General features: G+C 39.5%; 1 protein-coding gene across 1 annotated transcript; it reads left to right on the top strand.

The window, feature by feature from the left end:
- The first annotated feature begins 13,939 nt into the window (after positions 1 to 13,939).
- LOC148865092 (tryptophan synthase beta chain 1) lies at positions 13,940 to 51,881 on the top strand. The gene is made up of 5 exons (XM_088975154.1): positions 13,940 to 14,470; positions 22,066 to 22,422; positions 28,032 to 28,474; positions 28,588 to 28,682; positions 51,569 to 51,881. Exons 1-5 carry the CDS (start codon positions 14,150 to 14,152, stop codon positions 51,742 to 51,744), a joined length of 1,392 nt encoding a protein of 463 aa, XP_088831280.1. The 5' UTR covers positions 13,940 to 14,149; the 3' UTR covers positions 51,745 to 51,881.
- The last annotated feature ends 8,402 nt before the right edge of the window (positions 51,882 to 60,283 follow it).

Genomic DNA, 60,283 nt, shown 5'->3' on the forward strand with positions numbered 1-60,283 from the left:
CATATGTGCCAACGAGCATATTTAAATTCCTTGTCATGTGATGTGATGCTCCAGAGTCAACAATCCATTCAGTAGAATAATTCTTACTAGAGAGTTTTTCATTAGTCCCGGTTTTGTAAGCATTAAGCATGCTTACAAGAGTTTGCCATTGCTTGTCAGTAAGCCCGTTTAGTCCCGTCCTGTTTCCGTCAGTCATGGCTGCATTAGCAACCACCTCATGCCCTACTGATGACTGAGCAGCATGAGTTTTTGTTGAACCTCGATCATGTCTGCCAGAGGGTCCATCCCCTTTTCCTTGACCTACTCCACGCCCGGTGGACGTACCGTGGGGTCTGTCTCCCCACCATTCAGACTTACTCGAGCTCTCAGCGTTCCTCTCGTTGTTGGCAGCCATGGTAACCGATCAGCAAGATTCATCCGAGCTGATTGATTATTGCAAGTAACACGTCAAGCTTGATTCCAAGAGGTAGATGGACGATCCTGACGAGACTCAAAGAAATCAGAACAAGCGAGCCCACCACTGCATCGAGCACATCAACGATTTCTTCTCTTGGACCTGGTCTATAGTACTTAGTTGATGGACTAACGGATGAGGCCCGTATGGACTACCAAAAATTGACTGTTGCAGCCGTCCATGGAGAGTACGAGACCTGCTTGCTTTACGCCGATCAACTCAAGCAACGATGCATCCAACAATTCAAAGAAGGTTCGGTAGGTTGCGAATAGATTTGGCGATCTCGTGATGGCCTGCGATATCAGGTATTGTATAGAATACGCGTTCTTCTCGGTGAAGGAGGTTGATTTGGCAATCATGACTGATCTCGGGATGCTTTAGAGGTTGTCCGGAATCGTCGAATATGGAAAAGCAGTTGAGTTGGCCCTTACCGGTCAGAGGTTTTCTGTGTTGGAGGCGAAGAGCATGGGTCTAGTTTCTACAGTTTTTCGTTCCAAGACGGAGATGGCGTCTTCTAGGTCGGCAAATTCAGAAACTCTAAAAATCTACAACAATGGCATCTTCTGGGCTAGCGAATTCGGATCTGGCGCGTCAACCCTCTATATATTCGCAAATTGTTCCGGAAGTAACAGTGGCGAGGGTCAAGCGAATGGTACTACAGGGATGTCTTCTTTGGCTGCACAGGGGAGCTTTACACTACCGAGGAGTAACAAGCCAGTCGATGAGGTGTGGAAGGAGATCGCTTCTAGTGTCTCTACTCAGCAGTGACAGAGGAAGACAGTTAAGGACAGGGAGTTTGCTGGCTCTAATACCATGAAGAATTTCGAAGTTCCAAGCTGCCGCCTCTCCATATTTCTTATCATGTATATATACAAGTCGATCGGAGTTCTTGCTCCTTTCTAAAATAAATCCAACTCCTAATCCAAAAGGAAATACAAACTTTTAAACTTCTGAATCTTCTAAAACTTCTAAATCCTATCTGTACAGGAAGTATACAAATATGGGATCTCCTTGGTCTCTCACAAGCCTTATCGCCTTATCTTCATCCACTACTCCTCTATCAATGTCAATTTAAGCTTTTCCATTCCTTGATGATTAGGGATAGGGGAGAGCAAGAAAAATCAAAAGATCCAAGCTTTTCTTACAATTAGATATAAAATAAATATATATTTATGTATATTATATATTTATATATTTTATATATTATAAATTAATAAATATGCATTATATATAATCTTATTGTTTCTAATATTTAGTCCATTTAGACTTTGTTTGTTTGTAGTATAAAACTAAATCAAATAAAGATTTTTTTTTTTTTTGTAGACTCAATGGAAAGCCATAATGATGCCAGAAGATCATCAGGGTCTACATCAAGGAATAAAGGAAGAAAAAACTTCCGTTGTTTGGGAACATTTTGATTTGTTTATGATGAAAATGGAATTAAAAGGGAAAAATGCAAAAAATGTGATAAAACGTATAGTGCAGATGTAAGTGTCGGTACATCAAATATGTTGCGTCATATAGTAATTTGTGGAGAAGGTGATTAATCTTCTAGGAGTCGAGTTAATAAATGTGATAAAAAACTATACAACCATATCATTCATATAACCATATCAAAGAATATATTAGTTTCTTTTTTACATAATTTTATATCTAGTTTTCAGACCTTACCGGTATATCTTATTATTTATTTTTTAGTTTCAAAAAATATAAAATAATAAAAAAATCATATTTTAAGAATAAAGATAAAATGATCTATGCCATATATTAACAATATATTTAGTCCTTAGGATTATATCATAAAAATGTAATTAATTATTATTTATTTTTAAAAAATTATAACATAATAAAAAAATCATATTTGAATAATAAATGCCAGATTATCTATGGATGTGATAGATCATCCATATATTAACACTATATACAGTCCTAATGGGAAAATCACAATAAAAAATAAATAATTGATATTTATTTTTTTAATTTCAAAAATAAAAAAAATCATGTTTGAGGAATAAATGCCAAATGATCCATGCATATTATAGATCAACCATAGATTTATAATACATTCAGTAATTATGGACAAATTACAATAAATAATTAATATTTATTTTTTAATTCCAATATTCTAAAAAGAATAAAAATATAAATATTGCAAGAAAATTCCAAATCATACATGGATATGGTAGATCATCCATAGGTTTCTAACATACTAAGTCCTTGCATACAAATAAAAAAACAATTTTTTTTTTCAAATTCCCTCATTAAAAACCATAGGTCTACACATATAATTAAAAAAATATATGATTTTTGACTTGGGAAATGTAGATCAACTAAGACTAGAACACTTCCAAGCATTCAAATAAGAAAGAAACAACAAATCAAAAGGATTAAATGAAAGTTTAAAAACTCACCTATTTTCACAATGTTTTCCAAAGCTTCAAAAATCTTCCCAAACCTTCAAGTTTAATACATTTTTCTTGGCTTTTTTGTAGATCCATCAATCTAGGCAATCTACTTAGAGATTTGGAGTTATGTGGGGGAGAGAAGGCTTTTTTTGGAAGAAAGAAGCTTTCTTTCCCCATATTCAACTTTTTTTATATCCACTGTATCGGTAGTGTATCGCCCAATACGGCATCGAAATGCCCAATACTCCCTCATATCATATAAACACATGCAATACACACTAAGACGATTTATAGGCGTTTCCCATATCTTACTTTCAAAAATACGATACGATACACCCTGTATGAGGCATATCATATTGAAAATTTAAACATTGATTTTAACAACCATTTAATGTTGTTTGGTGAGTTACTTTCCCCCCAAGTGTTTATTTAGCATAAAAGACAATTTTAACCCCTATTTAACCCGCACATATAAAATCAACAACTTCTCATTAAATAATAGAAATCAAAACCTATAAACCTTCATCGAATAGTAATCTATCAAATCAAAATCCATAAGCTTTCATCAAATAACAAGTTTGAACTTCAACATCAACTATCAAATAGAAATAAGCCTTCAACAAAAATCTTAACAAATTTTAAATACATAACAACAAAAATCAAAATCCATAACAAATTCAGAGTTCACCATAAAAAAATAAGCCTTCAACGAAAATTATAACAAATTTGAAATACGTAACATCAAAATTCAAAACCCACAAAAACTTAACATCAAATAACCAATTTATTAGCTCTATGAAATCCTTTAAATCGACATATCAATTCCTAATGCAAGCATTAATTAAAAATCAAAATAAAATATCCACTAATACTAGGAATAAAAAGTTCAATAGGAATAATTTGCTTGAAAAAACATATTTGCAGTTTTCTGCCAGTTCACTAGGAATATAAAGTTCTTTTTTCTCAACAATTACACCAATAAGTTTGTCAGGAATCAAGAATAGAAGGGGGTTACCAATGTAGGGCATGTGGGAACTCCTCTCTATATAAATAATTATGAAATAATTTGCTTAAAATTGTAACTTATGGTTCAATAAGTCCACCCAAGAACATATCTGAAATCCCATAGTCATTATGTTATCCACATTGTGCAGATTGTTTTACCTTTTCTATCAATTCAGTCAAGTAATTGCTTCAAATCTTTCTTCTTTCTTTTTACATCTTTAGATGCAGATATTGACACATAATTGAGACAACATTTTTTTTTTTTTTGAGAATTATAAAACCAACCTTCACACCCACTCACAACTTCAACCAAGAGACCCTTCCAAGTCCAATCAAATCCCCACCCAATTCCCCAACTTCAACATTAAATTAAACTAACACCGACCGTCACCTTAAATACCTTCAGGTCAAATTTGTTGTCCATTTCCTACAAACTTTTGACAGGTCCAATCCCAAATGAACCTCCTCTTAATCTTGCAAAAGATTTTGACACTGAAACAACTCTGTGCTTCTGTCACTACATTAATATTCTCTTTTAGCATTTTCTATTCCTTAGAACCCTTGACTGTCCTTAGATAATTTCTAGTTTCAAAACCGCATTCTGATCTCAAATAATATCTGACCTGCAACCAACTCTCCATCCTCCTCTTTACCTTCTCTTGGAATTCCCACAAGCCTCCACCCAATTTATGCATCATTAACCTTTGGTTTAATACCACTCCCTGCCACCACCAATTTCTTTTTCTCCCATTCCTTTTCCTCCAACTCCTTGAATGCCTTCCTTGCAAATTATTCTCCTCCCTCCTTGTTTAGTACTGTTTCCAAATCAATACAACTCCCCACTTCATGTGTCCCATCAACATCACATCACCTTCTTAACATTCATATTCTTCAACGTCAATCTCATTTTCTTTCATCATCATTGAGTGGTTTTGCTCCATAGTTTCCTTTCCTATTCCTATTGTAGACCTACTTCCCCTCTTTGTCAATACAGCCTTCTCTGTGTGGGTCCCACTCACACTACTAATTCCCGCAGCCCTTGCTGTCTCGTCCTGGTCCTATACCCCAACATTACTCTGGCTAGCATCCACTTTGATCATCTCCTTCTCCTCTATCGTCTGGCTTGCTCTTGTCCCCTCAACTCTCTCTCTTCTTGACCCACCGCTGCTTTATTCCCTTCATTGACCCTGCCCTTTCTTCTTCAGCTTCCTCACACCCCGTTTTTTCCGTTGCACTGCCCTTATCATTGCAACCTGTCCATTCGATAAAATCTAGCCCACCTTCCAACAACCTTTTTATCGAATAAATTCTTTTGCACTTTTTTTGTAAATCAAACTAGTGGTATCGGTTTTTCTAATTCTCTAAACTAAAATCGAACTGGTACCACTGATTAATCGGTCCGTTGGTTTTGGTTTTTAATTTTTTAGTTTTTTATATTTATAATATATATTATATAAATATATGTATAGTATTATATAATAAATAATAAATGATATAGAATATATTATAAATATTTGAAAAATATATAATATATTTATAAATAGATCATTATAAATATAATATAAGTATATTTATATATATAATGAATATACATTTATATATAATACATAGAAAATATGTGATATATTAAAAATATATATACTGTTTGGCTCGGTTAACCATTAGTTTATTTTTTTGTAAATTAACCAAAAACTGAACCGATCCTTGGGTTTTTCAAAAATCCCAAACCAATCAATTTGGTTAACTGCATTTTGCGGTTCGATTCGATTTTTCGGTTTTTTATGGACACCCCTACCCATCCATTTCTAGATTTTTTCCCTTCTAAATTCCATCTTCGTATATTCCCTTACCTAATTTAACTCTATATTTTCTTTCCTTAGAAAAATCTCGACTAGGAATTATTGAAACCCCTTCTTCCACACTTTGCTTTCTAGGTTGAAATTCCTTACCCTGTTGATGAAATTGAACCTTCTCACTTGTATAACTCCAGTGGCCGAAGCTTTCCTACCTACCCCTGTGCATTTAATCCTGTCAGCAGCATCAATCACCTTCTTCGAACTCCTTTCGACTTTACATTTATCTGTATCAACATTGTTGTCACTGTAGAAGAAATGGGTTAAGCAACACACAGAACCGTCTCTTGACACCTTAGAACCAACCTTACTAAACATCTTTACTACTTTACTAGAGCTTCCTCCATCATCCCCAACCAGGATCATCTCATCCTTTCCCAAAACCCCACCCTTTAACTCTTTTATTTTTAAAGCCTTTAAGTTGTCCCTATCCGAATATATTCCCACATTTTTATTAAGCCAATTCAAATCAATTGGCCCAACTTCGCTATGAATGGAGCATTTAGGCCCAAGCTACCCACTATCGATTAAACCTGTGACACGAGCCAAAGAGGGTTTGGGACCACTTGCTCCCTTTAACTTTAAAGTTAACTCTTCAAAATTTGCCAAAAGAATATCATCTTCTTGTCAGTCCGACTATTCTCCTTTGAGTCTCTCCTCCCCTGTCTCCTCTTTCATCTTTCCCTCTACCATCTTTTTGAGGATTTTTTTTTTTTTTATATATCTAATTTCTTTGAAACTTTTGCACTTTACTTCAGCTTAGTGTGTGACTATTTAAAATAAAAGACTCTCTAGACTTACTCTTTTATTTGAAAACTTTGTAGAATTCACTTATTTTCTTGTCTTCTCCATGATTTATTTCAATACTTCCTCCTTCCCCCTTTTCCGTTCCTTATTAATTCCTTCTCTGATTAATTTCTATATTGTTTTTTTCTGATTGTAGAGAGTGGGAACTCTTCCCTATATAAATCATTGTGGAATAATTTGCTTAAATTTGTAACTTGTGGTTTAATAAGTCCATCTAGGAGCATATCTGAAATCCCGTAGTCATTATGCTATCCACAATTCTCTCTCAATTTTCTCCCACCTCTCATCTTATTTCTCTTTATCCTCTTTCTAGTTTTTACCTTGTGTTTTCTTAAAATGAGAGATTAATGAAAGAGCCGTTTGTATCTTGTTTTTTTCTCTTTACCCTACAATTTCTGAAACGCCCGTATAGTTTACACATTAATAATACACCTCAATATTTTGCAAATTTCAATCAATTTACTTAATCCAATGTTCGTCCTAAACCATTTGTATATCATTATGTGTAACATCATGGAAAGTAAAAAATCCAGGGGTGTCTCCAATGAAAGAAAATTAGAAATGAACAAAAGCACCGACAATGCTTGCCACTATCGAAATGTTTGGTATGGCTTTCGTTTATCAAATAAATGTTTGTATTTGATTTGTTTTTAAAATCGAGAAAAAAGTGGTCGATAAACAGCTAGGCACCACATAAGTGAAACAATAAATAAATACCTTTGTATTGAGGGAAACGTTAAAATGAAAGTTCCCCAACTGTTGGCGTGTACGTAAATCAATACAAATGTTTACCAAATAAATAAACCTACTAATGAGGGATAATTTGGCCCGACCTGTAATATGACGACACGTGGAGTGACCCATCGACTGCACGACACGTTAACCTCTTCGAACACCTCAGTAGTCCAAGTCACTTCGAGCACCTCGGGTTAGTCAGCTAAGATTGGGGTCTCGAGCAGTTCGCATGCACCGACCTACCTAAGTACCACATAGCCCTCTTCTAGAAGCTAGCTAGTTGTCTCCGATCTCTTCGGGACCATGCCACATGTTAACAGGACCTTATCCTTATCCCGCCTAGATTGGAAGGACTCAAATAAAGCTTATCAGCTTACACGGAGTCCATCTGCGGGTGCAGAATGGACTCTGAGTTACGCGGGCTGGTGATCTCGGACACGTTTCGTGAGGCCTACGGCAGTTTGCCTATATAAGGGCATCACCTACAACCTCACAAGGTATGCACGATTTAGCTCTCGTATTCTCATACTTACAAGCAATCTAGCTCTCTACAAAAACTCTTCGCTGACTTGAGCATCGGAGTGCCCACACCGAGTAAAGTACCCCAGGACCTCTGATACTACTTTCTTGCAGTTCGACAAGCCACATAGTAGACCAACGTCCGGGCTACCTTCCAGTAGGGAGTGACCAGATCGCGCATCATCAATTGGCGCTGTCTATGGGAACCAACAACAAAAAGCCTAGTTCCCACCATCCCTTCTTAATTTACTGATCCAATGGCTTCTATAAGCAACAACCAACTTGCCAACGTCAACAACAACAACAACATGCAAGTCGCTGGGGGGCAAGAGCAGCCTGTCGTCCAACCTGAAGTGCCCTCAATGACCATTGGGCAGCTTACAGATCCCAAACCTTGACCTAGCAGTACAATTCACTGTAGTGGTGAACGGCGTCCGCCACCCCGACTTACGCTGGCAGATTGAGTCGAACCCTCCAGCCTCTATGGAGGTGTTCCTCACTTAAGCAGATAAGTTCACAAAGGCGATGGAGGTGTTGGGATCCCGGTTAGAGCTACAACTGTCCGAGAAGAGAAAACGACCAGAGGAAGAAGTGGGGAGCAATAAGCAGTAGCGAAGAAGTAAGTCGCTAAAGAGAAGTTGATCACCCTGCGACAGGTGAAGCAGGTTGCCAAGGAAGAGCAGATCACCCCATTGGAGTTCCAGATCAGGTTGACAATCTAAAACCCCGCCAGTCCAGAATCAGAATTACATCACCCTAAATGCAAACAGGGGTGAAATATTGATGCAAATAAAAACAACTGAGTACGTGTGATGGCCGCCCAAGATGAGAGGCGACCTTGCCAATCGTAACCCGAACAGTATTGTCACTTCCATTCGTGACTTCGGCCACGACACGAAGAGTTGTCGGATCCTAAAGGATGAGATCAAGCAGTTGATCCGTCGCGATTACCTCATGCAGTTTGTCAAGCGCAACGAGAGAGATGCCCGACCTACCAACCACTCCAGGGAAGCACCAGAATCGAGCAGGCAACAAGATCGTGACCAGGCACCTCGGGATCCACCACCACTGGAGTGGCCAATACATAGAGTGATCAACATGATCACAGGAGGCTCTATTGTAGTAGGGTGCAACACGACAGCAAGGAAGAATTCAGTTTTGGAGTTGGAGCAGGAGGATGAGAACCCGTTGAAGCACCCTCGAGTGAAGGAAGTCATCTACTTCACCGAGGATGACGCTCGCGGGGTTCAGTATCCACATGATGATGCCCTCGTTGTCAAAATGATCATTAATGACTTTAAGGTAAAGCGGATTTTGGTTGACTCAGGGAGCTCGGCAAACATCCTATTCTTGGAAGCTTTTGAGAAGATGCAGCTTGAGCGGAAGGACTTGCAGCCAGCAGATGTACCTCTCGTCGGCTTCAGCGGAGACGTGGTGAAGCCTTTAGGCAGAATCAAGGTGCTAGTCACAGCAAGGTCAGAGCACACTTTGGTGGTAGCCACCTCATCCCCTTACACTGCAATTTTAGGTCGGTCCATCTTGCATGCACTTCGTACGATGGTGTCGACCTATTACCTCTCAATGAAATTTTCTGATGAGGTATGGAGTAGGGTCATACGGGGCAACTAGTTGGAGTCATGGAAGTGCTACGTTGCGGCATTGAAGGGCAAGCCAAAGCTGGTAGATGACGTCGAGCTGGAGTCGCCCCCAAGTACACAAACGAGCGAGCCCAACCCATGAGAATACAATCCTGGTCATGGTCTTTGATACTAAACCTGTGAAGATTATCCAGAGTGGGGCTCACCTAAAAGAATTAGTTCGGTCTACATTGGTAAGTTTTTTACTTGATAATTTAGATGTTTTTGCATTATCGGTAGTAGAAATGCCCGACATAGACCCAATTGTGATAATTCACAAATTGAATGTGGACCCTTTAGTTAGGCCATTCAGGCAGAGAAAAAGGAACCTTACCTTAGAGAGGTGGAGGGTAGTAGATGAGGAGGTCAGAAAGCTCCTTGCAGCAGCTTTCGTTAGAGAGGTCTAGTACCCGAGAGCCAACCCTGTACTTGTCAATAAAGCCAACGGTAAGTGGCGCATGTGCGTCAAATACACTGACCTTAACAGAGCCTGCCCAAAGGATAGTTTTCTACTCCCTAGAATAGACCACTTGGTAGATGCAACGTTGGAGCACGAGTTGTTGAGCTTCATGGATGCTTACTCCAACTACAATCAAATCCGGATGGAGACGACTAGGAAAAGACAACATTTGTAACTGAATTAGGAAAGTTATGCCCTCTGGACTAAAAAACGTTGGAGCAACTTTCCAACGCCTTGTAAATAAAGTTTTTGCACCTTTGATTGGAAATAAAATAGTGTGTTATGTTGATGGCATGGTTGTGAAGACCCTGTTTTCAAACTCTCTTATAGATGATTTAAACGTTGTTTTTCAATTCTTAAGGAAGTATACCATAAAGCTCAACTCGAACAAATGTGTCTTTGGGGTCACGTTGGGCAAATTCCTTGTTTATATAGTGCACCGACATGGCATCGAAGCCAATTTGGAAAAAATCCTAGCAATCCTAGACATGAGATCACCTAGGTCAATAAAAAGAGTACAAAAATTAATAGGCCGAATTTCCACCTTGAACTGGTTTATGTTTAAGTCGATTGGGCGGTGCTTACCCTTTTTTAAGGCTATTAAAAAGAATGAAGACTTCGAGTGGACCTAGGAGTGCTAGCTCGCGTTCGACGAGCTTAAAAGGTACCTAAGTTCACTATCGATGTTAACTCAACCTGAACTAGGAGACGAGCTAAAACTTTACCTCTTCGCGAGTGATGAGGTTGTGAGCTCAGTACTAATAAAGGAATTAGACCAGGTGCAATGACCCGTCTACTATATAAGTAAGGTATTGCATGCAGTTGAGACCAGGTACCCCGACATTGAGAAGTTGGCCTTCGCCTTAGCCTTGACAGCTCGGAAGCTACGTCCTTACTTCCAAGCTCATACCATCATAGTCTTAACTGGTCGACCTTTGAGGCATGTCCTTCAAAAGTCTGAGGTCTCAGGATGGTTGCCAAAGTGGGCAATCGAGCTAAGCAAATACAACATCCCGTTCAAGCCATGCCCAACAATTAAAGTGCAGGTCTTGACAGACTTTATCGTTAAGTGTACATTCAGCACGTTGGCCCCTAGGGTGACTGAGCCTATTAACACGTCGAAGGTGTCAACCAGCTTGGCACCCGTCCTGGCTAGGGAAGTCCTGACCTGGGATGAGGAGCCCTAGATTCTCCATGTCAATGGCTCATTTAACCAGCGAGGAAGTGGAGTTGGGTTGATATTTTACGGGCCTAGCGAGGTGATGCTGGAGTACGCTCTCCGGTTTGCGTTTGAGGCATCGAATAACGAAGCAGAGTACAAGGCATTAATAGCCAGGATGACTTTGGCGAGGGAGGTTGACGCAAAGCACATCGTGGCATGTAGTGATTCTCAACTGGTTGTGAACCAGGTGAATGGGCGGTACGAGGTTCGGGAGCCTGCCATGTTGGCCTATTTGGCAAAGGTGAGAGAGCTCCTGCCCGGCTTCCACTCTTGGTTCATCTAGCAAATACTGAGGACAGAGAATGCAAAGGCCGATGCACTTTCGAAGCTAGCCAGTGTAAACGACGTCACAAAGAGGACGGTCTACATCGAAGACCTGCTGCAACCTAGCATTAAGAGGGCAACAAAAGAGGTTGTTCCTATGTTGACAACAAAACCGAGCTGTATGGATCCACTCATTGATTATCTGCTCCACAAGACCCTACCAGTAGACCGCAATGCAACTCGAAGGGTAGAGCGTTAGTCATCTCTCTATGTCCTTATTGGCGAGCAGTTGTATATGAGATCCTTCATGCTCCTTTACCTGTGTTACTTGCGATCTTTAGAGGCAAGGTAGGTGCTACATGAGATCCATGAAGGTCTTTGTAGGGGACACTTGCAGGGTAGGGCGCTCGCCCAAAAGGCGCTAAGGCAAGGCTATTACTGGCCTACAATACAGGCGGATGCACACGAGTTCATCCAAAAGTGTGATAACTGCTAGAGGCACACCAACATACTTCACTAGCCCACTGCCGACCTCAAGTACTTGACCAGCCCGTGGCCTTTCGCACAGTGGGGAATAGACATCCTTGGTCCGTTCCCATCGACGACGGGGCAGAGAAGGTTCTTGGTTGTGGCGGTTGATTACTTTACGAAGTGGGTGGAGGTTGAGCAATTAGTGACAATCAAAACTCAAAATGTACATAACTTTTTCTAGGAAAGCATAGTGTTCAAATTCGGACTCCCGAAGGTGCTGATACGCAGTTTGAAGACATAAAGTTCTAGAACTGGTGTGCCGAGATGGGGATCCAACAAAACTTTACTTCGGTAGCACATCCATAGGCAAACAGATAGGCCGAGGTGACGAACAGGGCAATCCTCCGTGGATTCAAAGCTCGACTTTCCTGAGCTAAGGGTTTGTGTGTAGACGAGCTGCCCAGTGTCATTTGGGCCTACCGGACTACAATCAAAACTGTGACTGGAGAGACCTCATTCAACTTAACGTATGGTATAGAAGAGGTCGTCATCCCTACTGAGATCAAAGTACCAACCTTGCTGTTAGAGGTGTACAACGAGGAGGCCAATGACGGTGAGTTACGAACCAACCTCGACCTAGTGGAAGAAGTGTCCGACCTGGCCTATATCCAGACTACGACCTACCAGTAGCGAGTAGCTCGGTACTATAATTCCCAAATCAAGAGATGCCACTTCCAAGTTGGAGATCTTGTACTTTGGAAGGTTATGATGCCTAAGCCAGGTGTAGGTAAGCTGGGCCCGAATTGGGAAGGTCCCTATAGAGTACGATAGTGATTGGTGAAGGGACATACGAGCTTGAGATGTTGGAAGGGAGGCAGGTACCCCGTGCTTGGAACGCCAACAACCTAAGAAAGTACTATTTATGAGCTTGGGAGTCAAGCATCCACGACCTCAACTAGATAATTAAAAGTTTTCACTAAGTATGGAAGACCATCTGCTTCGGCGACCTAGTCAAGCCGCCATGCGTAGAGCGCATATCGGCCAAATCACACTTCAAAGGGGACTCCAAGTCACTTTAAGCCTAAAGGCCCCCGATTCGAGTTCTCCTTTTATGATGCCTAGTTGGCACACAAGAAGTTTGGGTTATATCCCATACCATGCTTAGTTGCCCCGGCACACAACTACCTCAGGTTTATCCCTTACTATGTCTAGTCACTTTGGAGCTAGGCACCTTGAGTAAACCTTTACTTAGAATTATTTTTGAAGTTTCAGGTTTTAGAGTGTATTGAGAATAGATGAACGCAAGATGTGCAAAAAGTAAACTTTCATTCATTACTAAATCGGTAGAGTTACATCGGTATTGTTAAAAAAAGGGTGAAAAGGAAGACTAAAATTCTCTAGATTGAGCTCAGAGGCTCGACACAATACACATATTTACAAGGGAGGTCCAAGAAAAGAGGCAAAATTTTTAGACAACTCGGGGCTCCTCGCCTCCATCACTAGTAGCAGTAGTAGCAATACCCTCCTCAGCGGCATCCTCTCTGCCCATCTCCTCGTCGACATCCTCCTTCATGGCAACCTCGCCAATCCCATCTTCTTCCTCCTCCTTGGAGTCTGAGTGTTCTTCATCAACCTTGTGGTCATCTCCTTGGTGCAATCAGAGGATGTGATGGGTCCCAGGTTGAGCTCTAGGTATACTAACTCACAAACATTCAAGAGAGCTTAAAACCTTTGCGAAAAGGCGCAGTGCCGAGGTCACGCCTCTCTTGACCAAATACGAGGTTGAGCTCGGGTACACAGGGTTACTCAACGTGTCATAATTGAATCGGGAGGGTACATAATTCACACCAACTTCACAATTACAGCACATGCACATCCCACTTAACATCTAACGGTAACATTTCCCCATAACAATTGGAGATGATCCCGATGTGCGGCTGGGATATACCTCATGAGGTTGGTATGATATGAGGAGCGGATCGGGGCTCGCAAGTCGCAATCATTCGTTCGTGTCATCAGATCGTAGGAGAGTTCAGATATGCTGCGTAACCCAAACTGGACCGACAAGGCGACAAGGCATTTCAGCAGCACATCAGGAACATCTCACCATCAATGAAACAAGATACAAGTAGAGGATGGATGGACTATGGAGTTTGCGCAGCGTCTTACTCTTGGGTAGCAGGCTTACTCGTACTTTCATCAATCCGCGCCTTCCTATTGTTCTCTGAAAATCCGCGAGGTTTCAGAACTCAGAAGAATCGCCACCGCCGCCGCCGAGGTTGGTCTGTAAGAAGAAACTGGTGTCACTGAGTGTCTCATGGCCATCTCCTCCACAAGCCTGGCATCTCTCTGCAAGCCTTACATTGCTTCATTTAATCCCATCGGGGTACCCCGCAAATTAGAGGAATCCCACTCGAGTCCTTCCACCTTTAAACGTTCTTCAATCTCCTGTACTCTTACCAGAGATTCGGCTGTTACAATGGTGGAGAAAGACAGCAAATCGACGGTTTTGCAACGACCCGATTCCTTCGGCAGGTTTGGCAAATATGGAGGGAAATACGTCCCTGAAACCCTCATGCATGCTCTCACGGAGCTCGAATTGGCTTTTCACTCGCTTGCTTCAGACGAACAATTCCAGGTTTTTCTTCTTTTTTGTTTTGGCTACTATGGTTGTTCAGTTCGGTGTATTTTTCCCAATAAAGTTTCACTTTTTTCCCTCATTCCATATCGTTTTTGTTTGATAAGTGATTAGCTTTTCTGAAAGAAAAAAGGGGGAAAAAGGCTTTGTGGTGAATATGAGAAGCTTTCCACCGATTCTGCTATATGGTTGTTCTAAAGCAATAAGGATTACGGCTAAGCATAAACTGTTGGATTGTCTACTGAATGTGTATCTCAAAACAATTTTAAATGCTTTTTAAGGGTTTTTTATATCTAATTTCTTTGAAACTTTTTTTTTAAAGCAAATAAAGCACCTTCCATTATTGATTAAAGAGTAAACTGTACATGATCCTGGTAGAGCGAGTTATAGTAGATGGATATTCTGCCTTTACAGGCTAGGTATGCTAAAGTATGCGCTGCCTGATTTAAGGTTCTGTTAATATGTACAAAACACATTTTTTCAAAAGTTAACAGAAGACGATTGATGCTTGAGAAGCCTTTCTATCCAGCTTTCCGGTTGCCTTCTGTTGTTCAAAAAATTGACCAGCTGCATGGAGTCGCTATATATTATCATAGTGTTTAACTTCAACTGAGAAGCTGCTTTTAGACTCGAGATCAGGGATCTGATTTCTGCATCATAGCTTTTGATGGCCCAACATGGTTCTCCTCTCGCAATAACTGGACCGCCACTGGAACATTGGAGGATGAATGCTCGTCCTGCAAAGCCTGTGTTGACATCAAAAGAACCATCTAAATATAATACATGCATGTTTCCCGGTTTATGATCAGTTAGACTGTCATTGTTGGTTCTTGGTGGGGGGTGGGGGTGGGGATCAATGATGATGGACAATATTTGGCTACTTGAACAATAACTTCTTGTGGAGTGCTTTTTGTATTTTCATGGATAATTTTGTTCCTCGTTCACCATATTATGTAGAGAGCTGCACGACCTTTGTCAAACAGGTATAAGGCTTCCTGTGATGATGCAAGCCTTCTTAGGCTGTCCCATCAAGTTTTGAGGATCTGATGTAAATTATCACTGTCCTGCACCATTTCTGGGTTAAGCCCGATTTGTAACTGACACCATACCGCCCTGGAGAAGGCACAAGTGAAGAATAGATGCTGTGGTGTTTCTGTGTGTGAGTTACAGAGAGAACACAAAAGTTCATCTCTTTGTATCCAGTGTCTACACTTAACTCGAGTAAGAACACCATCCCATGCTAGTTTCCACAGAAAAACTGCACATCTGTATGGTAATTTAAGTTTCCATAGAATACTCCAGTTGAGGTAAGGTTCAGAGGTAGATGGATTGGAGTTTATTAGCGAATGGTAGGCTGTTCTAACTGTATAACTGCCTGATGTGCTATACTTCCAGATGACTGTATCTTGTCCTGTGTCAACAGTTGGGGTTATTTGGAGGACACGTGAGTGTGCTGAAGGCTCAAAGAACTGGTGTACTAGGGGTTGATTCCAGCTCCCATCTCGGTTGATGAAATGTGAAACTTTTAGTTTCTTGATCTGCGGGTTGGTGGGGTCTCTAGGGGCTGGTATACCACCTGGTAGGGTGGGAATCCTGGGGTCTACAAAGGCAAAGGTATCTGTTCCACTATGTATTTGCCAATAGAAAATTTGGCCTGAGTTCTTAGAGGATTTTATGTGCTTGTTTCCACCAGTAAGATGAATTTTTACTTGGCTTGGTTTCAAAAAGGCTTTTATTTGGAAAGTATTTCTGTTTTATCATTCTGCTCCAAAGCAAATTCGGATTTGCTACCAACCTCCAAGCTTGTTTACCAAATAGTGCCTAATTCATCACACTACTTTGTCTGAATCCTAGGCCACCTCTCGATTTTTTCTGACATATCTTACTCCACTTTATGGTGTGGTTGGCCCCACTCTCATTCCCTTGCCACCAGAAATCCCTCATGTTTTTATCCAGTTTGGAGTGTATTCCTTATGGTAAAATGGTTGTTTGCATGGAATAGACTGGGATGGCTTGCAACACAGATTTGACTAAGGTGGTGCACCCTGCTTGTGATAGCAGTTTTGAACTCCACGAAGAGATCCTTGCCACTATTCTGTCCTGTATATGTTGATGTGTGGCTATTCTATCATCCCTGACCCCTACTTGTGCACCTAGATACTTGGTCCTATGCAGTGGCTTGTGAATGTTGAGCACCTGTGAGAGGATTTTTTGATGATGCCTAGGCATATTCCGGCTATACATAATTGATGATTTCTCATAATTTATTTTCTGCCCTGATAATTGTTCAAACAGATTGTAGATGCTTTGCAATGATCTCACTTACCCTATGTCAGCTTTACAGAAGACAATACAGTCATCTACAAATAGGAGATATGCGATGGAGATGCCATTTCTGCAAATCTTTGCACCCTCAATCAAACCCTCTTGTTTTGCTGCAGCTAACAATTGGGTGAGTACCTCCGTTCCTATAATAAATAGGTATGGAAATAATGGATCGCCTTGCCGAAGGCCTCTCTCCAGTTTAAAGTGTCCATGACAAGAGCCACTCACCTTGACTGAGAAGGTAGGCATTGAAATCATTGATGTATGAGGTTCACCCATTTTGTCGGGAAGCTCATTTGTCCTAATGTTTCTTTCAGGAAGCTCCATCCAATATGGTCAAAAGCCTTCAACATATCTAGCTTGAGAGCAATTAGTCCCTTCCCTTTCTTTTGTCTTCTTATGTAGTGTAGGATTTCTTTTGTTATTAGGATATTGTCTGCAATTTGCCTGTCTTTTAGAAATCCCAACTGGAGAGGGGAGATAACTTCTCCTAGGATTGGCTGCAGTCTCATCACCATCCATTTTGAAACAATTTTGTATAGGACATTGCATGAACTTATTGGTCGGTAGTGGGTGTCTCCATGGGGTTCTGATTTTTGGGGACAAAGACCAAAATGGTGTTATTCGTTTCTTTGGGAAGGTATTCAGTCTGATAAAGTGAAGGATCATTTGGTATATATCATTCCCTAGTATATCCCAATATTTTTGGTAGAATAAAGCTGTGAACCCATCCGGCCCCGGGGCTTTATGTGGATGGACTGCTTGGGTGACCACCTCTAAAGTGGGTGGGAGCAGCAATTGTTGTCTTTTCTGTTCTGAGATTTGGGGAAGATTTAATTGAGAGAGTATTTTTGTGTTTACATTTTCTGAGATTTCCACCTATCTCCTTTATTTTGTTGATGAAGAGCTCGACAATTTTTGTCTTGTTCGATGTCCATTCCCCTGTAGGTGTTAATCCATAATCCATTACTTCTAATTCCTTTTTGTCTGGCCATGCTGTGAAAAAATTTTGTGTTCTTGTCTCCTTCGCTTAACCAGAGTTCCCTTGATTTCAAGCTCCATAGCTCTTCTTCCTTTTGTAACCAGTAATAGTGCTGTTCTTGGAGAGATCTCAGGAGTTGAGGTTCTTTGTTTTGTAGGTGGTGAGAGGAGATTTCTGTTGAGAACTTTTGAAGGTGGTTTTGGATTTTTCCAAAAGTGGTACAATTCCACTCCAGCAGAGTGTTTTTTTTTTTGCATTGCTTTAACTTACTGGTTATGCGAAAATGAGGTGATCCTCTTATTTGTTGTTCCCAAGTGGTGGCTATTATAGTTTTACAGCCTTCATGTTCTGACCAGAAGGGGAGAAAGTGAAAATGGGATGGCCTAGTAGGTATATTAGGGGGTTCACTCATAAGCTTTATTGGGGCGTGGTTAGAGGCTAAAATGGTAAGGTGTTGGATTATAGAATTCGGGTACAGATCCAACCAGGTGGGGGTTGCAAAAGCCCTGTCCAATCTCTCTTGTACTTTTTTGGGACCATGTTGGCCATTTGTCCATGTAAAAGGGGGTCCCAAGTAGTCAATGCTGATCAGTCCAAAGTTCTGGGTGAATTGCAGCAATTACTTTGAGGGTTTGGGGGATATGTTTTTGTAATTCTTTTTTTTTTTATCAGTAACACAAAATTGATTCATTAGATTAAAAAAGAGGTACAACAAAGATTTGTGGGCACAAAAACAAAGCCCACCCAGAAACTATTCACTATTTACAGAATTGCCCAGAACATAGAGTGTCTTTGAGTTCCTTGCTTTGCCAGGCCATCAGCCAAATTGTTTGCAGACCTCCTAATCCATCTTATTTGGATCATCAGATCTTTAGAAATCTGCTTGAATCTCCTGAATTCATTCCTTAACTTCCATATGATTCCTTCCCCTTTTTTCAACCAGCCCACAACTACTTTTAAATCACCTTCAACAATCAGCTTAGTAATCCCCATTTCTTTAGCTTTCTCTACTCCATAGACTGCTGCCAATAATTCTGATCTCACCACATCTCCGTGCTGAATAGGATCTGAGTACAAAGCTAGAATGTTTCCATTTTCTTCCCTAATTACCCCACCAATACCAGATGGTCTAGGATTGCCCATACAACTACCATCAAAGTTTAATTTCTCCACCCAACACATGGAGGAGACCAGGCCTCATGAACAATCTGTCTTCTAGACGAAGAGTCTGCAATTATTCCTCACGATTTGCAGAAATCTTCAACCTTAAAGTCAGCAAAGAGCTTTAAAGTGCTCACCCAATGTGCTACTCTGAGAGTAATCATCTCAATCACAGCTTCTTTACTTCTTTCCCTGTCTTCAAAGATTCTTAGATTCCTTTCCTCCCAAATTGTCCAGATCACTGCTGCTCTAGTGCATCTCCACATAATTCTTTTTAGGGCATCTGAAATATGTTTCTGTAATTCTTTTGGTCATGGATTGAGAGCAGATCATTAACGTCTCCAACAAGCAGCCAGGGTAGATGGACAGGTATTGAGATTTGTGTCAATTTATGTAAGACTCCCCTCCTTGGGTGTTTTTGTGGATGTCCATAAAAAGTACCAAGAGCCAGGGACTTTTATTGGGGAAATTGTTAATTTGTAATATGATGAAATTACGATGGACTTGGTGAATGTTTGTGTTTAGATAACTTGACCAGCAGCACAATAACCCCCCTGACTGACCTTGTACTTCTTGTAGTGTAAATGGTGGTATTTGAGAGATTTTGCAAGGCTGGAAGATTTTGACGCTGACATCCTGGTTTCGCACAAGAAGAGGATATCTGGGGTTGACTGCCTAACTAAGTTCTGCAGGTGTCTGACTTTGGTTGGGCTGTTTGCTCCCCTAATGTTCCACGATAGGATGTTCATGTTTGTGCACAGTGCTGAATTGCCACGAGTAAAAAGCAGAGATTGTATGCTATAAATGACAATAACACATCTTACCAAAAAAAATAACAATAACACATTGAGATGGAGGTACCTGTTGTGAGAGAAAGTGTGGATTGATGTCTTCCAAATTCCAGATCAAATCTGTAGTGGGTTGGTCGCCAAGTATCAGACTCCTATTGCTTCTATTTGCCTTATGAGGATTTCCTCCATTGACTGTCAGATCTGGTATCCAAGCCGGTTTCCACATTGATGGTAATGATTGCTCTGTAGTGTTAAGGTTCGGAAGGTTATTTAAGCTCCGTGTGTGCGGTGTAAATAACTGTTCGATGAAGGGTTGGGTTGGCGGTTCTGCTGGATGCTCTCTGGGCTCGGGGAAATAATAGATAAGGTCCCCATGTTGAGTGATGATGGTATTTTTGGAGGTTGCATCCAGGAGGCTCATGAAGGGGCATCTCCTTTTCTTTTTTGTCCGTACGAAGATCTATGGCCCTGATACCTCCTTTTTTTTGTTATTATGTATAAAGCCCAGATTTTCCCATCAATGTCAGATATGCACAACCACTTGGGTTCAGGAATTGTTGCATGCCAGCCATTTTGCAATTGAGAGCTTTGTTTATGAATTCCACGTTGCATTTGCATGCTGTCCGTTACATTTGCATGGACACCATGTTCTTCTTGTACCGCCTGCCTGATTCCCACCTGCATGGCCACGTGTTCACCCTGGGTTGGTTCGACTGGTTGCTGCACTTGCTGCTCTTGTGGTTCGCCGGAGTTTCCTACCGGTTTGAAACAATATCCCCCGCTGGCTGCTTGATCAAGGCAATGACGCTTATGTCCATTCGTGCCATGCTCTGAGTCTTCATTGGATCTGTGCTCTCCATCCCTGATTTTGCAAGCTTCTGGCTCTGATGAAGCGTAGGAGAAAGTTGGTATGACCAAAGGTTTTTCCGGCCGGTGATCTGCTTTCATCCAGTCACCCGGGTAGCTTATGGGTCTGTTTTCAAGACGCTGTTTGTGGTCTTGAATTGAAGGGTCTAGCCTTTTACAGTTTGACCAGATGTGACGGTGTGACCTACAAGGCCACAATTTGCACAAAAGCGTGGAAGCTGTTAGTAACAGTAACGAAGCCATATGGGCTTCCCCTGATAAAAAATGAACCTTCCTGTGTACAGAGGTTGTTGTAGATTTATAACTATTTTCTTTCTTACATGCAGGCCTCTGGTGAGGTGGCCTGTTTTCACCTTTTCCTGCTTCGGAACTACCTGACTTGCATGGGAAGCCAGAAAGCATATTATTTTGTCTTCAACCATACCTTTTGGAATCATGTGAATTTGCAGCCATACCTGTTGAGTCCAGACCTGCTCTACCATGCCAGTGTATGAGTCTTTCCATTCTTCCAAGAGGATCCAGTTGTTTCGTAAGAACCATGGAACCGCCATTCAAAGTGTTGTTTCTGTCGTTTTCGTCCTCGAAAATGAACTCTATGTGTCCTCCATCAAAGAGGATCCAGCCATACCTGTTGTTTCTGTCGTTTGCTGTGACTGCAGCAGATACCACCCATAAAGTTCGAACATGGTTTTCGAGGGTGTCCTTGCTTACCTGTTGCCTGGGGAAGATCCTTCCTTTTAATGTCAGATTTGTAACATGCACCGCTTCCTCTACCGGGTCAAAGGAGGGAAATTCTTGGTCAGCTACTACTGTAACTGTATGTGTAAAATGACTTTCTAGGTCTTTGCTGGCTGGTGGTTGTGTGTCAGCCACGATACTTATTTGCCTTTACTGAGCTTGGGGTCCATGTGGGGTAGTCACGGACAGAACAGTGAAGCTGTGATAAGTGAGAGGTGTGGAGGGGAAAAGGTATAAATGTGAGTAAAACTGGTGAGTGAAAAGTGTGGAGGGAAAAGGTATAAAGGCAAGTAAAAGCTGGGGAGCTTGATAACTTGGCAACATGAGAGAACGAGAAGAAACTAGGACTCTAAAAAGTTGCCGAGTGATTCGAACAGTTACCTTGGTAGGTTAAGGTCTAAGAAGAAGGCATACTATCTGAGAAAAAATGATGGAATACAGGCTCATGGCCGTTAGCAGCAGAAAAAAACAAGGGTGGGGGTTTTCCATTTTCCATGCACGTACTTGACACTAACTTCTCTTTGAAACTTTTGCACTTTACTACAGTTTAGTGTGTGACTGTTTTAAATAAGAGACTCTCTAGAGTTAATCTTTTTTATTTGAAAACTTCGTGGAATTCACTTATTTTCTTGTCTTCTCCATGATTTATTTCAATACTTTCTCCTTCCCCCTTTTCTGTTTCTTATTGATTCCTTCTCTGATTAATTTCTGTATTGTTTATCTGATTGTAGAAAGAACTAGACGGGATTTTGAGAGACTATGTAGGGCGGGAAAGCCCACTTTACTTTGCGGAGCGGCTCACGGAGCACTATAAACTTCCGAACGGTGAAGGCCCACTCATATACTTGAAGAGGGAGGATCTCAACCATACTGGGGCTCATAAGATCAACAATGCTGTTGCTCAAGCTTTGCTTGCCAAGCGTTTGGGGAAAAAACGTATCATAGCTGAGACAGGAGCAGGACAGCATGGAGTAGCAACGGCAACTGTATGTGCTAGGTTTGGCTTGCAGTGCATTATCTACATGGGTGCCCAGGATATGGAGAGGCAAGCCCTTAATGTCTTCCGAATGAGGCTTCTTGGGGCTGAGGTTTGTTATTTTTTTCACTCTTTCCTCATTTGATTGTATATCTTTTTATTTTTTCTGCAATGTTTGGCGGTTTATTGGAAAAAGGCATACTTTCCAACTAAAAAGGAACTGAGCGATGATTCTAAATGAAACTACAGATACAGTGAGATGGTACCTTTTAAATTATTTTTGATGAATTCGAGACTGGAGCCATGACAAGTGGGTCATTTGGCATTTCATGATCTTGTTCTGACCATTGAAACTATTTCAGGGGCTACTTTTAGAAAAGGAATCACATCCTACTAACAGTGATATATGTGCTACCAATTTCACTACTATTTGTGGATAGTTCTGTGAAAAGAACTATGCCCTACTTGATTTGCAGACTTCATGTCAAATGATTCTAGTCACATTTATCTTTTAATGTGGTTATTTTTTATGCTTCAGATCTTTTTCTATGGTAAAGGTGGACAATAATACTCTGGCAGCTTTACATCTTTTGTGCCTTAGAATTGCATAGTTAAATGATCTGATTTTTTTGTAAAAATATGTGTATGGATTAAATGACTTCTGAATATTGTATTTGGATTGTAATTCTACTATTCTTTGTACATGTGTTTTTCTTTTCATTTCGTTTGAGATGGTAGCTATAATTTATTACATTTAATGAAAGAGAAAGATGCCTACATGAGAAAATGTACATAAAAGGATCTACATGCAGTCCATCCTCTTCAAAAATTTAAGCAGACATAGAACTGCCACTGTACCCAGAGACAAGTCCTCTCCCCACACTTGATCCTGCCAATCCATCTGCAATCAAATTCAACTCTCCATAGATCCATTGGTTGGAACTTCTAAGGTAGATAGAATTTCCCTAATCTCACTAAGGTCATTGCCATGCCTTCACTTCTTTCAACAAATCCTCATACTCTATTTGATAGCATAAGATGAATTGCCTTCAAAGGTCTGATTAGGGATGCAATCTTAAAACTATTGCATGCTGGTTAGTAGAGAAACCATCTCTGCCTTTGTGGAATCTGCATTCCTTATGGCTGCGTTATCGATGGAGTTCAATATCAATGGTTTATAATCTCTGAATCGTTGTGCTTTGAAAAACGTTATTGTTGATGTAATACTACATCGATTTTATCAATGTAATATTTACGTTGATAATAGATGTAATATTTATATCGATATTCGATGTAGTTTTACATTGATTTACGATGTAAAACTCCACTCTATCCAAACACTGGTAAATCTGAAATGAAAGTGGAGCTTTACATCAATCTTGATTTACACTGCAAACAAATGCCTACAAAAACGAACAGGTGGTGAAGTTTTACATTGATACTGATTGACACCGCAAACAAATGCAACCTATGGGTCCACGAAAGACAGAAAACAGGCTATCTTCCAGGTAAACCCCTTCCAGGAATGAAATGATGGAAAGGCCGGCCTTGGATTATGTAGCAGTCTCATTAAAATGTATCTTCATCTTCTCCTCAGAATGAGTATTCGTTGGGGAATGTTGGGGGGAGGACTGAAGGATCCCCAAAAGATATCTTTCTAGATCCTTGAAGAACACCTTCTGAAATTCTTTGGTTCTTAGTTTCTGCTTTTTTTTTTCCAAAAAAAGTAGGACTAAAATAAAACATATGCAATGCAAATTTGATAATAATAGGGGTGGAAATCAGAGTATGCTTGGGATTGGAGACCAAAAGCTAATTTAATGTGACATCTTCAATTACCTTGGTTTGATAATCCATAACAAGGGAGAAATTGATTAGGATGCTGCTTGTAGAACTAGAGTGGAATTGGTAAAATGGAGGGGTGCATCTCGAGTCTTATGTGATAGGAGAATACCACTTAATTTAAAAGGGAAAATTTATGAGACAGTTGTAGGAGCAGCAATGTTGTATGGATTAAGTGTTGGGCGGTCAAGAGAAAACATGTCAAAAAAATGAATGTGGCAGAAATGTAAATGTTGAGATGAATGAATGTGGCAGAAATGTAAATGTTGAGATGAATGAATGGTAGAACTAGAAAGAGTAGGAGCAGAAATGAATTTACCCGAAGGAACTTAGGAGTAGCTCCAATAGGTGATAAAATGAGGGGAAGAGGACTAAGATTGTTTAGGTACATGCAGAATGACCACCTACAGCACCATTAATAAGAAATGATTTGTTACAAGTTGAAGGGGCTAGTAGAGCTTGGGGCAGACCAGAAAGGACATTAAGTCAAGAATGATTGAAGGGCTCATAATTTAACAATTGATATGGCACTGTACAGAATAGAATAGCAGAACAAGATTCATGTACTTGAGACAAGGTTCAGATGATGATGATTATGATATTCAGTTATATTGGTGATGACATGCTGATTGGTAGGGTAGGAGAAAAGATGGGATGCAGCTAGGTGCTATAGGAGAAAACAATTCCCCCTTGATTATAAGTGTTTTTATTTTTTGGTAAATGAATGAATTTTATTAGGCACCAAAGATAAAGAGTACAAACATCCCAAGGAGAGGCACGAGATGCGACCTCTCTAGAAAAGTTAGATACAACTTTCAAGACTTACTAGAATAAGTTACAAACTAGCCCCAAAAAGACCTTCCCTGGATTTTGCTTGGCCAAGGAATCAGCCACAGTATTTGCCGACTTGCTTACCCATTTAACATCAACTTTCATATTACTGGTTAGCCACTTCACTTTTTTGAGGAGGTCTCTATAGCCCCAAATGGCAATGTCTGGGTTTGACAACCACCTTACTACCACCTGAGAATCTCCTTCAATTAAAAGATGTTCCACCCCAAGCTGGTTGGCAACTTGGATCCCTTGAACCGTAGCTAGTAACTCAGCTCTTGTAGAGTCTCCCACTCCCACTGGTCCTGAGAATAAGGAAATAATGTTGTTGTCCTTATTTCTTAGTACACCCCCTACACCCGAAGGCCCAGGGTTACCTTGGCTGCTCCCATCAAAGTTCAATTTAGTTGTAGAGTTTTCCACTCCCACTGGTCCTGAGAATAAGGAAATAATGTTGTTGTCCTTATTTCTTAGTACACTCCCTACACCCGAAGGCCCAGGGTTACCTTGGTTGCTCCCATCAAAGTTCAATTTAATGGCACCTTCCGGAGGAGGTTCCCACTCTACCACACTTCTATTCTTCCTAGTGAAGGTATTAGCCACTTCCAAAGATCATCGAAGGAGAATTCAGCAAACAGGGCCAATGTTTTTAGCCAATGGATTACTCTAGCTAAGATGCATTCCTTCACTTCAGCAAAACTTCTTTCCTTCTCTAGGAGGGTTCTAACATTACTTTCCTCCCAAAGAGTCCATGATATAGCTGCCTTGATTCATTTTCACATAATTTTACCTCTTCTCAGTGCCACCCAAAAGTAGATGGATTAAACAACATACTTACATTAGACGGTGGGTTCCACCTACATACAAATAAACTGAAGCTCCAACTCCATAAGGCTGCAACAAAGGAGCAAGAAATTAGTAGATGGTAACAGTTCTCATTCTGGGCCTTACACAGGAAGCACCGGTTAGGGGAGAGGCAAAGATTAGGTCTCTTCTTTTGCAGGCTTTCCAAAGTGTTGATTTTCCCATAGAATGCTTCCCAATAAAAAGCAACAATTTTGGGGGGAATAGGTCTTATCCAAACTTCTTTAATAGGGAACACCTGGGGGTTATGGTTGGTAGTGAGGGATTTTAGAAAGGAAGCACAAGTAAAGGTCCCTTTTGGAAGAGGGGTCCAAACTCTTTGATTTGATTTAGTGGGGTCCAAACATACCAACTCAAGTAATTGAAGCAACTCAGAAACACAAATCAATTCATCATCCCTTAATACCCTACTAAAGCCAAAGTCCCAATTTAAAGACAAAGGAAGTACCGAACTAGGGAGAAACTTTGAAATTGGCTCATTTTTGTAAAGGGAGAGAGAGAGAGGGGAAGATCCTTAAGGGGTTAGTTACCCACCCAAACATCCTCCTAGAACCGAGTAGAAATACCAGAGCAAGCTTCATACATGATAAACCCGAGGAAGCGAGGGAGAGTACCATGTATAGCCTTCCAAGGTGTTTTGAGAGTAGCTTGATGAGATATCCTAGAATCCCAACCATTCTCTGAGCAGCCATGAATGCTTAAGTGCTTAACACCACCTCATGACATAATCTCTCCCTCTCCAGAGGCCATCTCCATAGTCACTTCCCTAATAGAGCTTCATTCTTTTGAACTATGTTTCCTATCCCCAAGCCTCCTTTTTCCTTACTTTTATTGACTATCTCCTATCTGATTAGATGATCCTTCTTCACCTCTCCTGGTTCCCACAAGAAATCACTCATTACCTTTTCCTATTTCTTAGCCTCCCTTGGGGGAATTTTAAAGACCGAAAGGAAGTAGGTTGGTAAGTGTTGCCCTAATCAAAGTCACTCTACCCCCTATAGAGATGTAATTCTTTTTCTAGGTCACCAAATATTTCCCAAATTTCTCCACAATAGGGGACTAAAAACTACTCTCTTTAGGATTTGCACCTAAGGGAAGCCCTAAGTAGGTCAAAGGCCAAGAAGAGGTAGCACAACCTAGGCAAGCTGCAATGGACTCTACCTCCACATCCTCCAGATTTATTCCAGCAACACAAATTTATCAAGGTTTATCCTCAAATTGGAAGCATTCTCAAAGGCTCTCATTAGATTCTTAAGATTGTCCACCTTTCTTAAGTCACTCCCCCTACAAAAGATAATAATATCATCAGCAAACTGAAGGTGGGTCACCGGAATGCTTCTCCTTCCTAGTCTCCAACTCCTTATTAGCTCCTACTCATCTGCTTTGGGGATCAATCTACTAAACACACCAGCAACAAGTGTGAAGAGGAAGGGAGAGAGTGGGTCACCTTGTCTTTTTTTTTCCCTAAAATGTTTTAGCTGTATGGTGGTGGTAAGAATCTTTTGTAACTAACTATTCTTGAAAAATTTTTGTACCCCTTACTTTGGTTTGAAATTTCTTTGCATGTGAGTACTATACAAAGACATTTCTTCCTTTATTTGGATTTTGCATCTTTGCCCAGTTTTCTCTATCATTCCATATTTGTTGGACCTTCATGCTCAAGGAAAAGTATCATATAGAAGAATGAAGTTACAAGGGTGTCAGAACTTCAAAGCCAGTTAAACAATTTTTTTGTTAAGTGAATATGGATTATTTTACCTGATCAAATGGACATCATTTTGTCTAATGTGTTTAGATGATCTGTGTTGAGGAGATGAAATTTTCTTGTGTGTATGGTGCTTATATTTGTGCTTTCTGCTACTATTTTTTCCCAAAAGCTAAACCCCAAATTTCTGATGACGCTATTAATTTTTTTCAGTCTTCTTTGTTCTTGAGACCAATGACCATAAGGTTTACCTTATGCTTCATGATTCAATTACCACTTAATTTTTTATATACATCTCACACTTCTAATATGGTCAAGGTGAATCTTTTCTATTTATAGCTTTCTCAAACCTACAAAAACTAAATGATTAGATACTGGATTGTCAGTTATGAGAAAGCTGCATTCATTGTATTGTGGATTAGAGTGTTCCTTGTCCTGCCATATTTCTTATAGAATTGTTTTGCATTGATGTGATGCAGGTGAGGGCTGTCCATTCTGGGACAGCCACACTAAAGGATGCAACATCAGAGGCTATTCGGGATTGGGTGACTAATGTTGAGTCAACTCATTATATTTTGGGTTCTGTTGCTGGGCCACATCCATATCCTATGATGGTGAGAGAGTTCCATGCTGTGATTGGGAAAGAAACAAGAAAACAAGCAATGGAGAAATGGGGTGGAAAACCAGATGTGCTGGTTGCCTGTGTTGGTGGAGGTTCAAATGCGATGGGTCTATTTCATGAATTCGTTGATGATGCTGATGTTAGGTTGATTGGCGTGGAGGCTGCAGGTTTTGGCTTAGATACTGGCAAGCATGCTGCTACTTTGACAAAAGGGGAGGTAGGAGTACTGCATGGGGCTATGAGCTATTTATTGCAAGATGATGATGGGCAAATAGTCGAACCTCATTCTATTAGTGCTGGGTGAGAATAAAGTTTCAAATTTTCCCTTGTTCCTGGTTTGTGGTTGTCTTGTTTGCCATTCTCTGCTTTGTATCTATGTGGTCACTTTTACTCATTTCATGTCTTTTGTATAGGTTGGATTACCCTGGGGTGGGACCAGAGCACAGCTTTTTAAAAGATTTAGGACGTGCTGAATACTATAGCATCACTGATGAGGAAGCTTTGGATGGTACGTGAGCTCCAAATCTGTTTGTTTGTATGTTGTTTGCATAGCATTCTTGCTGTTGAAAGGATAACTTAGATTTTGTTAAAAAAAGAACCAAAAGATAATAATTACACATGAAGCTCTCATTAAGGCACTATGGCCTCCTGCCCCCATCCCCAAAATTGTGCATATGGCCATATATTACATCACTAGGTCATTACAGTTTCCCCAAAATAATATTCTCTTTACTCCTAGTTTAGATAGAGCATCAACCATGCCATTGCTGACCTGCTAACCCATTTATATTCTACAAATTGTGAACTTCGGCTTGTACTGACATATTTGTAGTCTTCTACCAGTTCACTAGGAATAAAAAGTTCTTTTTGTCAATAATTACATCAATAAGTTTGTCAGGAATCAGGAATAGAAAGGGGTTACCAATGTAGGGCACGTGGGAACTCCTCTCTATATAAATCATTGTGGAATAATTTGCTTAAAGTTGTAACTTGTGGTTCAATTAGTCCATCCAGGAACATATCTGAAATCCCAGTCATTGTGTTTATCCACATTGTGCAGATTGTTTTTCCTTTCCTATCAACTCAGTCAAGTAATTGCTTTAAATCTTTCTTCTTTCTTTTTAAATCTTTAGATGCAGATATTGACATATAATTGAGACAACATTTTTTTTTGGAAGATAAAATAAACTTTATTGGACAAAAAGAAGAGTAGAAGAAAGGTTACCAGCGGTCACCTGAGAGAATTATAAAAGAACATATAGTGAAACAACCCTTCACACCCATTCACAACTTCAACCAAGAGACCCCCCTGTGCGAATAAAAGGCAGCAAAAAATATCACTTCCAAGTCCAATTAAAATGACTACAATTTTCTGCCCGAATAATGATCAAATCCCCATCCAATTCCCCAACTTCAACATCAAACTATCACCGACTGTCACCTTAAATACCTTCAAATCAAATATGTTGTCCATTTCCTGCAAACTTTTGACAGGTTCAATCCCAAATGAACCTCCTCTTAATCTTGCAAAAGCTTTTGACACTGAAACAGCTCTGTGCTTCTCCTGATATCTGAAGCGCTTCACTGCATTAATATTCTTTTTAAGCATTTTCTGTTCCTTAGAACCCTCGGCTATCCTTTCTAGTTCCAGAACCACATTTTTCTCAAATATCTGAGCTGCAACCAACTCTCCATCCTCCTCTTTACCTTCTCTTGGAATTCCCACTAGTCTCCACCCAATTTGTGCATCATTAACCTTTGGATTGATACAATTTCCTGCCACCACCAATTTCTTTTTCTCCTGTTCCTTTTCCTCCAACTCCTTGAATGCCTTCCTTGCAAATTCTTCTCCTCCTGGGAAAAATAAATCCAATATTTTGGTCACTTATACCTCCTTGTTTAGTACTGTTTCCAAATCAATAGACTCTCCACTTCATGTGTCCCATCAACATCACATCATCTTCTTCAATATCAACATCACTTTCTTCATTATCATTGAGTGGTTTTGTTCTATAGTTTCCTTTTCTGTTGTAGACCTTCACCAAATCACTTTCTATTGTAGAACTCTCCACTTCACGTGTCCGTCAAAATCACATCATCTTCTTAAGACTCATCTTCTTCAATTCAGCATCACTTTCTTCATTATCATTGAGTGGTTTTGTTCTATAGTTTCCTTTTATGTTTAGACCTTCACCAGTGCCATGTTACTACAAACTTCCCCTCGTCAATACAGCCTTTTCTGGGTTGGTCCCACTCACACTGCTAATTCCTACACCTGCTGTCTTGTCCTCTACCGCAACAGTATTCTGGCTAGCATCCACTTTGATCATCTCCTTCTCCTCTACCGCTGGCTTCCTCTTGTTCCCTCATCTCTCTCTTCTTGACCCACCACCCCTTTATTCCCTTCATTGACCCTGCCCTTTCTTCTTCAGCTTCCTCACACCCCGTTTTCTCCATTGCACTACCCTTACCATTACAAATGCTTACCTGACTACCTATCCATTCGATAAAATCTAGCCCACCTTCCAATAACCTTCTGATCGAATAAATCCTTTTCCACTCTTCCCATCCCTTTCTAGATTTTTTCCCCTCTGAGCTCCATCTTCATATATTCCCTTACCTAATTTAACTCTGTATTTTCTTTCCTTAGAAGAATCTCGGCTAGGAATTATTGAAACCCCTTCTTCCCCACTTTGCTTTCTAGGTTGAAATTCCTTACCCTGTTGATGAAATTGAACCTTCTCACTTCTATAACTCCAGCGGCTGAAGCTTTCCTACCTACCCCTGTACATTTAACCCTGTCAGCGGCATCAATCACCTTCCTCGAACTCCTTTCGACTTCACATCTATCTGTATCAACATTGTTGTCACTGTAGAAGAAATGGGTTAAGAAACACACATAACCATCTCTTGACACCTTGGAACCAACCTTACTAAACATCTTTACTACTTTACCAGAGCTTCCTTTATCATCCCCAACCAGGATTATCTCGTCATTTCCCAAAACCCCACTCTTTGACTCTTTTATTTTTGAAGCCTTTAGGTTGCCCCTATCCGAAGATATTCCCACATTTGTATTAGGCCAATTCAAATCAATTGGCCCAACTTCGCTCTGACGCCCAACACTAAGATGGAGCATTTAGGCCCTAGGCTACCCACTATCAATCAAACTTGTGACACGAGCCGAAGAGGGTTTGGGACCATTTGTTCCCTTTAATTTCAAGTTAGCTCTTCAAAATTTACCAAAATGCCATCCTCTTTCCACAGGTTGCATCTGATTCATCAATGACAAAGATACCACATACAAGAAATGCAATAGATTTCTGGGATATATGCACTGAAGCAGGTAGGGAGAAGAAAGAGCTTGAAGAAATGTGTAGGGATGAAAAATAAAAAAATTAAATAGCAAAATATAAAATCAAAGAACGCATCCTATATTCCTATGGTAAGAACTACAAAATCTATACGCTAAGATAGCATTGCAGAAAGAAAGCCAAACATATGAAGACAACTGAGAATAAGTGAAAAAAAAGGAAACAGAAACATGATTTATAAAACAACAGAGGGGCAGCTGGGTTTTAAAGTTATGGAAAACCTCAAACGATCATTCAGCTCTTAAATCGGTCTCCCAAATGAAAGGAAACTGAAAATAGAAAAGAGAAAGGATTAATAAGAAAATATAGGGTTAAACTATGGTTTAAGCTTATATAAAATTCCAGAACTTCCAACTGTTCATTTGCTAAATTGAGTTCTCAAGCCAAAGAAGAAACAGAGGAGGAAAACATCAGAAGAACAACAAAAATATGGAAAACTTGATTCAGTTTGGTGATAATCAAACTCTGATTAATATCAAAGCATTTTAAGAAATATACAAAATAAGAGAAATCAATAGAACAAACTATACTTATTTGGGCCAATTCATCAAACCAGCTGAAACAAGCTCCAACTCTAGTTTCTCTTGTTTGATTCATAGGAATTACATAGAATTACAAAGAAGAAATTAAAATACAAAAAAAAAAAGAAAATACAAACCCAATTAAAAAAACAAGGAAAAGAAAATCATCAAGTATTATCGAAGCAGGATCAATAAGAAAAGTTCAGAACTTTCCAACAACCACTGGCCAAATAGATATAAAATTACAACCAAACCATAAGAAACTAAAAGAACTCGACTGCAGTAGTTATTCTTCAACTCAATCTAATGATTCGAGGCTCTAAAAGGCTAAACCAATGCCTTTCGTACTAATTGCCTACTCCGATTCCTATTGTAAAATTTCAAGCAATAAACATGTAAAATCATCAAATAAATAAGAACAAGGCAAGAATTTGAGTTATACAGGGGTCAATCCCCAACTCACCGTGTATAAACAAATTGAGAAGATAATAAAATAAAAAATATATCGATGCACTTCACACTATAAACACACTTGAATTCGAGAATCATCTTACAAACCTAAACACATAGATCTTAAAAAAACAAACCCTAATCATTTGGGCGAGGAAAACATTAGACATGTAAAATCCTAAAACCCGAAAAACATGAGCAGAGAAAGGTTGATTGTACCTAAGTACAACGTTGAACAGTGAGTATTCTTAACTTCCTACACAAGAAAAACGTTTCTTTAGTACCTGGAAGTTCGAAGAAGAAGAAGAGAGGTTCATTTAGTACCTGTATAGATGCTTCTCAATTGCTAATCGCCTGAAGCAAACTTGTTCTCAGTTGAGATGGAGAATGAAGGGGGCTTCAATCAACACTTTTTGAAATTTTGCCAAATGCCGGTTGGAACTTCACAAATTTAGACCATTTTGGGCTTTTAGGGTCTTTTTTAAGATCCTGTCTTTTGGTCTAGCAGGCTTCTACGAGCCAAATGGAAAAAGACCATTTTTGGTCTACCAGGCTTCTAAAAGCCCAATAGATCTTTTAAAAAGACTTGCCAAACAGGGCCTAAGTTAACTCTTCAAAATTTACCAAAATGCCATCATCTTCTTGCACCTCTTTGCCTCCCTCCTTTTCAGTCCGACTGTTCTCCTTTGAGCCTCTCCTCCCCTGAACGACTGTAACTTCTGTCTCCTCTTTCATCTTTTCCACCAAGGCAAATGTTGGATCAGTACCCTTGACCACCACTCGTAAAACAAAAGACTCACCTGCAAACATCAAGTTTATTTTCTTAGGGATTGAGTGAATATATTCCGTTTCAATTAGCACTCTTGCATACTCTAACTGCTTCCAGGACTTGTTACGTGCATCAAACCTCTTGAACACTCTGCAAGCATCTCCTATTGCCCTAAATGTTTGTGTGCACCAAGATTGTAGATGTATTCTGTAGATGCTAATCCAAGCAAACCCCTCTTAATTGAATCATGTATTTGCCCGACTGATGGAGTCCACCTACCTAACCAAAACTCTAGCTGTCGCTGTGTGCAAATACCCTCGTTCTCCAAGACATTCTCTGCTTTTGATTTACTCTTGAACATAAAAAAAGAGGCCAAAATTTAACTTACTTCCATCCCCTTCATCACCCTCTCTCTTCTTTCCCATCATAAAACATCGATTTCTTTAGGATCGGCATTTACAAACCTTCCCACAAGACTGGAGAAGAATAGCACCAAAAGACTTGTGAAGAATAGCACAAGTGATTTTGAGAGAGTTAATTCCGAAGAACTCGGTTGTTATCACACCCTATGACAGATGCAAGGAAGCACTAGACTTGGGAGATGCTGAAGTAGAAATCATGGAAAAAAATTTTCAGTCAGAGGTAGGTTCTTTCACTGTCTCAAAGTGGTGCCTACTTTCAAATACAAAAAATATTGATGTTCAGGACAATGTCACTGTCCGATTGCTTTGTCTTCCTCTCAACCTTTGGAAGCTTTAAACGCTGCAGTCCATAGCTTCCATTTGTGAGGCCAGGTTAGAGGGAGCTTTTGTCTATGATCTTCACTTAGCCACGATAAAGCTTGGTGGAGTTAAGCCTTGTGACATTCCGAGAAGGATAGAATTACTGGTGGATGGATTCTCTTATCCAGTTTGGCTGGTAACCTCCGTTGAAGCTCAGCTGTGGAAGGAAGGTCGCAGGGTAGAAGATGAGGAGATAGAGCAGGTCTGCTTGAGAGGACTGCAAGATAGGGACAGGAGGAAGAATTGAGGAGAAATTGAGGGCAAAGGGAAAGAGGAAGAATTGAGGAGAAAAAAGAAACAGGAGGAGCAGTTAGAGGAGATTTGGGACCAGATATGCTTTTATCTTGAGGAATACAAGCAAAGAGAGGACTGGGTGGAAAGAAATAAAGAAAACTTCAAAACTCAAGAGGAGTTTTCTGATAGTGTGTTCGAGGACTGTATAACTGTGGCAGGAAAACCTTATTTGAAAAAATTACAAGAGGAGGAATTGGAGAGGATTTGGGGACAAATTTGTGTACTCCTTGAGGAATATAAACTTATAGAAGAATCTTCGGAGGAAATCCTCAAAAAAATGGATCCCCAAGAAGCATCAAAGGTATTACCATGCAAATCTGGACTAGCAAACAACCGCCAGAAAAAGAAAAAATCAGAGGTGGAAAGGCTGATTTCTGACATAGAAGGAGATATAGAATTTACTGGAAGAGGAGAGAGAAGGAAGGTCTTTAAGTAGGGGACATGTAATTTTGAGGTGGGTATCAAATCCTTTGTTTTCCCATGAAAATTATAAATTGGAACGTGAGGGGCTTAGGCAGTGCAAGGAAGAAAAGAGCTATAAAGGATCTCCTTAGAAGGGAAAGGTCGGATATTGTAATGTTACAGGAGACCAAGTTAGCTGATCTGGATAGAAGATGGGCTAGAAGCGTTTGGAAATCTAGAGGAATTAGTTGGGTTTCAACACTTTCTTGGGGGGGGGGGCTCAGCGGGTATTGTTACTTTTTGGAGAGAGGATGTTGTGGAGGAATTAATAGGGAGTTTCTCAGTATTCCTTAAGTTTAGGAGTGTGAAGGATGATTTTAGCTGGGTACTAACCAATGTGTATGGACCATGTAACTATAGAGAAAGGAATGAATACTGGGAAGAATTATCAAGGATCCAGGGTTTATGGGATGGTCCTTGGTGTTTGGGGGGGGATTTTATTGTAATTTGCTTCACTAATGAATCAAACAATCCACATCAGACCATAACAACTAGCATTAGGAAGTTCAATGAGTTCATCAATGCTTTTGAGTTAAAGGAACTTCCTTTGCCACGAGCTCACTTTACATGGTCTAATTATCAGGAAACCCCAACTTGCTCAAAGCTTGATAGATTTCTATTTAATGAAAGTTGGGAAAGTCATTGGAGGGATTTAGTAGCTAGAGCTCTACCTAGAGTTACTTCTGATTGCCCCATTGAGTTAGGATAGGAACCTTTTAGGCATGGACCTCGACCCTTTAGATTTGAAAACATGTGGTTGACACACCCTGACTTTGTGAAGAAGATTGAGGAATGGTGGAGGGAGGATTTAAGTGGGGTGAGGTGGAAAGGGGTGAGATTCCACAAAAAATTGAGAAGTTTGAGATCAAAACTAAAGGACTGGAATAAAGATTAGTTTGGGAAATTAAAGGAGGCAAAATCATCTTTGCTAACTCAAATAGAGGAGTTAGATGTGAAGGAGTCCCAAAGAACCATGAATAGGCAGGAGCGAGAATTGAGATGGGAGCTGAAGAGGGATCTAGAAGAGGTACTACTATGGGAAGAAATCTCCTAGAGGCAAAAATCTAGATGCAAATGGATTAAGGAAGGTGATGGAAACGCTAAATTCTTCCATGAGATGGCCAATGGGAGGAGGGGGAAAAATTTGGTGGCTAAGCTTGAAGTTGATGCAATGACTTATGGGTCTTAAGAGGAGATAGCCAATTGTTTTGTTTCCCACTTCAACTGTATTCTAAGGAGGCCTTTAGGTAATACGGTGGAGTTGGAAGGTGTTATTTGGCCAAGACTTTTTGAGGAGAAGGATGGTTGGACAGGCACTTTGAGGAGGATGAAATATCATCAAAGAAGATTTGCTTGAGGTCTTTAGAGAGTTTAAGGAAAGTTCTACAATAAGTCAAGGAGTTAATGTACAAGATTCTGGCCAAGGTCTTGTCATTGAGGATAAAAATGTTAGACAGTTATGCCCTTAGCTCCAATCACATTGATGTACCTTTTTGACATTTATTGTAAATGAATAAAGTACATAATTGATTCATGTCATTGTGGTGTGTTTCTGTGTAATACCCTTAAACTGGACACTTAATGGGACTCGTGTTAGTTTAGAATCTTCACAACCGTTGGATAGATCTGGGGAGATTTATCTTGCCAAGGCTGACACTGATGTGCCGCCAAGTTGGTTGGGGTGGCTTGTCTCAGCTGCCAGGGTGAGACCTGAGGTACATGCAGTGTGGGTTTTCTTGAAACCCTGAACCGGACCAAAATTCCATTATTGCCTTGGACCTTGGAGATAGATGGGCAAAACTGGAATGTTACACCTGACCCCTAGACTCAATTATGATACTGCACTAGGTGTCGGATTGGGCTGTCTTTGATATGCCAATCAGTGAGATCCTTAGAGGGGGTCAAAACCTAGGTATGTTGGGACAGTCCAAGAATTCATCTGAGTGGGTGATCATAGTGACAGGATCAGCCCCTTTGTTGGACAAAGTGTGATCGGGGATGCATTCTCTCTGATGGAAACCTAAACTGCTGGCAGTTAATTTCAACCGTTGAAATTTGTTTTGCAAAAAATATTTATATAAAGATATACATATATATATATATATTATGGTTTCAAAATGTTTGCAAAAGGTTTTAATTCCCGGGATCCATGTGAGTAGAGAGTGCGGCATTGCACCTTGCAGCCGAGGGAGAGGTCATCTCTTGTCAGGCAGTGTTTGATCATTATGGGCTGAGAGGTTAAGTGTAAGACTATTGAGGGTAATACCTGATGGGCTAATCTTTCATCTGCCCACAGTCCTTGGGTTTTCATAAGGTGGCTGGACCCAATGACCATTTAGTGTAAATGTTGGGCCCATTAAGAGCCCATGTTGATAGACTCAGGGGTTCACTGTCTCCTACAGTGAATTCGGCCAGGCCTTATAACAAAGGCTAGGCTGAACCCATGTGGTTGATGTGTAGATCAATGTTTGGGTCCCACGCCATACAAGGATAGCCAACTGGGCAGCAGGTTAAGAGGTTAAGTGATCACATAGATTTAATGGGCCTAAAGCCCATTCTAACTGGCTTAATAAGATTAATTAAATAGGGGGCGGTTCTGGGATTTGGATCAACAGATAGGATAAGGGATTATCCCTATCCACTTAAAGAGTCCAGATCCAAATAAAGATTTGGATAAGGAAACTCCTAATTTGATTAGGAAGGCTGATCTTTATCTACAGATAAGATAAGGGATTATCCTTATCTCTTAAAGAGAGTCCAGATCCAAATATAAGATTTGGATTAGGAAACTCCTAATAGAATTAGGAAATCCTCTCTTTAAGGCTATAAATAGGTGAGCAAGGCGGACCTCCAAATAGACTCACAGTCTGCTGAATTAAGAGAGAAGGCAATTCACAGTTTGATTGTTCTTGTCTTCTGCTCTTTTCTTCCTGTTCTTGCCGCCCCTACCCAGTTCGATCTCTACCTGTGAGAGATCAAGAATCGTTCTTGATATTGCTTCTTGGTAGAAGAGGCAATTTGAAGGCGTACTCATCAGCCCTCTACTACATTCTTGCTGAAGAATTTTGTTCTTGCTGAAGAGCCATCCTACTGATTCTGCTTCACCTCACACTTTGTCATCTTCAGTGGGATCAGTTTTTGGTTTTCTCCTTGGGCGTGAACACCTTCATTGGGAGTTATTGTTACTCCGTATCATGTATATCCCTCTTATCTCTTTTGGTTTCAGATTTGGCCCGGTTTGGTTCAAGATTGATCATTGAAAATGCAGTTCTCTAAAATAGTGAATGCAATTCCCAGATGGGAGAGAGAAATTTTTGAAATTTCACCCAACCTTCTTACAGGGTTCGGCCATCCGTATCATGGATCTCTCATCCCTTAAAAAAATGGTGCTCCCCATAATCATCAGTCAAGCCCAAGGTGCTTTCGTTCAGGGGAGACAAATGATTGATCAAATTTTAATAGCAAATGAATGTGTGGAGGAGATGCGAAGATCGGGTAACCAAGGCTTCATTTGTAAACTGGATCTTGAAAAGGCCTATGATCTAGTGGACTGAAGCTTCTTGTTAGAGGTGCTCAGGAAGTGCAGGTTTGGGAACAAAAGAAAAACAGCCTTTTGAGAAGAAATGACTGTTTAGAAAGTAGCAAAAATTCAAAAGAAAGTAGTAGAAATCAGAGTTCAAGAGGAGAGAAGAAGAAGAAGGTGGCGGCAACTTGGGTTCAGAGAGAGATTTTCGAACATAATCACTTCTCTTACACCCTTAATTCTATTTCATTAAGTTAAGTTTTAGTAATTTACAGAGAAGCCCCTAGTTGGGCAGAAAATTAAAAAGACATAACATAAGAAAGAATAAAGCCCAAATTAAGGCCCATTACAGTAAGAACATAAAAGATAAAAAAGGATAAACAGCCTATGGGCCATTCAACCCATCTTCTCTACAGGAACAAATGGTGTAAATGGATCAAGGGATGCCTTTCCTCCTGCCATTTTTCTATTCTAGTCAATGGGGTAGTTAATGATTTTTTCCCAGCTTGTAGGGGGCCTAAGGCAAGGTGACCCACTATCCCCCTTCTTATTCACTTTGGTTGTCAATGCTTTTAGTAGATTTTTATCAGAGGCAGATAGGATTGGGTCATTGAGAGGTTGGAGAATAGGTAGAGATAGAATTCCAGTCACCCATCTTCAGTTTGCAGATGACATTGTCATCTTTTGTGAGGGTTGTGATTTGGTAGAGGTGAGAAACTTGAAGAATCTAATCATTCTCTTTGAGAATGACTCTAATTTAAAAATCAATTTTTAAAAGAGTTGTGTGGTTGGACTGAACTTGGATGAAGGGGTACTGGAGACTATCGCTGCCTGCTTAGATTGCACCTATTCCGAGTGACCTTTGACGTATTTAGGACTTCCCCTAGGTGCAAACCCAAAGGAAAGTCTGTTTTGAAACCCTGTGGTGGAAAAGTTTGAAAAAAGATTGGCAGCTTGGAGGAGGAACTACATTTCTTTAGGGGGTAGAGTGACCTTAATAAAAGCTACTCTAGCCAATTTCCCAATGTATGGGGCATCTATTTCTGGGTGTTCAGGGTACTCAAGTGTCTATATCTAGGAGGGGCTAGACTGCTGTCAAGATTGAAGAGACATGAAATGTGTGGGTTCTGACCATTTAAGCAAATTGGTTGTGTAATCTCTACAATCCTAGACCTTTGTGGACATTTCAAATTCCAAATTTACAGATGAAGCAGGTTAAGTTCTCATATCATCCTGTCATGCTGGGAGAAAACTGGCAGCCTTCAAATGTTTTTGTTATACCATATAAACCTCTGGAAATCTGTGTAAAGTATGACCTTTGTGATTATTTGTGTTGTATATTTATAAGGCAAAAGTTCTGTTCAACATTTTTATCAAACATTGATGTCCTGAAATTCCATAATCTTTTAGTTTTAAGAAAATTGAATGGATGAAAGTTTAACTTCATTAAGATTTTCTCCATCGAAAGGTTTAGCATGTTGATGTGTGTACATGTATATGATTGATATACATGATGGATAAACAGTGCAACAGTTATATTTTCCCATTGATCAGAAGATGGTCAGTCAGGCTCAGCTGGTCAACAGGCCAACCTGGTCCATGTGCCCTACAACCCCTGATATCCTAAGAAGACCCAAACCTTTCTTTCATAAACAATTTGCACAAAACTCAAGTTATAAGTATTACTTGAAAATACTCAAACAACACAAGACAATAAAGCCCTACTTAGATGTTGCAAATAGCTTTTAGGTGCAGATTCTACCAAATCTGAAATTGATAATTATCCAGAAAATTACAGCTTTTATTTATTTATTTATTGACAAGTAACAAGTAAAAAATATTCATTAAGAATCTGAAAAAACCCAGAATAAATCAGACCAACCCCAAAGGAAGAAGAGGCCAAGTACAAAACTGAAGCTAAGCAAAAATAAAAAAGAAAAAGAAGACTAAGATTAACAAGCAAAAATAAATCAGACCATCCCTTTAACCTCAACAGTTTCATCTCTCACTACACCCCTAACTCCTGACTCTCCTGGATTTCCCAAACAGCAGCCATCGAAGTTTAATTTAAGCCTCCCAGCTGTTGGTGGGAACCACTGAACTAACCTTGGTGATCTTGAGCTATGAGAGCTAGAAACTGCCTGCCAGTCTCTTAATAAGTTACAACTTTTATTATAAAAGAAATATTACCACTAAAGGGAAAGGGCAATTAATGATCCAAAATGTTGTGTTGCCTTACATCAATCCTGTTATTTTTTTTCCTTTTAATGAAGAGGGGTGTCTAGGGGGGATGGTTAGAAGGATTCAGTGTAGGAGCTTAGGGTCCTTGCATCTCTCATCTGCAATTTGCAGATGATACCCTCATCTTCTTAGATGCTGTGGAAGACCAAGTCCTAAATCTAAGGGCAATATTAGCAAATTTTGAGCTGCTCATAGGTCTGAAGGTTAACTTGGAAAAGAGTGTGTTGATTGCTATTGGTGATATCAGTCAGGAAGAGGTGTCAAAGTATGTGGCAGTCCTTGGTTGTAGTATTGGAGAACTTCCTTTCTCGTACTTAGGTCTCCCAGTGGGAGCTAAGTTTGGATCTGTAATCACATGGAAACCTCTCATAGAGAGGGTGGAAATGAGGTTGGAGGGCTGGAAGGCAAGATATCTGTCCTTGGGAGGCAGGTTACCCTACTAAAGAGTGTTCTTCAAAGCCTACCTACATGTTATCTATCACTACTGAAAATACCAACCTCGATTGCTGAGAAGATAGAAAAGACTCAATGGGACTTCCTTTGGGAAGGAGCGAGAGGTCCAAGAAAGATGCACCTAGTAAGGTGGGAGAGAGTATGTAAGCCGAAAGCTTTGGGGGGTTTGGGCTTAAGAAGAATTGAACTTCTCAACAAGGATTTACTGGGGAAACGGTTATGGAGGTTCGGGATGGATAAGGAAAGGGACTTACTGTGGAGGAAAGTAGTAGTAGGGAAGTATGGAGTGGTAAGATTTGGATGGGAAACAAGGGAGGTTTCTAATGCATATGGAGTAGGAGCGTGGAAGGGCATTATGAGCTTCAACCAGGACTTTAGAGGTCTGGTTAGCTTTAAATTAGGTGCTGGGGCTAGAGTGAGATTCTGGGAGGATGATTGGAGTGGGGTTGGGAAACTCTGTGAGATATGCCCAAGGTTATACAGATTGACAGAACATCAGGTATCTGTAGCCCAATGTTATGAAGTAACTGATGATAAGGTGGTTTGGACTCCTAAGTTCAGAAGACCCTTAAGAGATGAAGAGTTGGAGGAATGTATGCTGTTGTTGGACAGGCTGGAGCAGTTTCAGGTGTCTAATGATAGTGCAGATGGACCATGGTGGAAGAAGAGTAGAGATGGAAGATTCACAGTGAAGTCTTTCTATATGAAGCTCATTAAAGATAGTGAAGTCTTTCTATACTCGGTCACAATTGATCATCTGAAGAGGAGGGGGTTTGTATTTGGCAAATTACTGCTATATGTGTAAATCAGCAGAGGAGTCTGTTCACCACTTATTCTACTCATGTCAGCTACCAAATTGCTTCTGGAGTTTCTATTGTTTTCTGTTTGGGGTACCTATATTCCACCCTTCTACTTCAGCAGAGATTTTCTCTTCTTGGCCAAAATACAGAGGAAGCCTGAAAGCTAAGATTGCTTGGAGCTGTATCCCATTTGCGATTTGTTGGTCGTTGTGGAGGGAGAGAAATAGGAGACTGTTTGAAGGAAATACAGATTGAAGAGAAGAAGAGAGGAGAAGAAAAGAAGAACTCAAAGGAGAATTCAGAAAAGAGAGAGAAGGTCTTGAGCAATAGCCGACCCACTCCTATGATTTATTTAATATTCGACTAACTGTAAAAGAGCTGAATTACCCTTATTGCTTACATGGAAAAATAATAAAAGAAAAGTAATAGTAAAAGAACTGAAATAAGTACCAACTAACACTCTGACATAACTAACATAACTAACTGTTCACTACTGCCATACAAACACGGTGAGGACCACATCAGTGGGGTCCACATCAGTGTTCTCTACAGATACTTCTATTAACCCGAACCACAGGATTAATGCTTTGAATGGTAAGATGGTTAAAGATGTTGGGAGATATTAGAGGATGGTAGGCCAATTATTATATTTATGTATGACACATCCAGCCATTTCCTCTGTTGTTAGTGTTGTGAGTTAGTATATGCATTATCCTCAGATTCAGCACTGGGAAGCCATTGATAAGATACTTGCATACCTGAAGAAGCATTCGAGCAAAGGAATTATTCTATTCTCAAATCATGGGAATTTGAAAATGGAGTTCTATACAGATGCAGATTGGGCAGATTGTTTAGATGACAGGAGATCCACATTAGGGGTATGCATCTTTGTGGGAGGAAAATTTGGTTTCAAGAGTAAAAAACAGTAAATGGTGGCTAGGTTAAGTGCAAAGGCTGAATATAGATCTATGGCCCTGTACCTTTGTGGGAGGAAAATTTTGTTTCATGGAAGATTAAAAAACAGTAAATGGTGGCTAGGTCAAGTGCAAAGGCTGAATGTAGATCTATGGCTCATGGTGTTTTAGAATTACTTTGGGTTAGATCCTTGCTGATTGAGATTGCCCACAATCCAGTTCAGCATGATAGGACAAAGCACATTGAGGTTGATAGACACTTCATAAGAGAAAGGGTGACAACCGGAGAAGTCTGCTTGCCTTATGTCTCCTCTGAGTTACAACTATCTAATGTCTTCATCAAAGGGGTTGCAAAGAACAAGCTTCGACAGGACTACACAAGTTGGGAATGTTTGGCATTTACTCTCAACTTTAAGGGGGGAGTATTGAGGATTTTGTGCAGATTTGTTTGTTGATTTTGTTTATTATTTGTTTAGATAGTAAGTGGGGACCACAACACTCTTGTTGGGACCCTTTGGAGTGATGTTTTTAAGTTTTTTTTTACAGTTTTGTGTTAAGCGCCCCATAAGGTAATATTAGTAATTGTACTTATTTTTACTTAAAAGTATAAATACCAATGGGAGAGGGTGGCCAGATCTGATTTGCTCTCTTCTTCCACAAGAAACTCGTCTTTTCTTTGATGATTTTTGATTCAGCAGATTTCTACTTGAACCTTGGTTATGTTTGATTGGACGAGAGATGGGGGGGCTTGGTTCTTGTACCATCTCATTAGGAAGCTAGGCCTTTGGTTGCGTGAGTGAACATCTCATTCCATTGTGTGCAAAAGTTGGCCAATTTTTTAGCTGTCTGCCTTGATAGAGTGGGTATTGTTTCGAGGAAGTTATATTGCAAGGCATCTATTCCTGATATGTAGGTGGTTTTTTTTTTCCCTTTCTATTTTTTTCTGTCTTTAAGTAGGTCTTTCTTGGTCTTTTTGGGTTTGGCCTAGTTCTGTTCTTGAATTTCCTCTTTCCTGTAAATGATAGAATTTAGTTGTTCCTATTAGTATGACAAGGACCTTTCTAGAATAGTTAGCCTCATAAGAATTGCTTTCATCATTTTTAAAATCAGGAACAGTTAAACATTTTATTAATGGATAAAGTGTACTGTAGTGTGTCAGAATCCTCATATACAAATTCCCACCCTCAGGAATTATAATTTATACCCTAAAACATTTGACTTCGTTTACTCCTTGTTTTGCAAACCTGTGATGTTGCTCTGTTCTTGGTTACCTATATACAAGAATTGCTTTGGGCTTGATTATTGACTTCTAAATATCCTTCATAATGTAGAGATTATTTCTTAGATGTTGCACAATTAGTAGCTTGTAGAAGGTGAAGGGGATGGGAGATCCATCATATGGATGGCCGAACCTTGTAGGAAGGTTGGGCGAATTTTCAAAAAAATTCTTTACTCCCATCCGGGAATCCTATTCCCAGTTTACAAAATTGCATTTCCAAGGTTCATTCTTGTAACCAAACCGGACCAAATCTGAAACCAAGATTAAGGAGGGATATACCTGATATGGAATCTACGCAAAAAAGCTCCTCCCAACATAGGTGTTCAAGCCCAAAGAGTGTACCAAATCCTCCCTCCATTGAGGATGACATAGCTTAGGATGAGGCAAGATCAACAGGTAGTTCTTCACCAAGAACTTGTGATTCTTTAGCAAGAATCGAGTGGGACAGTGAGCACAACTTCTAAATTGTTTTTTCTGGCAAGAAACAATATCAAGATCGAATCTTGATCAAATACAAGAACTAGAGATTGAACAGGGTAGGGCAGCAAGAGCAGGAAGAAAAAGAGTTGAAGGCAAGATCAATCTAACTGAGTTGTCTTCTCTCTGTATTGAGTGAGTGTGTTTTCAAGGTTCGCCCTGATCCAAATCTCTATTTGTATCTGGACTCTTTAAGTGATTAGGATAATCCCTTATCTTATCTATAGATAAAGATCAACCTCCTTAATCAAATTAGGAGTTCCTTGATCCAAATCTTTATTTGGATCTGGACTCTTTAAGTGATAAGGATAATCCCTTATCCTTATCCGCTAATCCAAATCTCAGATCCACCCCTATTTAATTAGTCTAATTAAACCAGTTCGAAATGGGCTTTTAGGCCCATTAAGCTTTCAGTCTCACTTCCTCTTTAATGCTGGCTAGCTTGGCTCTCTTTGTATGGCGTGGGACCCTATCATTGATCTACACATCAGCCACATGGGTTCAGCCTAGCCTCTGTTACAAGGCCTGGTCGAATTCATTGTTGAAAACAGTGAACCCCCGAGTCCATCACTATGGACTCTTAATGGGCCCAACATTTACACTAAATGGTCCTTGGGTCCAGCCATCTTATGAAGGCCCAAGGACTGTGGGCAGATGCAAGATTAGCCCATCAGGTATAACCCTCAATAGTCTTACACTTAACTTCTCAGCCCATAATGATCAAACACTGCCCGACAAGAGAGGACCTCTCCCCCGACTGCGACGTGCAGTGTTGCATTCTCTACTCATATGGATCTCGGGAATTAAAACCTTTTGCAAACATTTTGAAACCATAATATATATGTATATCACTATATAAATATATTTTGCAAAAACAAATTTCAACGGTTGAAATCAACTACCGACAATTTAGGTTTCCATCAGAGAGAGTGCATCCCCGATCATTCACTTTGTCCGACAAAGGGGCTGATCCTGTCACTATGATCACCCACTTAGATGAATTCTCGGACTATCCCAACATACCCAGGTTTTGACCCCCTCTAAGGATTTCATTGATTAGCATATCAAAAACAGTCCAATCCGACACCTAGTGCAGTATCATAATCGAGTCTAGGGGACAGGTGTAACATTCCAATTTTGCCCATCTATCTCCAAGGTCTAGGGCAATACTGGAATTTTGGTCCGGTTCAAGGTTTCAAGAAAACCCGCAATGCATGTACCTTAGGTCTCACCTTGGCAGTTGAGACAAGCCACCCCAACCAACTTGGTGGTACATTAGTGTTAGCCTTGGCAAGATAAATCTCCCCAAATCCATCCAACGGCTGTGAAGATTCTAAACTAACACGAGTCTCATATGTGTCCAGTTTAAGGGTATTACAAAGAAACACACCATAATAACATGAATCAAATATGTACTTTATTCATTTACAATAAGTTATAATGTACATCATGGTGATTGGAGCTAAGGACATGCACTGTCTAAATCAGATGTAAGTAGTGTACTCCCAAATTTCCATAACATGATCCAAAATCAGTTTGGGGTCAGAATCAAAAGATTTAGATCGGATAATGCACGGGATTATTTCAACCAAACTTTATCCCCATATTTTCAAAAAGAAGGGATTATCCATGAATCCTCCTACATTAATACTCCACAACAAAACGGAGTAGCAGAAAGGAAGAATCATCTTCTACTAGCTGCAACCCGAGCCTTACTTTTCCACCAGCATGTTCCAAAAACCTATTGGGGGGAAGTTGTGCTCACAGCCGCATACATTATAAATCGATTACCTTCGAGGGTGCTGGGATTTAAAACACCAATGGAAACACTTTCTCAATTTTATCTCGATTTACGTATAACAAATAATCTCACCCCAAGAATCTTTGAATGCACTGCTTTTGTCCATGTCCATAGCCATAATAGAGGGAAGTTAGATCCAAGAGTCGTCAAGTGTATTTTTGTGGGTTATTCGTCCACCCAAAAGGGTTATAAGTGTTACCACCCACCTACCAAAAAATTTTTTCTCTATTGATGTCACTTTTGAAGAAAAAGCACCATATTTCACTCAACCTTATCTTCAGGGGGAGTCCTTGTCATTCATTGAAGATAAGGACAGAGATTTGCTCCCGCTTGGTCTACCTACAGTTTATCAACACCCAAACTTAGCATCTATACCAGTTCAATCCGTATCTGCACCTATCGAACCACCTCAAACCAAACCAACTTCTTCACCCATTCATACCAGACCCATGACAGAGAATGATGAACTTTGTGATTCTATGAGATTGCAAGTATATTCAAGAGGAAGAGACTAGGATCCTAACTTGTGTAGGTTCAAGATTCAACTCCTAATCTTGAGAATGAGGTAAATACAATTCCAGAAATTTCTTCTAAATTAGCATCTGACCAAGATCTTCCTATTGCCCTTAGGAAAGGCACAAGAGAATGCACTAAACATCCCTTATATCCCTTAGCAAATTTTATGTCCTTTAAAAAATTCTCACCATTACATAGGAGTTTCCTAGTTAGTCTAAACACCATTCATATTCCTAATACTTTATCTAAGGCATTATCTGATGAGAAATGGAAAGGCGCTATGAGAGAAGAGATGTGGGCTCTAGATAAGAATCAAACAAGGGAAATTGTTGACCTACCACCAGGAAAGAAACCCGTGGGTTGCAAGTGGGTTTTCACAATAAAGTACAAGTCAGATGGCTCTCTAGAAAGATACAAGGCAAGACTCGTGGCAAAGGGATATACACAAACCTATGGTGTTGACTATCAAGAGACATTCGCTCCAGTGACTAAGATGAATACGGTAAGAATTTTGTTGTCACTAGCAACTAACTTCGACTAGTACTTGGAGCAATTTGATGTAAAGAATGCTTTTCTTCACGGTAATTTAGAGGAGGAGATATACATGGACATTCCTCCGGGCTTCAAAGGAAATCTAAAAGGAAATAGAGTATGCAGGTTGAAGAAAGCACTGTATGGTCTCAAGCAATCACTTAGGGCATGGTTTGGAATATTTACTAAAGTTATGCTTGCCATCGGATACAAACAAAGTTAGGGAGATCATACACTCTTTATAAAGCATTCTGATGCTGGGGGAGTCACGGCTCTTCTGGTATATGTCGATGACATATTTGTGACAGGAAATGATGAAAAGGAGAAGGAAGCCTTGAGAAGACGCCTAGTCAGAGAATTCGAAATAAAGGAACTTGGGAGATTGAAGTATTTTCTAGGGATTGAAGTAGCTCATTCCAGAGAAGGCATCTTTATCTCACAACAAAAATATGTAACAGGTCTTCTAAGAGAGATAGGAAAGTTAGCATGCAAACCATCCTCCACACCAATTTAGCCAAATCACAAATTGGGAGAAGCAAATGAAGATCTAGCCGTGAATAGGGAAATGTACCAAAGATTAGTAGGAAAACTTATATATCTTGCCCATACAAGGCCAGACATAGCATATGCCGTGAGTGTGGTTAGCCAGTTTATGCACAACCCGAAAGAGGTTCACCTACAGGCGGTCTATAGGATACTACATTACCTAAAGGCTAATCCTGGCAAAGGAATCTTGTTTAAAAGAAATACTAGATTAGCACTAGTGGCATACACCGATGCAGATTATGCACGCTCTCCCATGGATAGGCGGTCCATTACAGGTTATTGTACGTTCCTTAGAGGAAATCTTGTGACATGGAGGAGTAAGAAGTAGAATGTGGTAGTTAGATCAAGTGCGGAGACAGAATTCAGGGCAATGGCTCAGGGAGTATGTAAATTACTATGGCTCAAGATAATTTTGGAAGACCTAAAGATTAGATGGGAAGGTCCAATGAGATTATTCTGTGATAACAAGTCAGCTATTAACATTACTCCCAATCCCGTCCAACATGACAGGACAAAGCACACTAAGATAGATAGGCATTTCATAAAGGAAAAGTTGGATAGCAGATTAATTTGCACTCCATACGTCTCAACGAATGGTCAACTAGCAAATGTGCTGACAAAAGGGCTTTGCAGTGTGGCATTCCAAGGACTTATCTCCAAGCTGGGAATGAAAGATGCATATTCACCAGCTTGAGGGGGAGTGTTGGAAGGTGGAAGATTGACTCTCTGATTGATTCTCCATAATTTTAGGTCCATCAATTTAGGAAACATACATAAGTTAGTTTCCTAGAATCATGGGATATTAATTGGAGAATCCCACTAATATAGAAATTAGTTTTTTAGTAAAAGTTAGTTTCCTATTTTATCACCCTGTAAGTTAGCTCTGTAATTCCATATAAAGCTGTGTATATGCTCCTTCCAAGACAATACAATCAATTCATTTTTTCTCTCAAATTCTCACAGGGCCCTTAAGCTTATTGTCGTCCAATAGTTTGACGAATTGTCTGTTTGCCATTTCTGATAAAAGGCAAAGCAAATATTAGTCCACAACCTGATTTGATTCATGCTATGTACATAGATATGGCTTTTAATCTATGTTCCATTTTCATTTATTCATCTTTGAGATTTTCCTCCTATCTCAGTGGCGGAGATTGTGAGCTGTCTCTGGAAATGTGGGAAACCACATAGAGTGCATGGAGCCAAATGTTTCAGTTGCATAACCCCACCACCTTCTATGAAGGATCACAAAGAAGGTTCATTGCCATTTTAGGTTAAACCTTTCTGTCCAGTGAGTGCTTACCCATCATATTCGTGAACGCCAAGGTACCGTGAGAGTGTCTTCCATTTTAGGATAGGCCCCTCCCACATTGGTCTATGACGCCCCTATCATCTTACGAAACAATCCAACAGATCCAGCATCAAATGGATAGCCCAATTTTATGGTGCATTTCCTCATTACTGAAGAACCAATATTCATGCTAATGATGGAAGGCCTTTAGAGAGTTCATCATGTGAATCTCCCTATCACATGCACTCACATTTCAATGGAGGGAACGAAATATTATGCCCTAGTTGTATTTAGGTCAAACCAAAGTGGCTCCCACTGACTTTTTCAAAGCCAGATTTAAATGGGCCCTAAACGGCTAGGGTTCCGCACGGTTCCTCTTGGGGAAGAAGCTGATGTGGGCCCCACCAAACGGGGAGATCATCCAATGATCTTATGGACACCATGGCAATGATGTGCATTCAGCCATGGTGTGAGAAAGAGCCACTATCGAATTAATCATGGGCCAAGTACTTATGGTCAATGTACGTAGCACATCACACATCAATACATCACATGCATGAAACAAATTGATCCAATCAATTAAAAAATTTGTAAAACCCGTATTTAATTAGATTAAATCAGTATTAGCCCAATAGAGCCCATAATGTTATCATATAACATTATCTAGGTACATGGGGTGTAATGCAAAAGGCAGTTCGGCCCATGTAGCTAAATCAGGGCTGATTTAGTTTTATCATATTAAAATTGGGTTTTACAAAGGTGGGCCGAATTAAAACTTGAAGTGGGCCATCAACCCTCTGGCCTAAATCGAATTTGGGTTAGAAAAACCAACCCCATCGAATTTGTTAATAACATTACCTGAATTCAAACATATCAGATATTCAGATTTTGTTAATAACTTCTGGGATGTGTTTGAAATTCAAAATTGTAATGTGGTTTAATTTTCCTACTTTGAATTTTGTGTATGTCTGTGGTTTGGGTGTCATCTAGACACCTGACCTGATTGTACTTTGTTTTGTTTTAATAAAATTTTATTCTTATTCTTCAAAAAATATTCTTTTTCCTTTTAAGTACGTCTAATGTAACTTCTCTGATACCCCAGAATATTGAGAGAAAACTCAAATCTGGAATATTGTTTGTGGGTCCTATTGCACCATAATAACCTAATAGAGGGGGAAAGCTCAAATCTGACATTACTTTGAGTTATCTTTCCCAAAAATAAAAAAGGAAAATGTATTGAATGGTTATAGTAACCATGGCATCCTGATTTCTTTAGGAGATCTCCATCTGTGCATCAACTTCATGGTTTCCCTCTTGCTCAAGTGCAACTCATCCTAAAAATTCATCCATCAATCTCAGATGCAATGCTACACCAAGGACTAGAAAGAAGGGCCACTGCCCTCTCTTTGAATTAAGAAACTATACAAACAAACAGGAAGGAAGCACTCTGTGGATGAAACAATTCATTGACCATTTCCCTCTAGCCTGCCCAACAAAATGGTAATTCCTTTCTTTTTTGTGATCATATATTTAACTATAGGATTAACCCTCCTACAAAAGCAGGAGTAGAGCACCATCTACTATAATTTTGATCCACAATCATATAATGCACGGGGTTATCAATTCATTACTAAGAGATGTTTTGGAATCTCATTGATATAATTTGACTAAATTCCTTAAAAAATTATATAATTGCCTAAACCAGTTTAGCTGAATCTTCAGTTCAGTCCTCCTAAATAGGCTGGCTTTCTGATAACTACTCTTAATTTTTTCTCTACTGTCCCATCCCCACCTTTTAGAGTCTAGGAGACTAAGACTATCCATTGGATAGTCACCAAAGTCCAACGCTAAAGCAAGCAAGCTTCAAACTGAGGTTCCTCAATTCAATTTGAGAAGAAGGAAGAAACCTGTAAAGGAGAACCAACAAAGGACACTTAGACCATATGGGAGATTAAAAGGATGTTGTTATTAGAATTTTAACCATTTTCATAACCCAAACTGGGTTTATGAAGCTGCATTTATATATTATTAGCATTTTAACCATTTGTATAATGGACGTTCGAAATTGAAGGCTGGTTATTACTCTTCCAAAGTGCTTTTTCCTAATGAATGTTAAACACTTTGACCTTTTTGCTTTAATTAATATGTATCTTCCTTTGATTCCACAAGTACCTTGGTACATGTTTTTAAGTGCTGTAGCTGTTAGGTAACATGGTCTGGGAAGTAAAATAAGGTTCATGTTTCGTTTTAGGCATCTTCTTTTACTATTGAAACAGATCTTTTAATCTTTGCCTGTCCAAAAGAAAGGGGGTTGGGGATGAACTTGTCATTCTAATATTTACATATTATTTGTTGTTTGTCATGGATTTGCAGCTTTCAAAAGATTATCCCGACTGGAGGGCATAATACCAGCTCTGGAAACATCTCATGCTTTGGCTTACTTGGAGAAGCTATGCCCCACCCTACCTGATGGAACCAAGGTTGTCCTTAACTGCAGTGGCCGAGGAGATAAGGACGTTCAAACTGCCATCAAATATTTGGAGGTCTAAATACTGTCTGTGTTCCATCTTTTGGTCTTATTTGATTTATACGACAAGAGGAGTTTCTCTTTGCATGTAGTCTTGTCAAGAGCCAGCCTCAAGACGTCTCCACATTTTAATAAAATGCGATGGGGTTATTTGAACTATTGTGATCGTAAAGTGTGCTTGAAATCAGTTGTAGCTTGCACTTGCTTGTGCATCCGGTTTTTTTTTTGGTAGCTTTTTTTCTGAGGACGCTGCAACAAACACAACAAACAGCAGTGACAACGCTGGAAACATGCACGTTACAGCATTAGAACCCAGTTAGAAACAGAAGCGTGCGAGGAACTGGTTGGACAGCAAGGTTTCAAGGTTCCAAAAATGGAGCTCGCTCAGTTAAGAGACTTGATCAATACATCTGTTAAATGCATGGTTTTCAAAACTGGACCGGACCAGAAAACTGGGAACCGGTCAGGACCGGTTCCGTTTTTCTCAAAAATCGGATTTCCCCCCAAAACTGTTGATTTTGGTCAGCGAACTGCTGAATCGGGTGGTTAATCGTTTGAACAGTTTTGATCATTTTTTATTTTTTTCAACCCAGTAACTGGACCCCTGACCGGTTTGGTCACTGGGTCGGTTTTAAAAACCATGGTTAAATGAGCATTTGACACTCAAAAGGTGCCTTCATAGTCATAGTTCTTTGGGTAAATTACAAAGACCCCTCTGTATTATGGGGTCTGTGACAGACCTCCCTGTTCTTTGTTTTGCGACAAAGACCACCCTCTACTATGACCATAAGACAAAGACCCCCTTTTTAGTTTTCCGCTGTCGTTGCAATATTTTTTGTTCTCCATATTATTCTTGTAATAAAGACAATTGAGAGAAAAACACTGTTTATCTTTCCCGACCTAACAATAGTTGGAGAAAAACACTGTCCATGCGCGCAAGCTCGCACCTGAAACACTCGGATCAGAAACGTTGAACCCACAACCAAAAGCAAGGTTTTTCAGTTGAGCAGCTCGTATTCAACGTCGTCGTCTGTGGCAAAAAGCTTGCTTGTTCTAGACTCATCGGCGTACGAGTAGTCGTAGCAGCAAGTACTGTGGAGGCGAGTGTAGTTACAGGGCTGGTGTTTCACTGGAGCAAATGTGGTTGAATGGCGAGCCAAAAAGGCCGAGCCTGGAGGGTGTTTGCTACAGTTCCAGCAAGCAGAGCACTTGGCCCAGACGAGATTGCTGCCTGTATCCGCCACAAGGAGTAGGCTCTGAGGTGGGGTTCCGATCCTAAAATCGACGAAATATTGGCCAGCTCATTGATGACAGCCCTCTTAGATTACAATCAACGCTCTCAGCCCTCTTAGATGATCCCATTCTCGCTGACGTCCCGAAGAAACCCACACTTTCCGATGTGGACAACCTAGTCAACTATGAGAATTTCCGTCCTTAAAATGGACGGCACAACCTTCGGTGCCCACCTTCCTTTTCTCCCGATTAATTCACTGCTTCGTGCTCGTGGTTGCCACATTTTAGCGAACACATTACTTACGATAGGAAAAGACAAAGAAGAAGGATCCTATATAAGGACAGGGTTCACAATTCACGTCTTATTCTTGGAATAGTCTCTTTTTTTTTTTACCTTTTTGAGTAGAGCTTTTTGTTAGCTTTGGTTTACTAACTAGTTGAGCCTTTTGATGAAGACGTGGCTGTTCTGAATTGTGCTACTGTTAAGGATCTGAAGTTAGCTATCAAAAAGAAAACAAATGAGATGGAGCAGTTGCAAATGGGACATCGATGCGTCGGAGACAATGGGAGCCTTGAAGGCTCTACGGCTGTGCAGGGCCGAGCAAAGAACAGACGCTCAGAGTCCAAAGAGAGAGCTTGTGTTGGGAAAATATACAGGTTTCTGTGAAGCAATCGTAGTTTCAAGTATTCCACTTAGCTGCTGGGAAGATGTACAGTAGTATGGGATTAAAAAACATTACAACGGCGGATTTCAACGGAAATATATTGGAAAGAGTCTTTATCTCAGGTTAAATACAGGGGCTTCTTTGTCACAAAACAAAGTACCGGGGCTCTTTGTCACAGACCCCATAGTACAAAGGGGGGTCTTTATAATTTACCCTAATTCTTTTCTTTCACGTCAGCCCTGCCATAGGATTCTTCATCTTAGATTAAGACAAAATTGTACAGGCACATTTGATTAAGCAGACATACACAATAACTCATGGCTTGCGTTTTCCAAACAAGTCCATATGAGCTGGAGACAAAAGTGTATACAGCTATCACGAGTGAACATGCGAGTGTTTAGGGCGCGGTAAAGGAGTCACTTGTGACAGGTGTGCATGTGCATGATTTTTGTTTCAGCCAATTCAGTGTTTTTCCAAACATATCCCAATATATTTCAAAATCATTTGAAGTGGTGCGATTTTTACACCCTGAAGGCAAACTATGAATCAATCAAATATGAGGCATCATATATGATGTCTTTGACATTTTTAATATATTTAATATAAACTAATGAAAAAATAAATAGACATATGACATCTTTAATGTAATGTGGTTAATTCACAAAATGCTCTCTCTAGTCACGTAGGGGTGGATTCAAGCTAAGCCGAACCGAATAGTATCAAGCTCGAGTTCGGCTCGAGACTATTCTACAAGGCTCGAGATCGAGCTTGGTTTGAGCCTGAACCTTGAGCTCAAGTTCGGCTCGAGTAAAAAATTCATCTCGAGCTTGACTTTGAGAAAAAATATTTTATAAAAATAAAAAATTATATACAAAAATATTTTTTATTTGATATTTAAAAGTTAAGATTTATAATAATTAATAATTATAATATTTTTATTATATATATTATTTTTTATAATTATATATATATATATATATATATATATATATATATATATATATATATATATATATATATATATTCGAGCTGACTTGTTTAAATCGAGCCATTGAATTGGGCTCGAGCTCAGTTGAAACCGAACCGAGACGAGCCGAGCTCGAGCAACTCGTGAAAAGCTCGGCTCGTTGCCACCCCTACTAGTCAGGTCCTTTACATACCGAAAAGCCAAGCCATTGTTTGTAACCGCTTCACCTTTTTGGTTCATCACATGTGGCTAGACCTAGCAAAAAGTTGACCCAACCTGCGAATCTGACTCAACCCAATCCAAAAAATAGGGTTAGGATCTTATATTTAACTACCTGAATTTGAGAGTGACCTGACCCGATCCAACCCAAAAAAATTGGGCTCGGTTGGGTCATGGGTCAACCCACTGACTCAACTGTCAGGTTTATTTAGGACTATTTATGCATTGTTAGAAGTTTCCACTCTGTAATTTTTACTATTTAGTCTTTACTCTTTGAATTGTTAAATGTTCAAGTTTTTATTTTTTATTTTATATTTTGAATTTTAAGGTTAATTACTTTAATTTTGACATTTTTCATGTATTTTTTCTTTATTTTTAAATTTCAAATTTTTTTGGGATGACCTCAATTGACCCATGGGTCAACCCTAACCCAAACATTTAGGCTTTGGGTTTTGCATTTTACAACCTAACCCAAAATTCAACCCAACCCAAAATCAATCCGAAGTGTTTAGACCCAACCTGACCCACCCAACCCAATTTCTATGTCTACATGTGGCACTTTTATTTGTCTGGGCTGAATAGAAAAATTCTATAGGCCTCACGATCAGTCATTTACCTGGGTAAGTGTGCTTATTTAGGCAGATGTTTTAAATGTGCTTATTCAGGCAAATGTTTTATAGAAAATGGTTGTGTTCTTTTTTCAAGTAAAATTATATAATAACTATTTTATTCATAAAAATGTCATTATTGAATTGATAAAATTGTCTCATCATATATTATCAATTTTCCTATAAATGGAAAGTGATTTCCTTGGGTAATACTTATCTAGTTAAATGAATTGTTTTGAAATCGTTATTTTCCGTAGGACCTGTTAATACCAAACATGATAACAAATTTCATTTCCGTACTGCCCACCAATTTACCCAAAACCCACAACACTTCTCCCTCCTTATAACTCAAGGGCCTCATATGCAATAATAATAATTATTAATTATAATAACAATAATTATAATTAAAAGTTAATTAATAGTTAATAATTATTCATTTATTATTATTGTTATTATTGCTTATTAAATAATAATTATTAATTCACAATCATTAATTATTAATTATTAATTCATTATTATATTAATTAGTATTAGTTATAACTTAAATTTTAATCAAATATTAATTATTAGTTGTTAATAATTATTAACTATTATATTAATTAGCATTATTTAATAATTAACAATTATGCATTAATAATTATGATTAATTATTAAATAAAAATTATGATTATTAAATACTAATTAATTATTAATCATTATAACATTCTTAATATTATTTATTTATTGAATTACAAAAAGTTATTAATTAATTAATAATTATTATTATCAATTCTTAATTACTAATTACAATTAATTATTAATTAATAATTATAATAATTAGTATTAGTAATAAATTAATTATTAATTATTAATTAAATATTATTATTTTTATAGTAATTATTATTAACTATTAACTATTATATTACTTAATAATTAATATTAATTATTAAATAATAATAGTGATTATAATTAATTATTAATCATTAAAATAATTTATAATATTATTGTTTATTGAATTACATAGACAAACAAAACATCTCATATAAGGGGTTAAAATGGACATTTGACATTTTTCAAAATACAGAATTAAGAATTCGAACAACTTTCTTTGCATTCAGAGTTTAGGGAAAAGAAAAAGTTCACCAATACCAATATACCTCTTAATGTAATTATTGCACTTTCAAATGTTAGACGACAGAACAAACGAACAGGCCCTTACTAGTGAATGAATGTTATCAACAGCTCTATTATTATAGAAAGCAGAAATCTTTCTTGAAGCACACACAAACGAGTCTGGATCTGCTGACCACGACACATTGCTGGTCACGTGCATCCTGATGCACATCAAGAACATTGGTTGTACTTTAAAACACCGGTATTTCCCAATGTATAGCTGGATGCGCGTATAAATTGGACCTCTTATGTTTTTATATCCACTGTTAATACCGCGTGTTATGCACCAGCCTTTCCATTGGTCTACCAAAATGGAATAAACCTTGTTTCTATGCCAGCATATGTAAGAGGTTTTCTTTTCTCGTCAGACTAGGAGACGTAAAGGACCAAGTATGTGTTTCTTCTTTTTAACTAACAAATTACCTCCTTGACTGTGATATGGAAAATATATGATATCTGAGAAACTTCTAACCACTCAACTGGAATCATAAATGTGATAGCCAATCAGATATTATTTATCAAAATTGAAGAATGGGTTTTGATTGGTCAAAACTCTTCTCATACCATACATTTTTCACATCATAGATTTTCCCCAGTTAATGATATTGCCAGCTTTTCAACAAATCCAAACACGATACAACTCACTGTTAACAATTCAACCCAACCTCTTATATAATCCGTCTCTTATCCCTTAGTTCATATTCAGAACCAAAATTGAAATCCATGGAAATTCCAATGGGAATAACCTCTTCCCCTCCTGAAATTGGTTCTCATTACCAAGGGAGGGGAAGGGAAGGGAATGCGCATTTCCTCAAATGGGATTGTTATTCCACCATGAGTGAGAATCATATTCAGATTCTGTCCACTCAAATGATTAGAATTTGGAATCGATAATTCCAAGACCCTATTCCTGTGAACTAAAAAGGACCCTAAATGTAATACTCAGATGAGTGTCCTTTTATGTTCTGCTTTCCCCATTGACTTGTAAATGAAGGTTGGGATATTTTTCAGCGCTCTACTGTAATCCCATTAAGCTTCATGGGGCTACGAAGCTACGACGCTAGAGACTTTACCCAACTGAGCCAGTCGATGTTCTTATTCCTTACCCCTCCCAAAAACAGGGTAAATTTGAAGGAAAAGTATGGATAAGTCCAATGCAGATTTTTAAACATTCAAAATGTCAAAAATCCCTCATTTTATACACCAATACCTGTCCGTGAATTAATATCAATTCCGAGTTGGCACCCACTTCAACTGTACTTTGGGCCTAAAGATTCTGACCCTCTCCCTAAATTTTATGATTTAGCTAAATGATTAAGTGTATCCTTATTGTTTGTAAATTGATTGACATTACCCTATTGACTTGACTAGCTCTATCCTTTCCATTTGCATCCGCTAATATTCTGTCAAATTCATATACATGTGACGCATAATTTTTTTTAAAACCCAATTTTACCCTCACCGTCTTGTTTTCTTTCAACAGCAACAAACTGAGCTACCAGGTTCGCCAGCTCAAACTTCATGACAAAAACAGACGTCGAAGCTCAAACAAAACAGAAAGAACTAGCTCTCTACAACCTTGGATTTCTTGTCTTTGTCTGCACCCATCTCTGTGACCTACAATCTCCTAAACCCTAATATCTATCCTCAGAGAAAGACAGAAAGCAAACGAAGGTTAGACAGAAAGAGAAAGAGGAAGATAGCAGAGAGGGTTTACGAAGCCACACCCTTAAGAGACAACCTGGTGAAGGTATTGCAATGCGAAGGACTGACCCTTTTTTTATCTTCCAAGCTTTTCCCATTACGCCAATAGAGCTTTTCCATCTCTGTTTTTTTGATCGAGTAAACTACTCCTTCCACGAAATTGGAGGCTCAGGTAGTAGAGGCGATTGTGGCCATGTCAAAGTTGGAAATTGAGGCATCGAAATGAGGTCCCTCTCCTTCTCGTTCTCTTCCATAGTGCCATAGGGGAGTTGTCGGATAAGGAGATAGATAGAGGGGAGCGAGAGAAAAAGAAGTCGGAGGGGAGAAGAGAGAAGAGACCGGAGGGAGAGCAGAAGAAAAGGGTTGCAGTATTGCTTGACATGTCGACCAGGCTGAGATGGGTACATTATATATACATGAAGATCAAAGAATAAATAGAGAAACTAAGAATAGAATAGATAGTTGCCTATGTACAAAGATTTCTAATTAATTCTTGCTAATTAATTATTCTTTCTAATTTAGTGGTTGCCAAATTTGTGTGAGAGCCTTCATTGGTAACTGGAGGAGATCTCTCATTGGCAGCTGCTATTCTGGACTGAGAGCCTCCATTGGTAACTGTCAGTCTTGTGGAGTTACCTTCTGGAGAGCTTTCCTTAATATGCCCCCTCAAGTGAAACGGGGCGGGAAGCACATGAAGCTTGGACTGGAGAAAATCAAACCGAATTGGAGCAAGAGGTTTGGTAAAGATATTGGCCAACTGATCATTAGTAGAGATATATTGAACATCCAGATTTTTACGAAGAATATGATCACACAAAAAATGAAAGTCAACTTCGATGTGCTTGGTACAAGCGTGAAACAGTGGATGCGCTGCCAGGTACGTGGCACCAATATTATCACAATAAAGAATAGGTGAAACAGACTGACGAACACCCAAATCCTAGAGACTGAAGCCACAATAATTCTGTTGTGGAGTTAGCTAATGAGTGAGATTCGGCTTCTGTGCTAGAATGGGCAATGGTGGATTGTTTCTTTGCTCTCCAGAAGATTAAATGAGATCCAAGAAAAATACCATAACCACTAGTAGACCAGCGGTCATCAGGGCAACCGACCTAATCAGCATTTGTTCACCACAAATGCCACATTTGGACATGTAAGTGTAACATACTACAGGGCCCCGACAATGCTACGATACTGAGTAGGATCAGGAAGCGGTCTCCTTAAAATTTAGACAATCTAGACGTGGGAGCCATAGGTGTGGTCAAGGGTTTAGAACCTGCCAAATTATTTTTTTGTAGGAGATCCAAAATGTAATACCTTTGAGAAAGAAACAGTTCAGTCTTGTCACAATGAACTTCTACTCCAAGAAAATAGTATAGGGATCCGAGATCCTTAAGAGAGAAATGCTGAGACAAATCCAAAATGAGTTGAGGAACATGAGCAGCAAAAGAACCAGTAACAATAATATCATCAACATAAACCAAAATATATAGAGAAATATTGTTTTTGGTGTAGATGAAGAGAGAGGGATCACACTGAGAGCTTCTAAAGCCAAGATCACAAAGTCTGTTACTAAGTCGAGAGGACCAAGCCCGAGGGGCTTGACGAAGACCATAGAGAGCCTTTTTAAGCTTGTAGACATAATCTGGACGTGTCTGATCCTCAAAACCCTGGGGCTGTGTTTCATATAAATATTTTCTTGAATAAATCAATTCAAGAAGGCATTGTGAACATCTAGCTGCTTAATGTCCCACCCTTGTGAGGTGGCCAAAGATAAAACTATACGGACAGTGGCTGGCTTAACGACAGGGTTGAAAGTATCAGTGAAGATGACACCGGAAACTTGAGAGAAACCCTGAGCTACTAGTATGGCTTTGTATCATTCCACAGAACCATTAGGTTTTCTCTTAATTTTGTACACTCACTTAGAGCCAACAACATTCATAGAAGAGTCATAAGGAACAAACTGCCACGTACCATTTTGTATGAGAGCATGAAACTCATATGCCATAG

Source organism: Nelumbo lutea, chromosome 3, assembly GCF_056320005.1.
Source record: "Nelumbo lutea isolate HS-2025 chromosome 3, American lotus-T2T, whole genome shotgun sequence".
In the NCBI taxonomy this organism is placed as follows: Eukaryota; Viridiplantae; Streptophyta; class Magnoliopsida; order Proteales; family Nelumbonaceae; genus Nelumbo; species Nelumbo lutea.

Excerpts from the sequence above, each read along its gene's own strand:
- LOC148865092 (XM_088975154.1), top strand. The coding sequence starts at position 14,150 with ATGGCCATCTCCTCCACAAGCCTGGCATCTCTCTGCAAGCCTTACATT. Across the intron at positions 14,471-22,065 it reads CTTCAGACGAACAATTCCAG|AAAGAACTAGACGGGATTTT; the intron begins GTTTTTCTTCTT and ends ATCTGATTGTAG. Across the intron at positions 28,683-51,568 it reads TGATGAGGAAGCTTTGGATG|CTTTCAAAAGATTATCCCGA; the intron begins GTACGTGAGCTC and ends ATGGATTTGCAG.